Source organism: Melozone crissalis, unplaced genomic scaffold (genome assembly GCF_028551555.1).
Source record: "Melozone crissalis strain CALT ecotype California unplaced genomic scaffold, PUWL_Pcris_2 ptg000014l_1, whole genome shotgun sequence".
Taxonomy (NCBI): Eukaryota; Metazoa; Chordata; class Aves; order Passeriformes; family Passerellidae; genus Melozone; species Melozone crissalis.
Window position 1 is genome coordinate 21569377 of NW_026535792.1, and position 71146 is coordinate 21640522.

Genomic DNA, 71146 nt, shown 5'->3' on the forward strand with positions numbered 1-71146 from the left:
TCACACACAGTGTCACCATTGTCCCCTTAGTGCCACCAGGCCCCTTGCTTAGTGTCACAATGGCCCCTTGCTTCCCCAGGGCCCTGCAGTGTCACAATAATCACAGAATCAACCAGGCTGCAAAGGACCTTGGAGAGCATCCAGTCCAACCTGGAACGTAGTATCACCTTATCACCCAGACCGTAGCACTGGGTGCCACATCCAGTCTTTCCTTAAACACCTCCAGGGATGGTGACTCACTTTTTCCTGATCCATAGGATTCCCAGGGTTTGGATGGGGGAAATGGTGGGTAAGTGGGGGGGACAAAGCGTTACTGATTGTCAGCTTTAAAGCTCTTGATTTTAATATTTATTCAGACTGCATTAGAAGGTGCTGGGGGTCAATATCAATTGGACATTACTGATATCGGTCTATAAACAGGAAAAGAAAACTTAACAGGATAAATCAATTCTCTCTTCATTGTTTTCAATATAGTTTATTCAGTTTGAATACACTTCAGAAATGTGTCTTATTAACCACGAAAGAATTGAAAATCTAGAGTATTCCCTGGGGCTTTTCTTGTTCAGGCGTTGTGAACAAATGTTTATGAGCCTTTTCCTGTGAACTCCTGAACTGAAGAGCTCAAGAAAGAAGAGGCCTCTGCAGTAGGAAAATTCATCATCAAACTCCAAGTGGCTGAGAACCCATTCCCATCAGAGCAGCAATGAACAGAAATGGGCACAGCTTTGTGGCTGCCCCAGCTTTGGCATGGGCCCTGGGCCTGGAGCAGGAGCAGCTCTTGAGGGCCCCAAGGCCGGGGCTCTTGTGCTGCCCTGGGCAGATGGGATGGCAGCAGGGGCTGCAGAGCTCTCAGCACCTCAGCCTGAGGGGAGCACGGCAGCCAGGGAGCCTCCTTTGGCCTTGGCCAAGCACCTTCCCCCGTGGTGGGGCTGAGCCCTGTGGCAGCTGCAGCTGCTGCTGTGCCCTTGCCAGGGGCTGAGGCCGTGGGGTCAGGGCCCAGAGCAGCCTGGCCTGAGCAGAGCTGTGGGGCCAGAGCTGGCTGGGCTGGGCTGGGGAGAGACCCTTGGTGCTGCCCAGAGCTCAGGGCAGCTGGCAGAGCTTGCAGGGAGCTGGGCCGGGCTCAGAGAGCCTGGCCCAGAAACCATCAGTGTCCATCTCAGCCTGGCTGAGCGTGCAGGGGCAGGACTCAGGCCAGGCCTTGTGGGTCAGGGCCAGCACCTGTGCAAGGCATTGCAAACAGGCAAGTGGCCCAGAGAGGAGGCTGCTCTGTGCCCTTGGTGGCATGGACAGAGCAGGGAGGGGGCCCAGAACATTTGTCAGTGCCAGCAGGTGCCAGGGGCTCTGCAGGAGCTGGCAGAGGCTGCCCAGCAGAGAGGCCATGGGGCACAGAGCCCCAAGGCTGCTGTGGGCACCACGGCACAGGGGCCGTTCCCGGCCGCAATGCTCCTGGCCTGGGCTGGGCCTGCACAGAGGCTGGGCCACCATGGCTGGGCCAGCACAGGGCCACAAAGGGGCCACGCAGCCGCTGTCGGGGCTGACAGCAAGGCCAGGCACACACAAGCAATTGCTGAGCATGGCCTGTGCTGGCCAGGCCTGACTGTGCCAAAGGCAGAGCTCAGCTGCCCTTGGGGGCTGCAGCAACAGTCCTGAGACCAAAGAGCCTCCATGGCTGTGTTGGAGACCAAGGCTGCAGGAGGGAAATGCAGGGCTGCTGCGGGATGGGGAGGACATTGAATTCCAGCACACACCTCAGCTCTCTGATGATCCCGGCACCATGCTGGGCCCTGTTTCAGACGGGAGCAGAGCAGATGTGAATGGGACAGGAGCCCTGAGGGGCTGTCAGGGACCTGCAGCTTGCAAGGTGCTCTGCTCTCCCTCAGGTGCTCTCAGAGAGATCCAATCCCAGCTGGGCACCTCAGGGCACAAGTGGCCCTGCCTTTTCATGGGCACACAGCTGATATCTGCCTGGAAAGGGGCACAGGTGTTAATACCTGTTAGTTTCATCATATACAGGCAAAACTTTATCATCTGAGTCATTTGAGTGCTGTTAAGAAATGGCAAAGTTTTCCCAGCAGGAACAGGGTTTTCCTGAAGGTGTACAGATGGCAGGAGAAGAAATACTGATATTGCCTTCTACTGGTGTCACCAGTATTCATTCTATTATATAAATCTCTCTTTTCCATTTGGGGTTTCAAGCTCTCCTATTGAAGTGGCCATGTCTAAGGACATCTCTTCACTAGACGAGCGTGATATTTATGCTTCACATTGCTCCCAGATTTCCTTCTCCAGATGATCTCTGGTCATTCAAGTGCCTCTCAACTGACTGGCTTCATGCTTTGAGCTGCAGGAAGTTGCCCAATCATTCCGAAGTGCAAATAAATGTATCAATATTCAACATCTTTATTATGTTTATATCTATCACAGAACTACCTTTTCTTATGTCTTTGTCTAAAACTGTTCCTGTACAGAAATCCCTTGGGGATGGTGGACATGTCAGATGCTGCTGGGACATCATGGAGAACTCTGTTTGCTGCAATGTTAAACTGTATCCTGTTCAAATTGTGTTTTTTGGCAAGAAACCCTTCTGTGCCTCTGAATGTCACCAGTTCCTGAGCCCAAAGGACACAAACCTGATAAGTTATGGTTCCCACTGCAGGGGGTCTGCACAGGAGAAATCTTCATCTCCTTTCATTTTTTTCCTCCCTCTGGGCATGGAGGGAGCTCCTGACTTCAGCCTGTGACTTGTGTGTGCAAAGAGCAAATCTGGGCAGAATCGGGGCAGGGAGGGTATGGGGGGACCTTGAGATCTGTGCTGGGCACAGAAGGTGTTTTCTATTGCTCTGAGGCTTTCTGCTGTGGAAAGTGGATTTAATATCCAGCAGAGGAATGACTTTTGCATTTGATGGAGCTGTGCCTTCCCTTGGCTTTGTTGGCTGACAATAAATGTACATCCCTCTGTGTCTCGGGCAGCTCCTTCTCCAAGGAAAGCAGGTGGGAGTTGGAACCAAGGAGCTGAAAGCTGCAGGTGCAGCCTGAGCTGGAGGGAGCTCAGATTTGCACAAGGCTGCTCTGAGTGCCAGGGCTTGGATGGGGAAATGGTGGGGTAGGGGTAGGGACAGAGTCTGATTTATTGTCAGCCATGAAGGGTCTTGCTTTTCCTATCTATTCAAACTGCATGAGGAGGTACTTGGATTCAGTGTCAGCTGGAGATAGCACGTATCAATAAATTGACAGGGAAAAAACCTCTAAATTTGGCCTAAGTAACCTTTTCTCACTGTCTTTTTAAATAGAATCTATTCACCTTGAATACACTCCTGGAATTCATCTACTTAACCACACAAGATTTGGAAACTGAAATCAAATTATTCCCAGCCACTTGGCTTGTTAAGGTGTTCTGAATGTTAATGAACCCTGGGACACTGAATTCCTGCACTGAAGAGCTGAAGGCTGAATAAGCCTCTGGAGCAGGAATATTCAGCAGCAGCCTCCAAGTTGCTGAGGATGTCAGCAGCCCCCACTGAGGCCATCCCTGCCCAGAGACCGTGGGGGAATGGGCAGACAAGGAGAGCGTCCCTGGGGCTGGGGCAGCACAACTCAGAGGCAGCAGTGGCTCCAGCTGGGAAATGGAGTGTGGAATGTGGCTGGGAAAGCCCTGCCTTGGCTGTGCCAAGCAGGACACACAAGCCCTGACTCCCATTCCCCAAAAAACTCTCTCAAGGAGACATTTAAAAGGAATTACAGTTGTTTGTGTCCTCTGAGTAGGATGTGCTGGAGAAATATCAGCAAGAGATTTTCAGGACCCCAAAACAACAAAACAGACTTTGCTGGCAACTTTACAAAATGAGAGAAATGTTAGCAACTGGTTTAAAACGACATTCAAGCAACACAGAACACTTCTTAAAGCACTGACTTGGCCCATTCAACTTCACAAACTCTAAGCTATTTGAATTTTACATTACTCAAATTTACAAAAGGACAGAAATAGAAGGAAAGGACAGAAAGAGGGAAAGGCAAAAAAAAACAGAGGAGCACAAACAGAGGTACCAACTCCTGGATTCCAGCACATTTCAGATGGAAGTTTCAAGAGGAGGTAGTGTCAAGATGTGTACTTGCCTTGTGATCAGCCTTAAATACCCCTTTGTCTTCCTGGACCCTTCCCCCAGGTGGGACTTGGGCTCATTTGGTTCCTCAGGAGCTGGGCTGGGGCTGCAGAGGTGGCTGTGGAGCATTGCCTCTGCTGTGCCAGGGACTGGCAGACACTGCTGGGCTGGGATAGAGGCTCTGGGGGGATTGGGGGTTCCAGGGCAGGGCAGGGCTGGGGTTCCAGGGCATGGCAGGGCTGGACCTGCCCCTTCCTCCCCCCCCCGCCCCTGACAAAATGTTTTCAGCCAACAATCTCCAGTCTCTCACAACAGGGAATGTTGGAGGTGAAATCCCAATCTTGGACATGGGCACCTGGACCAGAAGGACAGTTCTTTCCCAAAGGAAGGAAAGCACAGAGCCTTCCCCAGAGTTTTGGGGACAGATGAAAGGTGACCCTTGTGAAACCATTACCAGCCAGATTTGTCCTGGCAATCTTCCTATTGGAACAATCTCTGGATATATGGAATTTTGGAGGTGAAATCCCAATTCTGGCCATGGGTGTCTGGAGGAGAAGGCCAGTTCTTTTCCATGAGAAGGAAAGCACAGAGCCCCAGTATTTCAATAGCAGATGAGGAGACTCTCAATGTGCCAAGGTCAGCTGTACCAGTCAGGCACAATCGCCTATTGTTTACAAGAAGACCTGCAGTGTCACAGTGGACCCTTGGTTCAATGAAGTCCAGTATTGTCACAGTGGTCCCTAGGTTTCATAAGGCCCAGTGGTGTCACAATGGTCCCAATGAATCCATGAGGCTTTGCAGTGTCACAATGGTCTCCGTAGCTCTCCAGGCCCCACAATATCACGTGACTCCTCTGTTCCATGAGCCCTGAAATGTCACAATGGCCCTTTGGACCCTGGGAGTTTCTAGTGTCACAATGTTCTCCTTTGGGTCAACAGTGTCACAATGGACCAATTATGACATGAGGCCCCACAATGTCACAATGGTTCGTTCCATGCAGCCCTGCAGTGTCACAAATGCCTCTTGGTTTCACAGGGCCCCACAGTATTGCAATGGTCCTCTTGGTTCTGTAAGGAACCCCAGGGTCACAACTGTCTCACTGGTTCCATGAGACTCCACAGAGTCACGGTGGACCCTTGGTTTGATGGGGCCTGCCAGTGTCACAATGATCCCTACATTCATGGAGCCACACAGTATCACTACAATTCCCTTGGTTCCATGAGGCCCAGCAATGTCACAGTGGTCTCCATGATTCCATGAGGCCCCACAGTGTCACAATGGTCCCTTAGTCTCACAGGGCCCCACCATGTCACAATGGTCCCTTGGTTCCATGGGCCCTGCGCTGCTGCATTTCCCCCTCCCCTTCTCAGGCCGCCCTGCCAGCTGAGAAATGCTCCTTGGGCCTCAGCCTTGGCCAACAGCCCCTGGGCTCAGCTCCTGTGCAGCTCATCACAAACACTGTCTGCTCCAGCCACTGCTGCTGCCCAACCAGCTTCTGATTTCTGTAGGAGCAGCCCTGGGAACTGTTTTTGTTCCCTCAGTGGCACAACATCCCTCTTCTCACATTGCCAAAGAAAGCTGTTGGTGCCAAGTGCGGCCAGGATGAGCCATTGCTTGCTGGGACTGAAGCCCCTCTCTTGGGGCCTTACAAACAGCACTCCAAAAGGAGCCCTTGGAGCTCTCCTGGGCCAGCGACTCCCTCTGAGTGGGGCCTCTCCCAGCCGGGAACTCTCCCGTTTGCTGCACTCAGGGATCTCCAGCAACATTGCAGCCTGGGCTGATCCCCCCACTCCTCCAGGCTCAGCCCTTTGCCCGCTGGGGAGATACCAAAGATCCACAGTGAGCATTCCCTGCCCTCAGGGGAATTTCTCACAGGTGCCTTGCACTGACTCTTGGTGTCTGTGTGCACACAGGAGTTCCTGTGCTGGGGAAATGCGGCAGAAATGCTGCTCTCTGAGGGGTTGGAGTGCCTTGGATAGCTGAGTCAGGCCTGTAGGGAAGGTTAAATCACAAGGCCTAAATGAAGTTAAATGCTGCTGAGAGGTTTTCTTTTGCTAAGCGGTTACCTTTAGTATAAGTTATATGTTAAGTTCAATATTGTTAAGTGTTATTCCTCTGTTAAATTGCGAAGTCATAGGTTTAAGTTAGGTTACATGCTGTTATACTCTGCTCTTTTGCTAAACTGTGAGGTTGAAAGTATCAGTTAAGGTTAATGTATTAGTAAAGTCCTGTTAAGTTTGAGCTCTGTTAAGCTTTCAGGCCATGTTCCTTTTATCCTTGCCCTTGCTGTCCTTGTGTCACACACACACACACAGGGAGAGTTCTAGGTTCATTTCTGGTTTGATTGCCTGGATTCTGTTTGGTTTTGTTGTTGCTTTATTTCCTTCATGTGCCTGAAGTGCCCAGTCAGGAGCAGAGTGACTCTTGCCAAGGAATTTTGTGCTGCTGTCACTTAATATTAAATCTGGTTTTTGCTGATCCCTTGCTGAGGATTTTTTCAGCGCTCTCAAGGCCTCATTGGTATCAGGGTGAAGGAGCCCTGGCCCAGGCTCTGGCCCTGGGGGACACGGGGACGCTGCCGGGGGGTCCCTGTCCCCCTGTGCCACCCCCAGGGCTCAGCCCCGCCGTCCCCGTGTCAGGCTCTGGGGTCGATCTCATGGAACATCCTCTGGGGGAGTCTGCGGGGCCGGGGGGACCCGGGGGGACAGGGGACCCCGCTGTGCACGAGCAGGGTTGGACTGCTCTGGGGGGAGCTGTGAGGGGGCTGGGGCAGAGTGAGCTCCCCAGGGACCTCACACAGCCCCTGTGATGTCACACAGCCCCTGTGATGTCACACTGACCCTGTGATATCACACTGACCCTGTGACGTCACAGAGCCAACTCTATGTCACCCTGTGATTTCATACAGCATTGCTGTGACATCGCAGAAGACTGATGTCACAAAGTCACCCTGTGATGTCACAATCTGGTCTGTGATGTCACAGCCTCCTCTATGATGTTACACAGCCACCAGGTGATGTCACAACCCACTCTCTGATGCCTCAGAGCCACCCTCTATGATGGTAGACACTGCTCTGTGGCCTCACACACTGCTCTGGGATGTCACAGCCAGCTCTGGGGTGTCACAGAACCCTCAAGAACCCTCAAGAACTCAGTTCTATTGAAACACTGAAGTTTCTTGTACTTTGAAGAGATCCCTGTCAGGGACAAGACAGAGAAAGTGTCCCCCGGCCCCAGGCAGAGCAGAGATCTGCAGGCAGTGCTGACAGGTGGGGACAAAGAGAAGCCAGTTCTTGGTGCCCTGGGGCAGAGCAGCAGGGTCTGTGCCAACAAGGGCTGGGAGGAGACACCTTGTCCTGAGGAACTGGGGCCTCCTGGCACAGACCCAGCCAGGCTGGGCACTGTCAGCCCCTTGTCCTGCCCTCAGCATCTCCCCCTAGCCCACATCCCAGTGGCCTCAAGGATCTGCTGGAAGGAGTCCCTGGGGAGCCTTGCTCAGCAATGGCCCTGGGGGCTCCTGAATGCTCCCAAGGACTGCAGGTTTTTCAAAGGACTTTAGGTTTTGCTTTTGCCTTGGAGTCTCTGAGAGCTATGTGCAGTCATGGCCTCCAATTATGTGTTGTAATTAGTCCCTGCAGAGGCTTTCTCAGTAACACCACCCAGTGGGGCTCATTAATGCTTCAAGGTACTTCAGTTCTTTTAAGGTACTTGGTGTTTCCCTTTGGATACAGACTCTGGGAGAGGTTTGTGCAATCATGGCCCCAATTATCTGCGTTAATTAGTCCCTGGAGAGCTTTGTACTGACACAAAATGGGGCTCATTAATGCTTTGAGACTCAAGGTGTTGAAGGTACTTTGGATTTTCCTTTCCACACTGAGTGTCTGAGAGGTTTTTGTGCCATCCTGGCCACCAATTCTCTCCTCCAAGGAGTCCATGAGGAGCCTGTGTTGGAGAGGGACCTCATGAGAGCCATGAATGCCTGGAGACACTTTGGGTGTTTCCTCTAACTCTGACTCATGGCAAGGTTTGTGCAATCTCCTCCCAGGCCCTGAGGTTCAAGGGCTCAGCTCCAAATGCACAGTGAGGCTCATGAGGATCAAGCAAGTCCTGACAAACCCTGGGTCTGCCTTGATTTCCCTCTGCTCCAGTGTAGTTCATTAGGAGGTTTTCCTTTGACAGTTATGGAGAAATAGTTCAAAGAGCTTCCAGGAAATATGCAGTCCTATTTTAAAGGGTGTTTTTTATTGCTGTTCCTATTACACAAGAGGTGATTGCAGCATTCAGTGACTGATATTGATCCAGGGACTCTCCTAAGGAGGTCTGGCCTGCTCAGAGAAGCGGTGCCTTGAGCTCTGAGCCAGTGGAGACAACCTTGCTCCACATTCCCCAAGCCCATTGTGTCTCTCCTCACTCACCTGGAACCTGCTTTGCTTGGAGAAGTGGCCGCACACAGCCAAAGAGGGATTTTCCTTCTATGATTTTTGAAGCAATCTAAAACTCCTGAGTTTCCCCATTGCAAACAGACATCCTCCTCAAGTGTGTGCCAAGCCCAAGCTGCCACCAGGAGCACTCCAGACCTTCCCTGGACCAGCTGTGAGGGTGGATCATCATCCCAACATGCAGTGGTGCCATTGCAAGGGACTGTTGCCATGGACACTGCAATGACCCCACTGCTGCATCTAGGTGCCATGGCAACCCCCATCAGTTCAGGTTTCCTTGGAAACCAACCCAAGGAGCCATTTCTGCAGCCAGGTTCCATGGCCACTTGCCTGCAGAGCTGTTGCTGTCCTCGGCTGCCATGGCAACCCTGGGACAAAGCGGTGCCAGGGCTGTTCCAGGTACAATTTCAGCGACACTCGTTGGTGCCATCAGGTGCCATGGCAACGGCCACGGGGACCCGTTCCTTGGTTTGGTGCCATGGCAACCAATGACCGGCCCCGTTGTGGTAGTTGATGGCCATGCAAAGCTGCCCTGGGCCCTTGCTCAGGACTGGTGTCAGTGCTCAGAGCCAGAGGGGATCCCTTGCTGGGGGCTGTGCCATGGCCACCTGCCCTGTGCCGCACTGGCCGCTCAGGCACCAGGAACCAGCAGCCAACGGCACTGCCAGGGCCAAAGGCCAGGTCAGCCAGACAGAAAGGGGCGGGGCTGGGCACTGTTTCCATGGCAACCGGCACTGGGGGGACACCTGGGTCACCTGGCCTGGCAGTTGCCATGGAAACCCCTGGCAGGGACTGAGGGCACAGCTCCTGGCACTGAGACACTGCTGGGCCGGGTGCTGAGCACAGCGCTGAGCACACAGAGATGATTTTGTTCTTGCTGAGCTGCAGCACAGCCAAGGCCTGTCCTGCCCCTCGTCCAGCCACGCTGGGGAGGGGCTGGGGCTGCGGGGGAGCTGGGCAGAGGACACAGCCAGGACAGGGGACCCCAACTGACCCCAGGCATACCCCAGACCAGAGCACATCATGCTCAGGGTATGAAGGGGGGGGAACAGGGATGAAGGGGGAATTTTGGAGAGAGGGCTTTTGCCTTCCCAGGGAACACTTAGGCAAGAGGGGGCCCTGTTTCACCAGTGGGCAGGATCACTACCAAAGACACAGACACCAAGTGAAGGAATTGTATCATTAATATCATGCACAGCTGCAGAGATTTACAAAAGGATAAGCTCAGCAAAGCACATCATCATTAGCAAAGAATTGCAAAAGAAGCTCAGCAATCCATCATAACCCATCATTACATTTTGATGACCAATTCCTTGGTGAAACACTAGAGGTGTTTGTGGCAGACAAAGATTCTGGCTGACTATCAAGGTACACCTTACAGACATCAGTAGTACTTTAGTGACACTGCCCTTCATTCTTTTTTTTCAATCTCATTCCAGTTAGGAACAAGAATTCTGTTGTCCCTGGAACTGGCACCATTTTAATTCCAGAATAATGCCCCCAGGCCCTTTGCTGTTCAGCTTTACCATGCTGTCTGTGGCTAACAAGGCCTGGAGGGCCCTTTCCCCTCTGGCTGGAAGGGGCCGGGTCCCAGTCCCTGAGGGGCACCCAGGCTCCTGGATGGAATTCCTGTGCAAGTCCCTCAGTGTCACAGCAGCCTTCACAGGGAGCCCCGTGGATCAGAGCATGTTCCAAAGGGCCCCTTGGGGCAAACAGGGAGATCTGGTCTGGCAGGATGTGTAAAACAATATCCTGGCAGATTTACTTGTTCTCACACAGAATCCTTGGCTGCAGGGACACATTCCCATTGTTCCTGCCCAGGGTTCAGGACTCAGAGTTGTCTTTCCTAGTGTCAGATTCTGGGGCTGTTTAGATGGTCTGGAAAAAGCCCAAAGATGGCCTTGGGCCGCCCGGGTTCGAAAGGACGAGAAGAAACTTCAGATCTGTTCTCGGTCTCGGTGTTTATTAATTGCTTATCTAAAAGATTTTCTCTTGGCCTGACAGAGTTCTGCTCAGCAGTCAGCCATGGGCACACACTAAGAGCCCCTGGGGCGGTCGTCTATCTTTATACTTGGAGTTACGTATACAATATTTATCATTTTTCTCCAATACCCTCTACCCTTATTAACCAGTGTTCCCCTAGTAAGGTCCAATCCCGGAGTGCCAACATCACCACAGAAAATGGAGGCCTAGAGGAAGAAGAAGAAGGAGAAGGGCATGCCCCAATTCCTCCATCTTACTTCTCTAGACCCCCCCTGTACAGAAATCTTAAACCCTTTGTCTCACACTCCAATTAACTTATCCCTTCACCGTTCACCCCGGTGAAATCCTCCTATCCTCATACTGATGTCATCTCCCATGTGGGATCAAAGTCCAGCCACCAGACATCTCTGGCAACATTCCAGGACTCCCGAGCCCCCCAGGGGTGGTCTTGTTCACCCTGCACCCCAATTCTGAGAGGCTGAGATCCCACATCTCCCCCTTCTGTTTGCACCAAAAAGATCTCTTTCGCTTTTATGTGAAAACCCCCCAAAGTCCTTAGTTTCTTTTTATTTCTCTTCTGGGTCGTTTTTCGCAGTCTGAGTCTCGACTTCTGTCTGAGTACTCGTCTCTTTGTTTCTCGGATCAGCGTTCTCATGTTCTCGCGTTCGGAATGGCTTCACGTGCCGCGCCGACACCCACTTCAGACCTCGATCTGTGGAAATACAAGCAAAACCCTTGCCCCAAGCGATTGGTTTGAAAGGACCCTCTATTTGTCCTGTCTCTGGGTTTCTGATCAAAACTAAAGGATTTTCCCTTAGCTTTGCCTGTGTGTTGTTTAGAAAATGTCTCACGATCGGTGGATCAGGTTCCGAGGATGAGCTATTTAGGAAATTCAGCACATACAGTGCCTTATTTAATTTCATGTGAGGTGTTGCCTCTGGCTCACCCCTTCTCTGTTTGTCCAGAAGGGATTTTAGGGTGTGATGTGTTCTCTCAATGATTGCCTGACCTGTGGGTGAATGCGGAATACCAAACGTGTGTCTGACACCCCATCTTTTCAGGAATCTGTCAAGCACCCTGCCTGTGTATGTTGGACCATTGTCTGTTTTTATCTCCTGAGGCACACCTAATGCTGCAAATGCCTGCAAAAAATGTCAGCAAGCATGGTCTGCTGTTTCCCCAGCATGTGCTGAAGCAAAGACTGCACCTGAGAATGTATCTACAGAAACATGAACATTTTTGAGCCTCCCAAAAGATGGGTATTTTGTGACATCAGCTTGCCACAACTGAAGACTTTGCAGCCCCCGCGGATTGATGGCCCCGGTAGAAGAAGGTGGCTGCACAAGCTGACAGTCTGGACAAGCACTAATGATCTCCCTCGCCTGACTCTTTGTGAGACGAAAGGACTCCATTAGCGCTTGCGCATTCTGATGAAAGAATGCATGACTCAACCTTGCCTGCTCAAAAATGTCCGGCAGTGTTTGCAAAATGGGCATTGTCAACCTGTCCACCCGAGCATTCCCTTCCGCTAAAAACCCCGGAAGTGTTGTGTGCGCTCTAATGTGTGTGATAAAATACTCTCTTTCCCTGCTCTCTAGCAGTGTTTTCAAGCTTGTCAGGTATGAGTATAAAACCTCATTATTGACTTCTTTCAAGAGCGAACCCTCCAATCTCTTGACCACACCCGCAACATATGCGGAATCTGTCACCAGATTGAGAGGCTGTTTGAACAACTGAAATGCTCGGGCAACGGCTGCCAACTCCACAATTTGTGGAGAGCCCTGAACCATCCTCACGTCTGATTCCCAATCCCCTGTCGTTGAGTCTCTCCACGTGATCACTGACTTGTGTGTCTTCCCTGAGCCATCCGTGAACACGGTGATCCCGTCCAAAGGTTCTTCACTTATTCGCGGTTTTGCTCTATAGCATATTTGCGATTGCAGTATTCTGTGTTGGGGAAAGTGGATTGTGCAAGTTCCTGGGAATGCTAACAATGCGATCAACAGGTCTTTCGATTGTTGCATTGCCCAATCGAAGTAGTCTCGTTTCAGAGGTAACCTGATGACTGAGAATTCTCTTCCTGCCATTGTCAGCAGCCTTGTTCTCGCCTTTATGATGATTTGTGCTGCCATCTCCAAATCTGTGAGAATCGTTTTCGCGGGCCTGTGCGGTAGGAAAATCCACTCTATGATTATCAAAGAGTCCTTTTGTGATTCATCCCATTGGAAGATCAAACCATGGAACTGCGTTTTCTTCCCCAGCACTGCCAACTGAAAAGGCAACGATGGAACAAATCGATGTGCCTGCCTTTTCTGTATCGCGTTCGAGATTTTCTCCAACTCTTTTCTTGCTTCTGGTGTGAGTGTCCTGGGAGAACGAATGTCGGTGTCTCCTCTCAAGAGATCAAGCAGCGCTGGAATGTCGCTGTTTGTGATTCCCAAAACTGGTCTCATCCAGTTGATTTCTCCCAAAAGCTGTTGCAGATCATGCAAATTGTTGACCTTTGTGCTGATCTCCACTTTTTGAGGCTTTATTGTTTTCTCTGAAATTTTCCACCCTAGATATTTCCAAGGTACAACCTCTTGAATCTTTGAAATGCTGATTTCCAGACCTGCCTTTTGCACCTCTGCGATCACGCAGTCACGAGCTTCTTGCAGCTCCCGTCGTGTTGATGCTGCAATGAGCAAATCATGCTGTAATGAATGATCTTCGCCTTCGGAAATTTCTTCCGTGCTGGTGCCAAAGCTCGCGCCACGTACCATTGACAGATCGTCGGAGAATTTTTTAGGCCTTGTGGAAGACAGACCCAATGGTACCACTGCAGAGGCGTTTCCCTGTTGATACTCGGAACTGAAAAGGCAAATCTCGGAGCATCATCTGGATGGAGTGGGATACTGAAAAAGCAATCCTTGAGGTCAATGACCACAAGCTGCCAATCTCTGGGAATCATCGAGACAGATGGAAGTCCCAACTGAAGTGGCCCCATGTCTTCTATGACTTCGTTGATCTTCCTGAGGTCGTGTAACAACCTCCATTTGCCCGACAGCTTTTTCTTGATGACAAACACTGGAGAATTCCAAGGGCTGTCTGTTGGCTTGATGTGTCCCTTCTGTAATTGTTCTTGGACCAGGTCTTTCAAAGCACTCAATTTTTTCCGCTCAAGGGGCCACTGATCCACCCAAACTGGATCATTTTTTTTCCATGTCAGCTTCAGTGTGGCGAGTGCTGCAGTGACCCCTATTAAAAATCCATTTCGATCTTCGCGCCCCATTGTGCCAAAAGGTCCCGACCCCAGACTGTGATCGGCTTTTGAACGACAAAAGGACGAATGATCGCCGTCTTATCTCCTGGTCCCGTGACAACGACGGAATTCTCACTTTGCAGACACAGAGATGCTCCCCCGATGCCTGAGAGAGAGCCCAATGGCGCGACCAAGCTCCAATTGCGTGGCCAAAAGATGTACGATATTACCGTTACATCCGCCCCTGTGTCGAGCATACCTCTGATCGATATTGTCCTGTCCCCACATGTCAATTGGCACGTGAGCGTGGGTCGGTCTCGACCTATGTGCTTCACCCATGTTGTATGTACTTCAACATGCTCTTTCATAGGGAGACCTTCTTCGTCAAAGATTGACATGACCTCTCCAACTGCGTGTGGCGGCAATGCGAAGGCTCTCGCAACCACAGTATTTTCCAGCACAGTCAATGGTGGACGAAGCGCTCTTGCCAAAACTGTTAACTCTGTATTTTTATCTGCTGAGACAACTGTTGGATAAACAATGAGCCCAAGAATACTGCACCTATCTTGTCCAATTATCAAGAAATCTTGTTTCTTGTATGAGTCCCCGCGGATACCTGTGGGTATCTCCGCATGACTTTCATCTAGAAAGCATACTAGTTTTGAAGCTGCCAATGCACACTGTGCCCCTGGTGGGAGGAGGTCTGGGTCGCTGTGGAATCGACTGAGGGTTTTGCTGAGGGTATCTGCTTGTCGCTCACTGATGACTGCCCTGTCTGTTCTTGTGACACCGCCAGTACTTGTGTCTGAGCGCGCTGGGGATTTCTCGCGCTCAATTTCCCGTTTCCTGGATGCGGTAACGGATTTCCTTCCACATCTGTCCGGGAATAACATTCTTTCACAGAGTGTCTTCCTCTTCCGCACCGTGCGCAAATTGGTCTTTCCGCTTTCTGGGCTGGCGTTGGTATATGTGTCTGTGGGCAATTCCTTTTCATGTTCCCAGACTCCCTGCATCTGTAGCACTGTCCTCCTTGGGGTTTGTTCTTTTTCTGCATTGCCGCAAGAACTTTGTTGACATTTTCGTCCTGTTGATGGAGTAATTTCTCGAACATCTTCTCCAATGTCTTGTCCTCTGATTGCCCTTCTGAGCGTCCCTTTAGCTGTTTCTCCCATTCCTCTTTTAACTCATTCTTTACAATCGCTGCGACGTGCTGAGGCGTCCCCACCTTGCTGCATGCCTCCACCATCTCTGCCAAGGATGGCCGTCCTGGCATGGTGCTAATCACCCATTGACAATCCGGGTTGGCATTGCCAAAAGCTAAATTCTCCAAGAGAGGCCTCTTCACTTCTTCTGTTGTCACCTGTCGATCCACGGCTTGCGTGAGTCGGTCGATGAATGACATGAATGGCTCTGTGGGACCTTGCCTGATGCAAGAGAACGGAACATCCGGAGCTCCTGTCGGCGTAATTTGTATGATTGCCAATCGCGCTGCTTCTTTGATGTCGTTTAACACTCTTCGTGGAAGCCGCGCTGCTTGTTCCCTTGGATTGTCATCTGGAGGATCCCCTGCTAATTGCCCTTCTGTGAGGTTCGCATTTGGCCCACCTTGGTATCTGTTCCGCAACTCAGCAAGATATTTTCTCCACCTTTTTTCCCAGATAAGACTCTGTGTGTCAGTGAGGATCATTGCCACAATACTTCGAATATCATATGGTGTGAGATCATACATAGAGAATGTCCCTCTTAATAGCTGTTTGAAGTATTGTGAGTTCAGCCCAAAAGTTTGAGCCGCCTTCCCTAAGTCTTTGAGTGTCTCATGACCCATCCTTTCCCACCTTGGATTCTGTCCCTGGGCATCATATGTCACTGGCATTGTCAAATCCCCTGATCCCAGGAATAAATGCTTTTCCTTTTCCAATGCTTTTCTGATTTGCCTCCAATCCATCGTCTTCACTGGCTCTTGAAATGCCTCTTCGTCAGACTCCATTGGGATTTGCATGAATAATGGTGTTGTGGACGTCATCGGTGATTCATGGTGTCTCATTTTTTGCCTTGAGGTTTTTGGCCTTGCTCCTAAATCCGAAAAGGAAACTCGAGGATCCTGTTGATATTTCTTCTTTACTGTATCGAATGAATGCAAGAAGCTTTTTGCTGCTTCTGCTGCTGATAGCATCCATGTTGGGACACCTTCCGATGCTGTGATCCTTATGACATCTTCCCCTTGTAGCTGTTCTTCATCTGAGCTTTCATCATCTTCATGAAATTCCGAAGTGGATGGATAATCCCTTTGTCGTGTTAACATTGTCTTCTTTGAAGTGCTTTTCTTTTTATATATTGTTGGAAAAAATTGCTGCATTGTTGCAGTCTCGCCACGAGACGGCGCTGTGGCTCCGCCGAGCCGACCCGGCATGTGGTGAACTTCTGCCCTCCTGCCACTAGGTGGCGCTGTCACCGGCCTCCCTGGCTCGGATGACGGAGCAAGCTCGACTGCCCCACTTCCTCTTCCGGCTCGGCGTCTCCCGTGAAGGGAAGGGACTGGGACTCTGGGGGTTTCAACCAAAGGCACCGGGTCTGGAGACGGAGTGGAGCCCCGGGACGTAGAATCCCTAACACGGCCCCTCCTCACCCGAGACGTCACAGGGGACCGGGCTCGGCGCCGCCCGCGCCCTGCTTTCTGCGCATGCGTGCTCTCCGAGCCGCTCCCTGTGTCTCCCAAGCTGATGTCATCCTCTCCCCCCCGTCCCACCTCCGAGGTCCCCGCCCCTCGGTCTGTCCCTGAGTCCACCTCCTCCTCCTCTGACGTTGTGTTCACCTCTCCCTCTGGCACCTCAGCTCGCGCCGCTATCCAAGCCGATTTCCGCACCGGGTCTGACGTCACAACCGCGCGCCTCCTGCGTCTCACCACGGTGGCCCTCTGAGGCTGCACATTTACCCCTAGTTCGCCGCCCGCGTTTGCCGCTGCCGCCGCGTCTCCGCTTTGCCCGCCGCGAACAAGCGCCCCCCCCGATCCCTTGTCTTCCTGCTCCCCTCCTTCCGCTCCTGACTACTCTACACTCTCTGGAGTTTCAGGACGCTCTTGGGGTTTGTTGTATTTTTTGATCGGGGGGTTTAATATTTTTTCCTGCTCTCTTTTTTCGAGAGCCCTTTCCCCCTGGCTTTTTAAAGCCAGAGCTAATTTTTTCCCGGAGCTCCGCCCCGCCCCCTCTTCTGAGGGTACCGCAGCTTCTCGCTGCTTTTCCAGTCTTTTAGACTGCACTGAGATACCTTGTAACATGATTCTTGCTGGTGAGAGTAGCTTTAACGCTGTCTCATCTTTTTTCGTTGCTAAAATATACAGGTGCCTATTAATTTCTTGCCAAAACCCCACTTCGAACAACAGACATGTCTCTGCTAGTGGGTAATTGAGCCTTGCCCATAGTAATAGCTGCTTTAATTCTTTCTTTGGGATCCCTTCTGTATATAATTCAGCCACACTTTGTAAGGTGGATAAGATTTCCCGTTGTTCCTGGGAGAGTGTGGCCCCCATGATCTTATTTTGGCCTTCTTACCGAATCTGTCGTCAGAGTGGTCTGGAGGCTCCCGTTCTCCGTCCAGCAGATCACGAGAGATGGATCCAGAGGCGCCTTTCTGGTCCCAGTCCAGGCCGTTCTGCTACGAACTGTCTTCGGCAGAAGCTGAGAGATGGAATTCTCAGTGACTGCTGATTTTTGCAGCTCCTCCTGGCCGGTTTTTTCTTTTTCTTCTTTCTTTCTTCAGGCTTCTCTCCTCAGGAGTTGTCAGTGCCGTCCTCTTGACTCTTCAGCTCTTCAGGGCTTTTCCCCCCCCGAAAGGTTTGGTGGGAGATAGCCCGCGCAGCGGACGCCAGTTGTCGGATTCTGGGGCTGTTTAGATGGTCTGGAAAAAGCCCAAAGATGGCCTTGGGCCGCCCGGGTTCGAAAGGACGAGAAGAAACTTCAGATCTGTTCTCGGTCTCGGTGTTTATTAATTGCTTATCTAAAAGATTTTCTCTTAGCCTGACAGAGTTCTGCTCAGCAGTCAGCCATGGGCACACACTAAGAGCCCCTGGGGCGGTCATCTATCTTTATACTTGGAGTTACGTATACAATATTTATCATTTTTCTCCAATACTCTCTACCCTTATTAACCAGTGTTCCCCTAGTAAGGTCCAATCCCGGAGTGCCAACATCACCACAGAAAATGGAGGCCTAGAGGAAGAAGAAGAAGGAGAAGGGCACGCCCCAATTCCTCCATCTTACTTCTCTAGACCCCCCCTGTACAGAAATCTTAAACCCTTTGTCTCACACTCCAATTAACTTATCCCTTCACCGTTCACCCCGGTGAAATCCTCCTATCCTCATACTGATGTCATCTCCCATGTGGGATCAAAGTCCAGCCACCAGACATCTCTGGCAACATTCCAGGACTCCCGAGCCCCCCAGGGGTGGTCTTGTTCACCCTGCACCCCAATTCTGAGAGGCTGAGATCCCACATCCTAGGAGCTGCTCCTTCAGCTGCCTCGGGAGGGCCATTTGGCCTCCAGACCCACACTCTGGCTCCATTATTATGGCTGCGGGATCCAAACCCTTTATCTCCACAAATGGTGGTGACAGGAGGTGGATCTCCTTTTTTCACAATCGTTCCTAAAATTGCAAGATCAATAATTGTGCTACCCTGTCATGGGGTTGAATAATCCAATCTTGTTTGTTATTGTTTACAGAATTACTGTAAATTCTCCTTGATATTCTGCATCATTTCCTCCTGCCATGACAGGAACACTTTGCAAGGCCAAGCTCCAAGGGAGCAGTTACCAAAGCAAAGTGTCCTGGAGGAATCTGAATTCCTGTTTCAGTACTGATACCTCTCATTTGCTTTGAATTTTTCCTAATGAATTCCAATGCATGAAGGCCCAGGAGCCCTGCAGCCTCTGGGCTGGCCCTGCCAGGGGCCATCACAGCCAGAACAATTTCCTAGGCAGCCCAAGTCTCACTGCCCATGGCTGGATTTGCAAATTGGGGGCAGCTGGGCACAGCCAGGGGGTTTCATTTTCCCAGTGGGCCATTATGAAGGGCATGGAGCACATCTGGGAGATGGGTTCTCCATGGACAAAGGTTCCCATCTCCTCATTTTTCCAACTGCTCTTTTAACAACCTCTACACCCTTTTAACCAATCCTGCAGCTTGTACATAATGTAGTACATGAAAAACCCTGCAGGCAAAATCACTGTATTTTTCACAGGAACAGACAAAGCACTCTGCATCACAGTATCAGCAAACCCTGCAAAAATAGTCTATTTTCTCTCTTTTTCATTGTATACAATCTCACAAAGTTGACCACTGACATTAGGGTCCTGGCCAATCCTGTTCTGTAGGGTATTTAGTGTTACATCCCTGAGCAGCCAAAGCTACCAAATTAGCATTGTCAGCACTATTTCACATCATTATATAATTTTATACATAGATATTTATATAGAAATATAGATAGATACAGACATAAATAAATATATATAAATAGATATATTGAGGTCTTATTATACTATAAATACATATATAATTATTATGTATATAGATATTTCACTTGCACAAATGCATCTGAGCTCAAGATTAAAACCTTCTTCTCTTGCTCCATGTGGGAGCATTCCAACCATAATTGTTTCTTCTGAAGGTGCTGTTTCCTATGTAATCACAACAAATTCACCTTTGTCTGCACAAACCCACAAGGTCTTTTCCTTTTCCATGTGCAATTTTTGGGTGCATTTGAAGCCATCCAGGGGTGCAGCTTCTTTTACCCAAGTGCCCCACTGCTCCCACGGGGCTCCAACCTCAGCCCACTCCAGAGCCAGGGAACTCCAGGGAAGGGCTTCCCAGCTGGGAATTTCTGATGGGACTGATTCCTCACATTGACACTGAACAAGTGACATTTTGTTGGCATCTGGCCAGACTGTGCCAGTTTTGTTTTACCAGTGGGCAGGGTCAGCACCAAAGGCACAGACTCCAACTGAAGGAATCAGTGTCATTTCCTGCAGTTCAGAGCATCAAAGAATCACAAAAGGAGCAGCTCAGCAATGCACCTAACCATCCCCACCAAAGATTGCCTGCAGTGGTTAAGAAAGATCCAGCAGCATTTACCCTCAGCCTTTACCATCCCCCAGACCCACACAGCAGCTGGGGAAGCTGTCACAGCCAAGGGCTGCAGAGCCACTCCTGGGCACTGGGAATTCCTGCAGGTGCCTCCAGCCCCAGGTGAGGCTCCAACCCCGCTGGGAGAGGGCCCAGCTCTGACAGTGCTGAATGAACAAACTGACAGCACTGCTAGTGTGGCAACATCTGCTTTCATCCTCCTCTTGGGTCCCTCCCAAAGCCTGGCCAGGGCTCAAGGAGGAACCAAGGGAGCTGACTTTGACCATACAGCCCCAAACAAGGCCAGATGTCAGATTTCATGGCCTTGTCTGGCTTCTAAATACACAAAGGTCAATACATGCTTCACTAATGAGTGGCTACATCTATCACACTGCTAAAGATCATGCATATTTCATCAGGGAGCAGATACAAAGACAACCTTTGCTTGGAAGGTTCATCCAGAGGCCACCTTTGGCTCAGGGCCTGCTGTCCAGGCCTCACTCAGGGCTGGTGTCCAGGCCTTGGCACTTCAGGGACGTGGTTTACTGCTGGGCTTGGCACTGCTGGGTGAGCGGCTGCACTGGGTGAGCTCAGAGGGCTTTTCCAACAGAAAGGATTCTGTGATTCCATTATTCTATCCACTGCATTCAACTAGGGCTATTTTAGCAGCATTACTTTGCTCCAAAAGTTCCCTCTTGCCCAGCTCCTGTGGCCTGAGGCTTCAGCTCTTGGTGCTGAGCTGCTCATGCTGAAAGAGACGACTTGGACAGACGAATCCAGTCCATGCAATCCCTTCTGGGGCACAGAGAGGGGAGGCTGTGCAAACAGGAGCATTGTTTGCTGTGGCCTCCTCTCTGCCCTTCACACCTTTCAGCGCTATGAAGCAGCCAAGAGTTTTCTCCAAGAGTGCAAGGAAGCAGCTGTTCCTGCTCCCAGGCCTGGCTCTCTCCAGTCTCTGCCCTTGCCTGCTTCTGTCCCTCTTGCTGTGCCCTCTGTTCCCCCAGGGCTCGCTGGCTGCTGCCCAGGACTGTGGCACTGGCACAGATCCAGTGCTCCAGAGCCTCCTTTCTGTGCCCTTGCAGCTGCCTGGGCACAGCAGCCTTTTCCATCTGGAAGCTCCCCATGGACAGGGAGTGCCCAGCTCCATTCCCTGCACAGCCTCCAGGAGCCCAGGGCTGCCATCTCCAGTCCCTGCTGGCACTGGGGGCTCACAGGTGCCTCAGGCTGCTGTGACACCGCTGCACACGGGAGGGAAGAGGGGCAGGGGCTGTGCTCAAAGTCAGCTCCATCTGCTGCTGCTGCTGCTGCTGCTGCTGCTGCTGTGGGGTCATTTGTGCGGCCCTGGCCCAGAGTCAGGGATCAGATCCTTCCAGTCTCTTCCAGCCCTGGCTGCTCAGAGTTTGGGCCTTGGAGCCTCAGGTGGCCAAAGGCAGCTGCTGCTGGTCCCTCTGTGTGTGCCCAAGTTCAGCAGTGCTGCTCCATCAGTCTGTGCCCAGCAACGGGGAAAAGCCTCAGCTCTGCAGGGCCAGGAGCTGCCGGGCTCTGCCTGAGCAGCTCAGCCAGCAGGAAGGGAGCTGCTCCACACGGGAACCAGGAGCAAAGGACATTCCTTTTGTAGGACATGTTTTCTACTGAAAGGGAAAAAAAAGAAAAAGAAAAAAAAAACTAGGTAAATTGTAAATGATAAGAATAAAATCCAAGTGTTAGTGAAAAAACATAACATGTCAGTGAAAAAACCAAAACATAAATGCAAAGTTACATTATTTGCATTAAGAGGTAAATGATCTTTTTAAAAAGAGATCTCAGTCATTTACATTGTAAATGTGCTGATGGCATGGATCCATCTTACTGATCTCAGCAGCCTTTTAAAAGATTTTGGGCTTTGTTTCCAACATTGGTATTTGAAATTGTGCTCAAAGCAAGCGGAAATTGCTCTGTGCCCTTCCAGCTCCAAGCAGGACTGGGAATGGAAACTCTCTCAAAGCCCAAATCCTTTAGAAGACGACCTTCCTTCTCAGCCTGGGAATGAGCTGCACATTCCCTTTGGAACTGTCAGGGATTTCTTAGAGATGCAAAGTCCCACTGACAACTTTTTGCTCTGGTTTGGCAGTGCAGAAGGGCAATTCTCCATCCATTATCTCCAGACTGCACTGCCTCAGGAACACGGCCCACTCGCCAGCTTTGGTGCACTCGTGGCACTGCTAGAGGAGGAAGAAAGTGCAATTGCACAATTCCAGCCAATCAAGAAGGAAGAATGGGACAGACAAAACACCCTGTGCAGATCCAGGCGTTCAGCCGGGACTGTGGAGAGTTTGGGTCCTTGCCAATTGGATGTGTGTCCCCAGCTGCAATCTCTGCAGCAGAGTCTCACTCACCTGCCAAAGCAGAAAGCTCAGGCGCTGTGCTTGCAATGGGCTCATCTGATGCAGAGCTGTCAGAGCAATGTGAGGGCAGAGCCAGCCCAGCTGGGCCCAGGGCTGAGCCCAGCAGAGCCCTGGCAGAGCCCAGAGCAGCCTCAGCACCCGCAGAGCCTGGCTGCAAGGAGAGAAAGCAGAAACTGCCCGTCAGCTGAGGGCTCCTGTGCCTTTTGCCAAGGCCACGCTGGCTGTGCCCAGAGCTGTGCCCAGAGCTGCCCATCCCTGCTGCCTTTGGCACAGAGCAGGAGGGCAGGACATGTGCCCAGCCTGCAGCCAGCCACGGCACATCCAGCCCTCAGCAGCTGCCCAGAGCAGGATGCTCCTGTGCTCGCTGCCATCTCCCAAAAGCTCTGATCCCACCCTGCCAAGCACACAGGGACCCACCTCACACCAGCCATGGCTGGAAGAAAAGCTGCTCCCAAACCATGGCCTCAGCCTTCTCCAAGGGCACGGCCCATCCACGCCACAGCTGCTCCCAAACACTTCCCCATCCACACTGGACCACCTTGAACGCTTCCTCTGGAAAAACAAACAACACATTCTTGAAAAGAGATTAGATGCAAAAAGAGAAAACAAGAAAAACGCTAAAAACTCTTATCTCTGTCAGGGCCTTGAGGAAGGCCCAACCCCTGCATGCCAAGGAAAAACCTACCCACTGGTGAGGGAAGCCCACACTTTCTGTCTTCCCCCCTGCACTGCCCCCCAAAATCACGGTGACCCCAAAGCAAACAAGGGCATTGGAGCAGCCCAGCCCTTCCTTGCCTGCACAGCAAAGCAACCCCTGCACAGGTTCTGGAGTCCCACCTCTGCTCCCACCATGGGGCTTTGTTTGTGTCAGGCTGGCTGCCCCAGCCCCAGCCCGGGGCACGGTGGGTGCTGGGGGCTGTTGGCAGGCCCAGGAGCCCACTCCCATTTCGTACCCACTCCAGCCCATGCTCCCAGCCCTGCCAAAAGCAGCTGGGCAGCCGACTGAAGAATGAGCTGCATCTGCCCCAGGAAAGGGGGAGCCTTTGGTTCCCCGCCACGCTGGGTCATGCCCAGATCTGGCAGAATTTCCCCAGATGGGGACTCATCTGCAAATTCCCTGTGGAGTTTGGCTTTGAAGAAGGTGCCAGAATCAAAGTGCATCACCCTCAGCCTCCCGTGGCCAGGCTGAGGAAGAGCTTGTCATCCCTGATGTCACCCTCGCTGTCTCCAGCAGCAGCAGCAGCAGCATCCCCACCCGGTACAGCTTCTCCAGGGGCTCCTTCTCCTTCCCAGGGGCAGACCAGGCTCTCAGGGCTCTGCCCAGGGCCCCAGCTGTCAGGGAACCAGGACAAGCAAAACCAGCTGGGATGGTGGCCACCAGTGCTGGGCAGAGCAGCTCAGCTCCAGCACAAGGGCTGTGTGCTCCCATCCCATGACCCCGGTGCAGTGACACTGGCAGCACAAAAAGCTCTGGGTTCCTTTGCTTCTCATTGCCAAGGCATGTGTGGAGCTGGAACTTACCAGGGCTCTGGATCAAAGTGTGCCTGTGGCTCTCTCCCTTCTTCTATGGCAGAGGAATATCCCACATCCAAGGATCACAGAACAGGTCTTCCAGTGTGGGTCTGTCCAAGGAGTTCACAGATAAACACCACCTGATCAGGTCTTTGCACTCTGGGGAGAGAAAGCAGAAACTGACGGTCAGCCAGAGAAGGCTCCTGTCTGCTTTACCCCACTATTCCCGTCCCCAGGCCATGCTGGATGTGCCCAGTGCTGGGCCTAAACTTACCCATCAATTCCCTGTTTTGGAGGAGAGCAGGACATGTGCCACCTCCTCAGCAGCTGCCAGAGCGGGATGCCCACGAACCCCACTGCTGTCTCCCAGCACTGGGATTCCCCCCGTGCCCAGAGAAGAGGATCCACCTTGAGAGAGCCTTTGTGGCAGTGGGAGCTGGCCCCAGCTGAGGTTCTGGCCCCTCCTGAAAGGGTGCTCCCCGCAGACCATCTGGTGCAGCAGGATGCCCAGGGACCAGACCGTTGCTGCCTCGCCATGGTACCAGCCAAAGTCGTTCCATTCCGGGGGGCTGTAGGACAGTGTTCCTATGGAATACAGATGGAGTTCATCAGGGGGATGCTGCTGCTCCCAGAGCCTGGCCCCAGCATCCCTGTGCCTGCGGGGGCTGCATCAGGGGCACACAGGGTGACCACTGCCCTCTCGCCAGCACCTGGGACTTGTGCACAAAGTTAGGGTTGGAAAAGAAGCCTCTGGTGCTGGAAGAGGGCAGCCCTGGCTAGGCCCGACCATGACATGCAAAGGAAAAAACCCACTCCATGCTGGGGAAAAATCCTGCCCTTATCCTCCCTGCCTGCATTGCCCCAAAAATATTATGAAGCCAGGCAAGCAGGGTGAGTGGAGCAGTCTAAGCCCTTCCTCTCCCCTGCACACCAAACCGGCTGGGGCACCGGTTCCCGCGCCCCTCTCTCCTACCCCCACCCACGGGGGTTTTGGTCAGGCTGGCTGCCCCAGCCCAGCCCCAGTCCTGGGCAGAGTGGCTGGCAAAGGCTGCCAGCAGGGCTGGAAGATGGCTGCCCACCCAGCCCTGCTCTAAAGCAACTCAGCTGAAGACTCAGTGCCCTGACTGGCAGCAAAAGGGAGAACTCCTGCTGCCACAGCCAGCTTGGGCTGGGAGATGTTGGGCCATGAGATGTCAGCAGCAGGAGCACAGCCCTCTGCAGGCTCACCTGCAAAGTGAGTGTAGACTGTGTCCTGCAGGTAGGTGCCACAGCCAAAGTCAATCAGTTTGGCCTGCCCGGTGTCCAGGTCAACCAGGATGTTCCCTGGTTTGATGTCGCGGTGCAGGACCCCGCAGCTGGTGCAGTGCCGCACGGCCTCCAGCACCTGGCGGAACAGCTCCCGCGCCTCCTCCTCGGGCAGGAACCGCCGTGCCCGAATGAAACGATGCAGGTCCTGACACTGCTCTGGCCACTCCATGACGATGTAGCTGGGGAGCTTGAGCCACTCCAGCAGCTGGACCACACCGGGGAAGCCAGTGGACACCTTGGCCAGCAGCACGATCTCCAGGGGTGCGCTGGTGCCGTCGGGCTGCGGGAGGAGCGCGATGCCGTCAGTGGGGGCTGATGCCGTGCCAGGCTTGGGGAAGCCCTCAGCCAGCCCGGGATGCTCTGCGCCCTGCGCTGGCCCCACGCCCGCTCTCCCTCGGGGCGTCCTGGAGGCTCCCACCCTGCCAGGCTCCGGCTCATCCCTGGCCGGCAGCCCCTGCTGCTGGCCCCGCTCACTCACCAGCTCGCCTCTGCGCCGGACACGGTTCCGCGGCACCCTTTTGATGGCCACCTGCAAGCCAAGGGCAGCAGCGGGGTGACCTCACCGCCCGCACTGCGAGCCCCATGCTCCGCCCTCCTCCTCCTGCATCCCCTCCGCCCACTCCTCCTGCGCCCGCCGCCGGCCCCGCCGCTCACCGGGGCGCCGTCCGAGAGCCTCGTGGCCGCGAAGACTCTGCCGAAGCCGCCGCGCCCCAGCAGCGATCCCAGCCTGTACCGCTCCTGCAGGGCCTCCTGCGCCTCACCTGCGGGTGGGACGCGGCCGTCAGCGCTCGGCCCGGGGCCAGCAACGGCCCCCGAGCGCCCCTCACCCGCCCCGGGCCGGCCATGCCCAGGCGTTCGCTCCCGGGAACGCGGCACGGGAGGCTCGGGGCCGGCGGCCGCGCTGCCGAGCGGCGGAGCTCGGGCCGGGGAAGCCGCAGCTGAGGCGGCAGGACGGGCCGCGCCGCATGTGTCCTCCGCGGGCCCCGGGAGGAGCCGGGGCCGGGGCCGGGGATGGGGCCGGGGCCGGGGCCGGTGCCGGGGTCGGGACAGGACCCTGCGTCGGGGCCGGGGCCGGGCTCGGGCCAGGCGGAGGCAACGGGCGGCGATGCCGCCCCCGCCCCAGGCACTGGTGCCCGCCCAGCAGCGCCATCGCCAGTACGGCCAGAGCCGGGCAGAGGCGAGACCGCGGCGGGACGGCCGGGGCCGGGCACGGGGCAGCCCCGCCCGGGGCCGGGGGCGGGCCGGGGACATGGCCCCGCCCTGCAGGGGAGAGGGAGGCGGGGAGAGGAGAGGGACGCCGGGCAAGGGACCCCGAGAGAAGGGTGCCCGACAGCGGGAAAGGGAGAGAGAGAGAAAGAAAGATAAAGAAAGAGAGAGTATTCAAAACTATCTCTTTCTGCTGCCGCCGCTGCAACTGAGGCACCGGGGCCAATCGTCCCCGTGTCCGTTCCCCGCTCACCCCACGAGCCCCACGTTCGAGCCCTGCGCGCCCCGGGGACAGCCCCTCCGTCTGCCCAAACAGGGGAACTTTGCAGCTTTGAGCCCACATGCAGAGCCCTGACTCCAGCGCACTGGCACAGCGATCCCCCTGCTTGCTGCTGTGCATTGTCCTTGCTGAGGGTCAAACACTGTCGGGCCACCTTCCCTTGGGGTAGGATTCCTACCTGACCCCAGCACTGCACTTATATCTCCAGTGTTGCCTTCCAGTAAAAACAGGGGAAGGAAAACTGTGTGTGGCTCAGGGTATTTTAGAACGCCTAAAAATCCCTAAGTCACTGATCTTAGAGGTGAGGTGCATCTGGAATTACTGGGATGCAACATGGAAAAGGGGAGCATAGAAATAAACAGAGGAAAACACCTTGGATTGTTTCTTTCATTTTCATTTCACTTCTGGAAAGCTGTTTCAGTTTTCCAGGAATCTTCCCCTCTCTGCTCTTCTCAAGAATTTCTCATGGAGAATAAGGTCAAGCTTCTGTCGCAAGATTTGCAACCAGGAAATTATGCCACTGGTGAAATTTTCATTGTGACTGGTTGTGCTGACTTAGTACAAATTTTGGGAAGAAATCTCCAAAAGGAATCCATCTAGAAAGCAAGTTCAAGCAGCCCCTACCCCTACTAGTTCAGGAAAAGACTTCCCTTGAGAAAAGTAAAAAAAACCCCAGTTTATTTAACAAGTAAAGTATTCACAAGCATGAAAAATGAATAATATTAAATAAAACCTCTGACAGTGCTGAAGAGATGGCAAATTCAGAAAGTCCTTTTTGTGGGTTGTAGTTGGCTCACTCGATCTCTTCTAAGTCCCTCTGGTGCTGGAATGCAGCGTCCCAGAGCTCGGTGGGCCACAGGTGTGAGCTGCTGCCGGTGTTTTTCTGGGTTTTCAGTCCAGAGCAGGTTTAAACAGTTCCAAGAAAAAGGAAAGTCACAGTCCAAGGGAACTTTTCTTCCTAAGCTAGCTAAAACCAAATTGCTAGACCTGGGCTGTGAAGGTGTCAGGAAATTTCCAAATCTGTGCACTGGCGGTCGCAGCAAACACTAGACCTGGATGGTGCTGGAGTCAGAACCTTGAAATTTCCAAATTTTAGATTTCTGTGCCAGCAAATCACTGGACTTGGGCTGTGCGGGCACCAGGAAATTTCCAAATCTGGGTACTGGGGCAGCAAACACAAGATGTGGGAGGTGCCAGACCCAGTAGCAGGAAGTTGCCGGGTTTTGGATTTCTGTGCCAGCAAATTGCTGCACTTGGGCTGTGCCAGAATAGGGAAATTTTCAGGTCAAGGCACTGGCAGTGCCAGCAAACCCCACATTTCTTGAAGGATTTGATCTGGACCCTTCCCTTCCCTTCCCTTCCCTTCCCTTCCCTTCCCTTCCCTTCCCCTCCACAAGGTGCCAGAGTGGCTGGAATGCAGCCAGGCAGAAAGGGACCTGCAGGGACTGATGGACAGCAGACTGGACATGAGCCAGCTGTGTGCCCAGGTGGGCAAGAAGGCCAATGGCTCCTGGCCTGGATCAGGAATGATGTGGCCAGCAGGAGCAGGGCAGGGATTCTTCCCCTGTGCTCAGCACTGCTTGGGCAGCACCTCGAGTGCTGTGTCCAGTTCAGAGGCCCCCAATTTAGGAAGGACATGGAGGAGCTGGAGCATGTCCAGAGAAGGGCAGCAAGGCTGGGGAGGGGTCTGGAACACAAGAGCTGTGAGGAGTTGCTGAGGAAGCTGAGGTTGTATCCTGGAGAAGAGGAGGCTCGGGGGAGACAGGGCAGTGTCAGGGCACAGGTTGGACTTGATGATCTCCATGGCCTGTTCCAACCTTGCTGATTCTGGGATTCTCTGGAACCACCCTTGGAGCAGTTGCAGGAGGAGCCCTGGGCCTCCTCTTCAGGAGCTCCAGCAGCCCAGGTCCCTCAGCTTCTCCTGCCAGCCCCAAAGCCCATCCTGTCAGTCCTGCAGAGCCTCTGCAGCTCCTCCTCACTGCCCAGAACAGGGAGCCCCAGAGCCAGACACAGCAGCCCAGATGTGCAGCACCAGGCACTGCAGACAATTTCTGCAGCACTTGTAGGATGATCCTGCTGCCCAAGGGACGTTCCCATGGTGCCAAGTCAGGAACTGCAATGGGGAGTGGGGCCAGAGAGGAAAGGGCAAACAGGGATGGGCTGTTTGCAGGGGAGGGAAGAGGGGTGGGCAATAGGAAGAAATTTGCAGCAGGAAGAGGAAAGAAAGCAAAGGTGAAGCCAAGGAAATGCTCAGGGCATTTTGGGGGGGCTGCCAGGCAGTCCTGGCTCTGAGCAACAGCATCTGCAGTGGGACAGGAGATTCCCAGCTGATGGGAACAAACTTTCTGGCTGACTGCAGAGGCCAGGACAAAGCTGAGTGGTTTCTCTGGTGTCCCCCAGCCCTTGCTGGCCCCAGGGGCTGATGGCATTTGTGCCCCCTCAGGTTCATGTCCCCACAGCAACAGCATGGGGGTGCTCCCCCTGCTCTGTGCAATGCAAACAGGGGGTCCTGAGCCAGTGCTGCCATGTCTGTGCCTGCAAGGATGGGGCACCTGGGTGAGCTGGGGGAGAGGCCAGGGCTGCAGAGGGGGGATGTTGTTGGCAGCTGCATGAGGACGCTCTGGGACGCTGCCCTGGGCTGTCCAGCGCACTGGGGATGGATCAGTCTCTGTTCTGCTGCTCCTTCTCATCTCGCCCAGGGCCCTTGCAGAGCCCCAGCCATGCTGTTTGCCCCCAGCCTGCCCACGGCCAGCCTGGGGCTGCTCACGGGGGTTTTCTGTGCTGAGCATTGGCCTGGGTGTGTTCTTGAGAGAGCCTGGGCAAGGAGCCTGGAGCCCCCAGGCCCTGGCCTGAGGCGTCAGCGCTGCCCCAGCAGTGCCCATGGCCTGTCCCTGCTGCAGCCCCGGCACTGCCACCCCCAGGGCTGTGCCCGGCCCCGAGAGCACTCGGGCCCTACAGCAACACCAGGGCCACCAGGGCAGCCAAGAGAATCTAGACAGCCCTGGCAACTTTTGTCTGGGAGCTACCTTTGGATATAAGGAATTTTGGAGGCGGATTCTCAATTTTGGCCATGGATGTCTGGACTTGGAAGTGTTTTTTTCAATAGGAAGAAAAGAACAGGCCCCCAGTGTTTTGAAGGCAGATGAGGAGTGGCCCCCAAGAGGCCAAGGCCAGCCAGAGCTGTCTGTCCTGGCAGGTTTCATATGGGAATAATCCTTGGACAGAATCAAATTTGGAGGAGGAATCCCAATTTCAGCATTGAACCCCTGGAGAAGGACAGTTCTTTCCCACAGGAAGGAATGCACAGAATTCCAGGGTTTCAGGGGTTGATAAGAAGCAACTCTCAACATGCCAAGGCCAGCTGGACCAGTCAAGCAGCCCCCAGAAGGCCCAGCCACCCAGACCTGTTCCATGTTCTTGGATCCTTGGGGCCCTGCAGCATCAGAATTGCCCCTTGGTTCCATGAGGCCCTGTAGGATCACCACAGATCTTGCTTTCCATGAGGCCCAGTGATATAACAATGGTCTCCTTGGCTCTGCAGTGGCGCAATGGCCCCTTGCTTTCCATGAGGCCTTGCAGTGTCCAAATGGTTTCCTTCTTGCCATGGGACTGCACAATGCCACAATGGCCCCTTGCTTCCATGAGGTCACAGAGTCTCCAAATGGCCCCTTGGTTCTACTGGGTTCCCCAGGATCACAGTGGCCCCTTGGTTCCACCAGGCCTGGATGTGTTACACTGGCCCCTTGTTTCCATGGGGACCCACAGTGTCCCAATGGCCCCCTGCTCCCATGAGGCCCTGGGATGTCACAATGGTCTCATCGCTTCCACAAGGCCCTGCTGTTCCACAATGCCCTTGAAGTGTCACAATAGTCCCAGTGGGTTCCCCTGCTGGTTCACAGTGGCCTCCTTTATTCTGTAGTGTAACAATGGTTTCCTTGGTTCCATGGTCAGAATGACCCCGTGGTCTCATGGAACCCCACAGCCCCTTATAGAGCTCCACAGCCCTTGATGGAGCTCCACAGCCCCTTATGGAGCCCCACAGTGTCACTTTGATCCCCTTGAGTCCATAAGGCCCTGCCATGCTACAAGGACCCCTTGGTTATACAAGGCCCTGCAGTGTCACAATGGCCCCTTGGTTCCAGTGGTCCTGAAGTGTCCTAATGGTCTCCATGGTTCCATGACACCCCATAATGTCACAATGGACTTTTGGTTCCATGAGCTTTCCTACTGCCAACAACAGTCTCCTTGGTTCCACAGTGTCACAATGGACCCTTTGCTCCATGAAGTTCAGTAGTGTAACATGGACGCCTTGATTCCATGAGGTTGTGCAGTGTCACAATTATCTCCTTGGTTCTGGGGCCCTGCTGTGACTGCTGTGTAACAATGGATCTGTGGTACCATGAAGTTCCATAGTGTCACCATGGTGCCTTTGGTTCCACAAGGTCTTGCTGGGCCACAATGGCCCCTTGGTTCCATGAGGTTCTGTACTGTCAACAATTATTTCCTTGGTACTGCAGTCACAATGGATCCTTGGTTCCATGAGGGGCCTGGCCTCCCACAGCCCCTCACAGACCCTTATGGCCCCTCATGGCCCCTCACAGCCCCTCAGGGCTCCCTCACAGTTCCCCATGGCCCCTCACAGCTCCCCATGGCCCCTCACAGCCTCCCACAGCTCATGGCCCCTCCCAGTTCCCCAAGATCCCTCACAGCCTCTCACTGTGGATGCCCTGGAACAGAGAGAGAGAGGAACAGCGTTTCTCACAGCAGCATGTGAGAATTTTTAGGGTAGGGTAGGGATGTGATAACTTGTTAAGTATAAACAATGTGCTGGTGGTGTTGTTCTACTTTGTCTTTCTGTTTCTCTAGAAAAACCGCACGGTTCTCCTTAATAAAACCTTCTTCCACTCTCTCCACACAACTGCCTCCTGCCGGTTCCTGTGACATCCTCGACTCAAGAGTGACACCTCACAGCCCCTCGCGCCCCCTCGCGGCCCCTCACAGCCCCTCATGGCCCCTCACAGCCCCAGACGCGGGGCTCCTCCCAGAGGAGAAGGTGTCGGGCCCTGATTGTTCTCCTTTCATTTCAGTCCTTTCACAGCCACGAGTGCAGAAAGGCTGAAATGGAGCCCTTGCCCAGCGTTTCCCTCGGGGTTAATTGCGGGCTGAAGCTCTGTGCTGGCGCTGGCCCGAGCGCCACCATCCCTGCAGCCGCCAGGCCTTTGCTGTCCCCCCGTGTCCGTTCCCTGTCCCCGAGTCCCGCCCGGCTCTGGCAGCAGCAGCAGCAGCCGCAGCGCAGGGGGCGCCGGCCCGGCCCAGCCGGGGCTCCCGGCCAGGAGCAGCAGCAGCGCCGGCCCCTTTCCGCCTGCTCCTGCCTCGGCTCCCAAGGGCTTTTTCCAGCTCAGTTCTGGAGCAGAGCAGCCAGCACCCACACACAGCCCTGACTGCTCAGGGCCCGCCTGTGCTGCCTTGAGCCAGCCCTCAGAGGAAGAAAGGATCGGATTCAGGAGCTGTTTACAGCGCTGTTTTACTCGCCCTGAGGTGGCAGCAGGAGGCTGCTGGTGCCTTTGCCTTGGGAATTGGGGATCAGGGCTGCTCTTGGCCCTCTTCTGCTTGCCACCTGAATTTTATCCATGAAACTGCAAGTGCCGCTTTCAGGTGGTGCTACCCACGGTGCTTTCATGACAGTGAAGTCAGTATTTTTGTCGCAGGCATAAAGATCAACAGATACTGGAATGCTCACCAACCCCAAGCACTAAGGTGAGGGGAATTAAAGCCTCACAGGCCACATTTGCAGTGCTCAAACACAGCCCTGTTGCTGGCACTGATGAAATAGAATAAGCTGACAGAGGCCATCACAAAAATTGCCTCTGCAGTGTGGAATTAAACTAAAAAATCCACCAGGAGAAACAGAAACCAGAACTTCTCGACTTACTTCATGGCTCCTTCCCAGCAGCAGGAAACAGAGATGCCCAGAGGTGTTTTGCAGTGCTGCTGCCCCCAGTTTACAGCCAGGCTTGTATTCCCTAGCAATTCCTGGTACCACCTCCTGTTTTCTTAGCCTGGAACAGTAACAATGAAAACCTCACCAATGGCACAACTCCCCAGTCCACCAGCAAAAGAAAGGACAAGTTGTCAAGTTCTCCAAACCTTTGTCCTGCTTTGCTGCAAGAGTCCTGCTGCAGGCACAGTGTGGAAAGCCAAGAGAAGCCGCAGTTGGCGGCACATCTTGTGACAGGAGCTCGACCTCATTCTCCAGGAAATGTTTTTGAAAAGAGCAGACAGGATTACAGAGAAGATTCCTGGGAAACTGAATCAGCTTTCTAGAAGTGAAATGAAAATGGAAAGAAATAATGTGAAATGTTTTCCTCAATTTATTTCTGTGCTCCCCTTTTCCATCTTACACTATTTCTCCATGCCATTAATTCCAAATGCATCTCACCTCTAAGATCAATGAGTTTTAGACACTCTAAAATACCATGAGCTGCACAGTTTGCATTCCCGTTTTTGTTGGAAAGCAACGCTGGAGACACAAGTGCAGCGCTTGGGTCGGGCACGAATCCTGCAGGCAGGGAATGTGCCCGGGCAGTGTGTGACCCCCAGCAGGGACAATGCTCAGCAATCCTGCAGGCAGGGAATGTGCCCCGGCAGTGTGTGACCCTCAGCAGGGACAATGCTTAGCAGCGTTGCTGTGCTCGGTCTCCATGGAACCATGCCAGGAGCAGCTGCTGAGCTCAGAAGCCATCGCAGCCCCCGCCCTGCCCATAGCCCCTTGGCAGGGTGGGCTCCTGCCCTGGCTCTGTGTGCCAGGAGCCGGCAGTGCTGGGTGCAGGGAGCCCAGGGAGGGCATAGAAACGCTGGGTGAGAAATGTTGGGGCACAGTGAGATGGGTGAGTGCAGCCGGCCAGGGCAGAGGAGCAGCACACACAGGGGGCACAGCCTGCAGGACACATGGCCAAGGAGAGAAAACAACAAACTTCTCAGGAGGGTGGAGAACAAACTTTTAGTTGCAAACTTCAGAGAATGAGGTACTTGGGAAATCTTAAACAGCATTGAATTACAGTAAATCACTTGACAAAGCACTGACTGAGCAAACTCTAACCTGTCCAACTTCAAGTTATCCAGATTTCGATAAAAGGAAGTCAGGAGAAGAGAGAGAGGGAGAGAGAGATCCACAGTCAGTCTTGGATCTCAGCTGCTGTGAGCTCTGGGGCCATGGGATGTGTCAGTGTCACACCCGTGTCACAGCCTGACCTGCTCTGATCCCTCTGTCAGGTGGGGTTTTCAGGGTGCCAGGGGCTTGGCAGCCACTTTGGGGCTGCACCAGAGGCTGCGGTGGCTGGGGTGGGGCAGTGACCACCCCACCTATGCAGAACTCTCCCTGCCCCCAAACACACACTGGAGATGTCTGGGGCTGTTCATCATTTCTCTGCTCTCCAGCACCAAGGCAATGGACTCTGGATACAGCTCTGAGCTCATGCCCAAGGCAACCACCTCTGGCAATGGGGCTCCATGGAGCCATTCCCAGGAAACCCCCAAGAGCTGGGGAGTGCCCAAAAACCACCTCAGAAATGTGAGATACCTCAAAATCTCTTCAGGAATGTGGATTATTAAAAAAACTCACTCAGTAGTGGGGTCCCCCTCCCTTCATCATCCCCAAACTTTGGCTGTCTCATTCCAGACCCCAGCCCACCTCCCCAATCCCAACCTCAACACATCCCACCCCTCCTGGACATCAACGCCCCCTTCCCAAGCCATATTTCCCCCATTTCCCACCTCCCAAACCCCATCCCACCCATCCTGCCACACCTAATGCCCATCTCAACCCTCCTGATTTGAAGCCCACTTTGCTCAATCCCCTTCCAACCCCATTCCACACCAAAGAGCTGTGGAATCCAGGAATTTTGGGGTGGGATTGAGTAGTTTTCAGTGGCATTGAGATGACAGATTAAATCCTCTTGTCTCTTTCAGTGCCAAGAAAGGGAAACAAGTACACCAAATACCCCCAAAACCCCCAAATTCTCCCAGTTATCTCCCTGAATCTCAGATTCCCCTGAAACACAAGTAAAAAGTGAGGCTTTAGATGCCCTTGATGAATTTATTGATTTTTACCCCAATTTTCTCTGTTCTAAAGGGATGAAGATGAATAAAAAAAAAAAAAATTAGGGCCAAAACAAAAGAATAACCAGCCCAGTGTCTTCCCAACATGGATCACAGGGAATGTGGATCGCCAGGGCTCTGACCAACAAGGGTCCTGCCATGGGGGATGAAGCTGGAGCAGTGCATGAAGCTTCTCCTGCAGCTGGGGCACTCACAGGGCTGCCCTTACCGGTGACTCTTTTGGTGTCAGGTAAAGAACGAGCGCTGTGAGAAGCTCTTCCCACACTGGGGACACTCATAGGACCTCTCCCCAGTGTGGATGCGCCGGTGCCTGATGAGGGTCAAGTTGTGCTTGAAGCCCTTCCTGCAGTCAGGACAGCAGAAGGGCCCCTCCTCTGTGTGAATGCGCTGGTGCAGGAGGAGATCGGAGCTGGTGTGAAACCTCTTCTGACACTGTGGACACTCGTAGGGCCTCTCCCCAGTGTGGATGCGTTGGTGGGTGATGAGGGCGGAGCTGCAGCTTAAGCCCTTCCCACATTCCCCACACTTGTAGGGCCATTCCCCGGTGTGGATCATCTGGTGGCTGATCAGGTCGGAGCTCCGTCTGAAGCTCTTCCCACGCTCCAAGCTGTTGCAGAATGGCTCTCAAGTTCAAACTTCCTTTAGGTCCCTGTTCGGGCAGCCATTTGTTGCAGAATGAGGCCTTTGTCGGGGATGAGCCATTTGTCGGTGAGGGGAGACTCGGGCACTCAATATGAGTGATAAGCAAGTTCCGTTTATTGAAGAGAGCATCAGACACTTATATAGCAAATAATAAGCTTATGAATATTCTGTAAGCCAAGTGATCTATTGGTTAAACTATACCATCAACTCTTCCTCATTCCTTTGGGCCTACATTCTCTATTTCCCACGCCTCTCTGTCCACTTGTTATCATACCCAGCTAGGCCCAAGGACACGCTATCTTGCAGTGGCAGAACTCAAACTAGCTGTGTTCGGTACTTTCTCAGCTCCTGGTCGGCTAACAAGCGAATGTCTGCGTGACCTCTGTCATGTAGCCATTTCTCCACACTTACCAGTGAGCATTTTCAGTTCTGCCACCCGTGTTTAGAGCAAGTTTTCTGTGACTCACTGCACCAGGTCAGTTCAAAGAAGAGCATTAGGAAGTATCCAGCTGTATTTTCTCTTCTTCCTTCTGTGTACATGCTGCTTTTTTGAGCACTCTGGCTTTCTGAGCTCCCTCACATGTCTTGACCCTTTTCTGGATAACCAGAGGGATATCAGGATTAAATCCTGTCTCAGCTCTGAGGTCTGGCTTTTGAAGAGCCCCAGTCATCCTCTCCTACTCATCTCATCCTGGTCTTGGTGGAAATACTATGCCTTCATGGGATTGTTATTCAGCTTTGGGGCATTCTGGCACTGCTGTTCAGTGAAAGATTTTGAGACTTTGAAAGGTTTCCTGATGTGGCAATGACAATCCTCAATCCTAATGCTTGATGGGGATTGCAGTTGCCTCAGTTGTGAAACCTCCTGAAAAACATTGTTTGCTCTTTTCTCCTTGACTTTTCCTTGACTGTTTTCATCAACAGATTAGGAGGTTTGGGGATATCTTTTCAAAGGGAACTTCAATTAATCCCCTGTCTGGCATTTCAAAGGGGAACAGTTGTTTGGTTTTTTTTAACCAGCATCTGCTTACCATCCAATTAGCTAACTGCCTTTAATTAACCATAATACATTCCAGGAGAGCAAAATAACAAGGGAACAAAATCAAGTGGTGACAACTCTGTGACTGAACCTGGACTTCCCCTTTCCCAGGTGCAGGATTGTGAGTAACCCTTTGCTGGCCACTTTGAGCTCTGCCATGCAGTGCCTTGGGTTTCTGGGGAGGGAAAAGCATCCAGTCCCTCACCTCCAGGTTCACATCTGCAAATCCAGAGGCCATTTCTGTCCAGTGGATATTTCTGTCCAGGGGATTTGCACACTGGATGCTCCATAGGATTCTGGTTGTAAGCTTTCCTCAAAAACATGGTGAGATGAGGTGTGCAGGACTCATTTCTTCAGAAGGGGAGGAGAAACCTCTGAAGGCCTCCCCTAAAGGGCCTCCTTACCCAGCAGTCTGACACAGATTTGCTTCTGAAGAGATTTGTAATTTGTCCTTATTATGTTCTATGTGTGATTTAATGAAAGCCTTTTTCTCTACTGTAATTGAGCTCTTAATCTCATCTGAAAAGCAGAGCACAATCCCTTCAGAGATGGTGTTTGAGTTACAGCCTGTTTGTGTTTCCTCTGCTGTGGTGCTGCTCATGGAGCTGCTCACTCCTGATTTAAGAACAGAAAATAAACAGATTTCTCTGAGTCAAAAATACATCAGTGATGGCACATAGAGTAGGTTTGAATAAAAAACTCTTTTTTCTATTGGGCAAGAGATCTTCCAAGGAAGATCTTCCCTGGTTCTGCAAAGAATATGAAGGAGTGAGTTTTCCTTAGTGAGCCCCTGAGGCTTCATGCAGGTCATGCTCAGAAAATGGCACATGGGCATGGCAGCTGCCAGCAAAACAATTGGCTATGGGCAGGTAAAAGTTGGCAGGCGATAAGAGTGGAAAGTCAAAACAACAGGATGCTGAAAAACTTGTAAGAGGAATAACGACTTCAGTGAAAATCCCTAATCTTAAAGCTTCAAAACACATTTTTACAAAAATCCACAAAAGTGTTCTGATTTTGATCAGTCTGATCTTCCTAAATAGCATTTTACAATCAGAATTAGGAGTTGAGAGACACTAAAGGAGGCTCAGCAGAGGATTTTTCATTGTGACCTTAGTATATCTTTTTTACTGTGCTGTAGTTTGGAAGGAGGCCTCAAGCTCCAGCTGCAGCCTGGGGAGATCCTGTTGACCTAAACACTCCCCAAAGCTGCTGTGGGGCTGACCCAGAACCAGAATCTGTATGGAACTGGGTAAAATGCTTCCCACCAGAGAACACTTGCAGCTTGATGGTGATCCACAGTTCCCAGTTCAGACCACAGGCAGTGCCAGTAGTCACCAGTTTGCTGCCTGCTCTGTGCAGAGCTGGTGGCTGTGAGTGGCAGAGCTGTGGGGTGAACAGGCTGGTGGCTTTTTGGGGCACACAGAGCCTTCCATCTCTACTGCTTTGTCCCCACTAGAGAGTGGGTTTTCCTAGAGAAATACCTGGAGAGTGGGAAGGATGAAGAGCAAATCATTCCCTGCCAGTGGATGCTGTGCTTGTTGCAAACACGAGTTACATCTGGTAGGAGTCCTTGCTGTCAACCCTCAGGGATTCCAGGCTGAGATCAGCTCAGCTCTGTCATTTGCCAGGGGAGTGAGGATCAGACTCCACCACACCTCCAGAGCTGGGGATGAGTGGGTTGAATCACATCCAGAGCCAGAATGAGGAATGGGCGGTGTTTTGTCTTGCCATGCACAGCAGATATCCTAATTTAAAGCTGTGCTGTCTTCCCAGATTCTGCTTCTTCCTCTGAGAAGACTCATCCATTTTGATCCTGTTCCTTTCCACCCATCCCTCTAAAGATCTCCATTACTGGAGTAATTGGCACTATTGGATCAACTTTTGATGTGATGAGCAGTGGATTTTTGTAGTCAACATGCCAATTTAAAGTGCCACAAATAAAAGATCAATTACTTCTTTCCTGGAGAAGAAATTAAGGTAAAATCTTTCAATGTAATGGGCTGAGTGTACAAAGCTAAAGAGGTAGAAGATTTAAATGAGACTGTCTCCTGAGAGGATGTGTTTTTAATGTAAAAGTAACAAAAACAACCCAAACAGTGAGAGAGCATCACTTGAGCTGCACCTCTGTCAGTAAGGGATGGATCCCTCCTGCTCTTTCTCCTGCCTGGGGCACCTGTGTGGGGCTGGTTGTCCCTGTCATTTACCTTTTGATTGCATAACCATTTCTTAGAAAACAGTTGGCTCTTCAGACTCCTCTGGGCATTCAAGGGAGTCCAGGAGATGTGGGGGTGAGCTGATAAGTGGGTTTGGATGGTCCTGGCTGTTAGGTGTTGCTATGTTTCCTGATGCTGGTCTCCAAAGCAATCCCTGGCACGCTGCTTTTGTGGAAGGCAGAACAGCTCTGTGCTTGAAATTACCTGTTCTGGGGAAATGCAATGAATTTTCTGCTAGGAACTGCATGTAAGCAGAGATGGAGCCTGAATTAGGGATCTGCCCTTGTGGGGATCCCTTACACTGACACAAAGCTCTCTGTGCCTCTCCAGAGGGCTGTCACCCTACAGAAACATGTCACTTCAGGGCAGGGAGGGGGATTTGACATCACAAAATATCGAGGGAAAACATCGAGGCAAATTCTCCTTTTCTGGTCAGGAAAACCAGGGTGTGTGCCTGCTGTGTTCCACGAGCAGCAAATCAATTGCTGAGGGATTTCTGCTGGGAGATTTGTGCTTTATGAAATTCCTGCCAGTGGCAGAGGGCTGGGGAGCTGGAAACGATAGCGCTGTCTTCCTCCCCTCTGCTGCTTTAATTGTTTGTAATGATTTAATAAGCAGCACTATTTTTCCCTGCAGCAAACACAGGTGGCATTTTATTACCTTTACTAGGGCCCCTGTTTGGAATTTCTTTGCTGTATTTCCTTCTTTGCAGGCTTGGTCCAAAACTTGGAGAGGTCAGTGTAAGAACTGGACTTTGTGCTGTCAATATTCTGAGTGTTGAGCCAGCACCAAATCCATGCAATTTTATGGGAAAGAAATAATAAGGACAAATGACATGATTTAAACAAGGAAATGCTCTTGGCTTTAGCATTTTATGTGCGCACCAGGAGAGAAAAAGAAAAGCAGGTACAAGCTCCCAGTACTTGCAGAAGAATAAATGGAAATAACTTCCTGTTTAGGCTGGGAATCAGGAGAAAATTTATACTCATCAGAAGGGTGTTGAAGAGGAGCAGCTGCCTAGTGGCAGCAGACAGGTGGAGAAGTGAAACCCCAAATTAAAGGCTTTTAATGTGGAGTTTTTTGGATGTTGGGGTCTTTAGAAGCAGATTTTGTGAGTCCCATGGGCAATGGAGGTGACTTCCCAGGGGAGCATCCCTGTCCCATGCCTGGGATCTGCTGCCCTGGTCCCACAGAGTGATTTGGGTTGTACCTGATGGCTCAGCAGAGCTTAGGGAAATGCCTCAATATTGGTTGGATTTGAATGGCATTTGGGTCAAATCGAGTTTCTCCTCTGAGGAATGGAGTCTTGACCTCTCACAGGTTTCACTTGAACATTTCTTTAATCTGTCCCCCACCCCAAAACCCCCAGGAGATCCCCTGCTCCTGCCACTCCGTGTCTCCCACAGCTGTGATCCTCCGAGCTTTTCCCTTACACTAAAAGAACTGGAAATCGGCTGGGTTTTGTTGCCTCTTGGCAACAAAATTGTCTCCTATTGTGTAGCTCAGGGGGAAAGAAACCTCTTCCTCCCTTCAGTCTGCTGCAACAAAGTGTTTTGTTCCTCTTTGTGAAGAACCAGGAAGAAACACTTCTTTTTAAGATGAGGGAGCCCAATTCAATTCCCTTATCATTCTGAGCAAAATAACCCAGTTATTTATGTTGAAAGTCACTCCAAAATTTTGAAGAGATCTTTTTAGAAAATATTTCTCTTGGTGACTGATTATGAGTGGGTATGGGAAGAAACTCTTTGCATTGAACCACTCAAAGCAGTAATTTCTTCCCAAAGAGTAGATGTAATTCCATTTTTTGGGTGAAAAAAAAAAGTAGTAGTGGACCAAAGGAGCTTCAGGCTGATCTCTATTTGCTGCCAATGACTGAATTAAATGCACAGGGTTCCTATCAGCTCTGCCAGACAAAACGTTGTATTTGGGTTATTGGGGGTTTTGTCAGAAATCTTTGTAGCATGAATAGTTCATGGACTTATCTCTGCTGGCTTCAGCCATTCCTGCTGTCCATCATATCTTGCTATTATAAGGCAGCTCTTTTCATTATGTTGTCTTTTAATTCAGATATCTGAGCCTTTTTCTACTTCTAGTCTCACTTTTCAGTAGGACAAACATTTTCACATTATCAGTGAGTGTATTCAGTGGTGGCAACACAAGTGAAGGCAAGGAGCTGGCAGGTGATAATTTATGAAACTTTCTATAATGGGAAAAAAACTCAGCATTCAATTTCCATCTCCTTAGAAATCTCTATTTCTTTTCTTGTCTCTTGTGCTCTTTGTGGCTGGTCTGAGTTTAGTGCTTGGAAATGCAATTATACGGATTCCAATTCTTTTGAGAGAGAATAATCTTGTACACAAAGCCAAATAAATTTAACTTTTCAATATTAGAGCAGTTTGACATCCAGGTTGGGGACCTGGCAGTGGTTAGTGCCTGGCCAGCCTCAGAACACAGAGTTTGTCTGATTTAGGTGAAATTTCATTCATTGGAGACAAAGTAAAATTGCCTCTCATTTGCTCAGCACTAAAAATCCATCTGAAGCTGATTGCCAAGTGATGGGATTAACTCCTGCAATGGCACCATAAAATGAGAGATGGAGAGAGGAATATTAAAAAATGGCATTTCCAACCATGTGCAGGCCCTGATGTCCTGCTGTTGGCTTGGTGCTGTCAAAGGGGCTGATTTTGATGGTTTTAGAGGCACTAACCTGGGCAGTGAAACGCACCTCAGGCAGCAATTGCTTCTCTGGTGTCTGCAAGTGCCTTTATCTCCCTTTGTGCTCCTCAGAACTGAAATCCTGCACAGACCGAGTGAATCTGAGGCTTTGGGAAGGCCCAGTGTTGACAGATTTTGGTGAGATTTGAGTCAGGAGATGGAAGCAGCAGCTGAAGGGGCTGTACTCTTCATCCTTGGGCTCTCCTGCAGGCTGATGCGGTGTGAAGGAGGCAGGGATTCCATAAAGCAGCTTCTGTAGCTCCTGGGAGAAAAAAAACCAAGTGGTAAGTTCTTTAATTTGTTAGAGTTTCAGGCTGTGCTGCACCTCAGGGCCAGGCTCTGCCCCTCTCTGCTCCAGGTGGTGCTTCCCAGCTGTCCTCTGTGGTTTTTATTTGCAAACCACCTCCCTGCTTTCACTTTGCTTTAAAAAATCAGCACGACGTTTGTGGCTCAACAGGTCCCAGAGCTGGGGAGAATGGTTTGAGATGCAATTTGCATCACAGAGTTATTACAGCAGGGAAATTGTCCCATCCCTCCTGTGCCTGGAGCTGCTAATCTTGTTCTGAACATTGAAAACCTCTTCAGCTTCTCTCATTATACTTAAATTTGATTTCACACCTCTTTCACGCAGGCTTTTCCTCTCTCCTTGGCTGGAATTCTCTGAAAAGATAAATTTTATCAAGCCTTGGGACAGTTCCCGTCATCTATCTCTGCTCCTAATGCTGCTTTTAATTATCTTGGGAACCTGAGTATGAGAGAAACTGGGAAGAGTTTAGTGAGAAGAAAAGGAAGGCACAGAGGCCAAAGTGTAAATGCAGAGTCTGGGTCACCAGAGTCTGCAGTGTTGTGGGGATCTGGGCCGTGCAAACTGATGTTTTTCTCTGTGAATGACTGATTCCTTCTGTATCTCCTCCTGAAATTCCTGTGCACCAGGGCTGGTGCTGGAACTGCAGCCACACAAACTCCCCATGGAGCTGTGTGGGACACAGTGGGAATCATTTATTTGCTGTTTTTGGTGAAAAGTTGTGACATGAACCTCAGTGTCAGGGAGGTGACACGTTAATGCTGCTGCTGTCAGACAGTGCCCACACACTGTGTCTGGAGACAGCTCAGGAGAAGATGAAGAAAAACCAGGATTAAATCCCATGTGCCACTGAACTCTATCAGAGATAAACTGCTTGGAGTGAAGTCTGTGAAGTGACTGGGGAGAGCTGGATGAAAGGGACAGCTCTGAGAAGTGTGTGGTACGTCAGTGATGTCCTAACACTCATCTTTGCACAGAGATGAAAAAGTATCAGTTTGCATGGCCTGAGTGTCTGGGTGTGGAAACTGTGTGTTGCACAAGCTGTGCTGAGCTCATCTGGCTCTGAAATATCATCTCTGCACCTTAGCCAGGAACAGCATCACAGTTCTGAACAGATTAATAAAAATCAGTCATAACCCAGAAGCAAACCTTGGCAATACACATCTGTGGCAGATGAGGAGACCAAAAGCTTTCATTATCGTTCAATAAAAAAATCCTCTCTCTTGGCATTAAAATGCTTTAGTTTCAGCTCTGCCCCAGACTATCAATGTCAAGTGTTTCTCTGGGTGTTGAGGGTAGGTTCTCCCCCATAGCTCTCTGCAGGTTGGTGCTAATTAATGATGTTCTGTCAGGTTCAGATGTTTTGGTGCCTGACCAGGGAGTGCAGAACAGGGATTACAAGTGCTGACATTTACTGTACTAGAAAGTCCAAGGGAAAAATTTGTGCCAATTAACACCTTTAACTAGGAGGATCAGTTCCTGTTGTGCATGTACCAGAGTCTGGGCACAGACAGGGTTTCCAAGGGACCAAGTAGGGCTGGGGCTCCCTCCAGGCTGGGCCAGCCCCTCAGGGTGCTCAGGAACAGGGGTTCCCCACAGCCCAGTGCACCCTCCTTAGCCCTGGGGCTCCCAAGGGCAGAGCCGTGGCTGAGGCTCTGCAGGAGCAGGCAGGCTCAGCCCTGCTCCAACATGGGATCCCATGGGACAGGGCACGCTGGGATTTGCCCCTGCAGCTACCAGGTGTGTCCAGAGAAACTGCAGGGAGGGGGTGACCTCTGTCAGTGGGACCCCTCTGTGCACTAGTGCCCCCACTCCTGGGGTGGCTGTGCCAGCTCCCCCGGGGACCTCCAGCCCTGAGAACCTGGAGCAAGTGGAAACCACAACTTTGCAAATGCTGCCTGGGCCCAATGCAAATGGTAAGAGAACGGGGGTGTGAAAAAAAAAATTGTTTATTACAGAATTGTTTATCAACAACAATACAGAACAATTTTAGAATGTAAGAACATTTGCAACAACAACAACAATCCATAGAACATATATACATAAGAACCTATCTAACTAAACTATATTAAATCTATTTGTAGAAGACAAAAATTCTTAAAGTCTTAAGTCCTAAATCCTATTCTAAATAGAAAAAACTGTAGAACAATGTAGAACTGTAGAACTATGTACAAAAGGGTGCCATCGCTGTCTGGAATGTTCATCAGGGGTAGAAGAAAAGCAGGTGTCATGGTTACTGCAGTCAGGCACAGACGGCTCTTCCATGTGTCCCCAGGTTGTCACATGTGGGCAAAGCAGGACTCTGCTACCAGAGCTGAGCTTGGCTGGGTCTGGAACGGAGCTTGAGTGGCCCAAAGAGAGGACAGGGCAGGCAGTGTGTGGCCACCAGACTCCAGTTTGCGAGGTACCACGTCCCTGAGCAGGGACCAGCCTAGCTCCAGTCTGGCAGCAGGGGACCCACTCTGCCTGTGGGGATCACGTGCCTGTCCTGCTGCTGGCATTGTTCTTCACCCCAAAATCATCTCCTCTTCCTCATCTTTTACATCAACGTCCATGTCCTCAATGTGTTCTTCCACTTCCACTTCCATGTCCTCCTCTTCCTCATAAACATCCACCTCCATCTCTTCATCCATATCCACCTCCATCTCTTCATCCATATCTGTATCCACCTCCATCTCTTCTCCAGTCTCTTCCTCCATTTCCACATCCTCTACTTTAGGACTCGGGACATCCACCTCCATCTCCTCCACTCTGTCCATGACAGCCTGCAGAGGTGGCAAAACCTCAGAGTGGGGTCCCTGTCCCACACCATCCCCACAGAGCTGCAGCCCACTCGGGCAGCTGGAGGTGTCCACCTCCATGGAATGGCACCATACCTCCCTCAGCTGACAAATTAGACAAAGGATAAACGTGAGCATCTTGAAGTGAGGGGTGACAAAATGCAGGCACCAGGGAGCTCTCAGGACTGATGGGAGTAGCAGAGGGCAGGTGGCAAGAAGGGCGGCAAGAACAATCACGAGGGTGAGCAGGCACAGACTGAACGGTGGGCTGACACAAGGGCCAGTGGTTGAGTTGTGCTCTTTGCTGGGGGGTGGCAGTTCCAGTTGGAACGTGGGATGTGACATCACACAGATTCCAAGATTCCAGGGTCAACAGAAGTGGTCACTGGGGATCCCTGAATGGTTGGGCTTGAAACGGACCCTGAAGATCATCTTGTTCCAAGCTGAGCAATCTTCCCCCAGACCTTGGGGGAGCCCTGTTCCCAAGGATGGGGCATGCACAGCCTCTGTGCCCAACCTGGGCAGTGCCTCACCACCCTCAGTGTAAAACAGCAGCTTCCTTAGATCCACCTTCAATCAGCCTCCTGCAGTTGAAAGCCATCCCCCTTGCCCTGTCACCACAGGCCCTGTTGAACACTCTGTCCCCTTCTTTCCTGTGGGACCCTCCCAGTCCTGCACAGCCACAGTGGGGCCTCCCAGTGTCTCCTCTTTTCAGGCTGAGCATCTCCAGTCCCACTTGGACAGCAGTCAGTCAGATCAGGGGATGTCAAAGCTGAAGGGTAGCAAATAGCATCAGGAACTGAGAGATGGAAGCTTTAGACCCAGATTTGCCTCTAAATATACAAAATTAATAACAGTGGAGGGGAAGATGGTGGGACACTTGTTCTGTTCTAACTGGTCAATTTTATTTTTTTCTTCTTTTTTGTCATGCTGATGGTTTTTCTGTTTGAAATGAAGCTTGGCACAATGTCCACTGTCTTCTCCATTTGTGAAACACCAAGCAGAGTCTGGGCAGGCTGATGATGCAGAGCAAAACCTGCAAATATACTGGTGATCCTGAGCCTGGGTGTGCAGCTAAACCCAGCCAAAAGTAATTTCTGGAAAGTCAAGCCTGGTTTACATTTTCTTGAGTTTGGCTATGCCAACTTTACCGGTCATTTATAAAAAAGCAAATAAAAAATTCAAATCAAAACAGACAAAAACCCAAATAAACAAACCCACGCAAACCAATCAAACAGATAAAAAACCACAAATAAAACCAAAGGGAATAAGGAGTTAGTGTTAGTTGTGAGGATATCACAGCAGGCAAATTGCTGCTTCCCACAGAATCACCATAAAAAGCCACATAAAACAGCTGCTCCAAAATATACCCAACAGGAGAAAAATAAAAAGTGATAGATGGCAACTTTGGGGGCAGCTCCACATTAAGGTGAAGGATGAGCAGTGGTTCAGACCCAGCATTCCCCACCCTCCAGGCTGCTGTTTGCTCCTGATGAAAGACCCTTGCAGGACTGTGGCCCCTCTCAGTGCAGTGTAAATCATCCCCACAGCTCTCAGCTGAGCCACTGGCATTTCCAGAGCAAGATCCAGGCTCCATCCCGAGCATCTGTGGAAGGTCCTGAGCATCTTCATGCCTGGAACCACAAAACAGCTCAGGCTCTCCCTGGACTGGGTTTTCAGGGGAGGTTTCCATATCCCTGTGAGATCTGTTCATCCCTCAACACATCTGACTTTACGTACAATGATGCATTTTTGTTCCTTCCTTGTTCCTGTGTGCCAGTGAGGAAGCATCCATGTGAATGGAGGATGTTGTACACAGGAACATTTATTCCTGGATTGCCATTTTGCTTCACTGTCACTCAGCTGAACATGGTCCCTTTCTAAGAGGGACTTACAAGAAATGTGTAGGAATTTTGGCTCTGAGAGGAGCAGAAAGCACATTTTCTACACCCCATTCCCAGCAGATGCAGTTTCCCTGGCAGAACAGTGATTGCCATTCATCTTCCTGGGAAGAATGTGGAGACCCATTCAGACATCACAGATTCAGCTGATCTTTGGCTTTGTGTCCCTTATTTCACATGTCCAGTTTCAAGGGCCATTAAAAGAGGCTCATGTTTGCCTTGCTACCCAGAAGAGCTGTAGTTATTTCCAGGAGAAAACAAAAAATTGATTGTCCTCTGGTGTGGTAGAAATCCCACCACAATTGTGACTCTGAGAGCAAAGACAGCCTGTGCTTTTTGGGGCTGTAACAGCTGAGAGTGTGGCAGAGCAGTTTTTATATTATTTTTAGAGTGCTGAAAACATAGTTCCCAAAACAATCTTTCTCTCCTGTCTTCTGTCATAAACTGTGGAACAGAGAAAATGGAAAGGAGCAGAGGTTTGTTTAAATTGGCTGGGGTTTTTTAAGTCTTAAAATAGTGTCAGCTTGATGCATGATACTTTAGAAATTGGATTAGTAGCACCTATTTCATCCCACCAGAGAGGTGGGATTTAAAACTTCCAACAACAGAAACACTGGATGTGAGAGAGCTCAGTTTTCCACCCCTCACACAAGTATCTTGCTGTACTATTTTAAGCAGCTCAGCCATATATATTAAAATATTGCTGCAAACAACAACAGAATGAAAATGTTCCACCAAATGGGAAAAATAAGAAAAGTGGGCGGCAGCCCTTTCTGAAGAGCTTGTGTTGATTTTGCAAAGTTGGATGCAAACAAGGTTTGCCATATTTCTTTCCTAGAAAATGTAGGTATTTAATAGAAATCTGTGTCTGAGGCTGCTGAGTTGGGTATGATTTTAGATCTGGGAGGAGCAGAACAGGTTCCAGAGAAGCTGTGGTTGTGTCACCCTTGGCAGTGCTCAAGGCCAGGTTGGATGGGGCTTGGAACAACCTGGTCTAGGGGCAGTGCCCTGAACATGGTGAGTCCATGAAAAGAAACTTTTGGTTTTCCTGAGATGCTGCCCTTGCAAGGGGAGCTCACAAATACCCCACATAGTTTGAAATGCCCTGAGCAGAACCCAGCTGTGCTTTCTCACAGGTGATGAGGGATTTTCACTTGTATTTTATGGGGGATTTTCAGAGGGCAGTGCAAGAGCAGCTGAGTGTGTTTGACAGGCAGAGAGGGCCAGTGTGGCAGCAGCTTAATGCAATGGAGCTTTTCCTTCTGTGATCCTGTATAACCTGAGGCACTCTGGGGCTCTTGGACCTGGCAGCTGGGCAAGTTAATGATTGGAACAAGTGATAAATTAACCTGCTCCACTCTCCTTAGCATGGCTGTGATGAGCATTAAGTAAACGAGCGAGCCCTTGCCAAGGTGGGAGCTTGTTCTTAGCCAGGGAGGAGGGAGAAAATATTGCTCGGAGTAAATAAAGCAACTTTTCTTCCCCAGGAAGAGGAAAAGCAGCAATTAAATATGTGAGTGCTGCATGGAATAATTTGCACAAGGACATATCTTGTCTGCTATGAAGGAATGTTCCCAATCAACCATGCTTCTCCTGACCTTTATTTTTCTGTATTTTCTACCACATCATATAAGAGACTCTTGATTTAAAAAAACCAAAACAAACACCTTGTGGGGAGGCATTTCTTCCTTTCTTCAGAGTGCCTCTTTCTTTTCTTTCCTCCAGAGCTCTCACTTCATTTCTGCTGTTCCTCGGAGCACAGGCTTACCTCTTTCCTGATCCCCTGGGCTTGTTTTGCCTCTGGGTGTCATGAACACTATTAATTGTGGGGTTTTTCTTCCATCTTAAGTCTGTCTCTTCAAGAGGTTTACCTTCATTTACCTGTTCGAGTGATGGATTTTTCTCACCTTTTATTACTTAGTGCTTTTTCTTCATTCTCTAAACCCAACTTCTCCCTTGCCCTGTGGCTGTTAGATGCCATTACAGGAGCATTCATTCTTTCTCTACTAGTTGTCTGAGCTTTCACAGGGAGCTGAGAGCTCTTTGGGGTTAAACTTGACTCACTTCAGTGCCTTCCTTGATGCTGCCTGTGTACTTGGACACTTCAAGGGAATAAAGTCTCAGTGTGGAGATTACAGCTGTGAAATAATGGCTCTTTTGAAGAAGACAAGAATGCTGTTGTCAATCTTTTCAAGGATAAACTGAGCACCTTCTTTTGGGGAGAACCAGGCTCAGCTCAGCACAGAGGTGGCTGATGCAGGTACCCAGGTTTGGAGGGAAGGGTGCAGCTCCTGGGGGTGTGTTTGCGGGGAGCTGTTTGTGTGGGGTCCCTGGAGCAGTGGGAACACCCCACTGGGAGATGCACATCAGGAAATGGGTGCACAAAGGGCCTGAAGCGTGACCAGCTTTGGTGAAGGGTTCCATAGGAAAAAATATTTTTACTGGGATTTTGACAATTTGAAGCTCCTTCTCATATCCTTTGCCTAATGAACATTCCCCCTTTGCCAGAGTGTGGGAAATCCTGAGTTCACACTATGAAAACCCCTGATAATTATAATTTTTTTCTATTTTTCAATGGTGTCATCCCAGCGGGAGTCAGAGAAAGAGAATGTGTGTGACCTGCCTGTCTTTGACTTTGTGACAGGAACAATGCCATGAGGAAGCTGGTCAGAGGAGCATCACTGCTCTGTCCTTAATTTTCCTGCACAACTGAGGATGATTTAAGAACCAAGGCACAGCCAAGATCTTTCCTCCTCCTGTGCTCATCAAGCAATCAGGGCCTCATCACACCTCAGCTTCAAACACCTCGTTTGCATCTGGCTGACCTGGACTGCCCTCCCTGGATGGGAAGATGAAGAGGTGGAAGTGTGAAAGATTGGGATTTTATGGGTGAGTTGTGAAATAGTGTCTGGTGCAGGCTGGTTCTGTGGAAACATCGTGTGCTGTGCCATGGAGGATGAGAGTAAATGGATTAAACAGGAGATAAAAAGGGCAAGGCACCTGGTTAGCTGCTGTTGAAGAAAATGTTGGGAAAAAAAATACATGTAAGAAATATGTCAGAGATGGTCATTAACTGCACTGCAGGGTCAGAGCTCCTTTAGTAATTGGCCATGTAGTGAATACTAGAAATTATATTAAAAGTTCCTAAGTGACTGAGGGCTTTTAGTGAATGGTTGGGGGAAACAAAGGAATACTGTTTCTGGCAGAACTTTTATTGTAATTTAAGCATTATCCTCTTTCTGAGATAACAGCTGCTTTGAATAAACTGAAATATCTTCTCCATTAGCTCTGGCAGGAACTGGATAAAGCTCTCATTCAGGTATACTTTAACATATGTCTGTAGAATAATAAATTTAATGAGGGTCATAATATGTATTGTATGAGTAAGGATTGTGCTTAGGGCAAGAAGAAAGAGTAATTAGGAGTAGACAAAACATGTATTATAGTGGGGAAATTATAATTTATAGTGGTTTAGGGGGAATATTTAACTAAGCTGAGATAAAAGTCTACCTTTGTTGCAGGCTAAGCTTTATAACAGAATTCTACTAGAGCAAATTTGGGCTCCAGACAGACCTTTGGATACGAGTTTACCTCTGGTTTGAGAAAGCCCAGGGCTTGAGCAGCATTTTATGGCTTTGCTCTTGACCCTTGGGCTATAAATGCTCCTGTAAAATTAATGCCAAAGTTATAGCTTCTACAAATTTCTAAGAGTTCCAATGGAGAAAGGTCCACCTGGACTTTGGGGACAGTTTCTCAGAGCAGAACATTTCAAGGTGCCATTAAACTGCATTCAAACGCCCTTTTATTGGGGCATAAATTTCACAGCCTGGTCTATCAGCCTGACACATTCTTTGCAAAGAGACAAACTTTACAAGCCACTTTAAAAATAATTTCACTGCCAGGTTTGCAGCTCTGAGAACATTAATAAACTGAAATGGCTTTTCACCCTGCAGTAGCCACTAAGTAATTATGATTGTCTGTAGGCAGACTAATGAAACCAGCTGTTAACAACCTAATGAGAATTTTTACCAGCCCTCTGCTCCACAGACACATCCCTTTTCTGTCCCTGATTTTCCTGCACCCAGTGCTTCCCCAGAGAAATTTAGTGTTGCTTGATAGTCAGGTAAAAACTGCTTTATTTTGTAGGAGTGGTGATGCTTCACCTGGGCTGCTGCCATGCTGGGGTCACATCACAAAGTCCAGTTTCTACAGGAGCTGGGCAGCATGGAGAGCTTTGATAGCACAGCATGGCAAAGCTGGAGTGGAGGATTCTGGTTTAGTGGCAGACAACATTAGTGATTGATAAATCTTTAGTTCAAAGATAAGGTGTTGCTGTTTTGGCACTAATCTTAGGTTGCTTTCAACACAGTTTTCCCTGGCACTTAAGATACTTTTCTCTTGCTTTCAGTACTCTGTCATTCCAGATGACCTTTAAAGGTCCCTTCCAACCCAAACCATTCCATAATCCTTTGGATACATGATGAATAGCAACATATATTTTACCCTTATTATGGATGATATTACCTCATGTCTGGCCTTTTGGGGCTCTTTCTTCTCCAAGTCCTGGTGACTACACTCACTCCTATATGCTTTTAATATTTTCTGTTGCTTACCTGTTGCAGAATGAGGCCTTTGTTGAGGATGAGCCATTTGTCGGTGAGGGGAGACTCGGCCACTCAATATGAGTGATAAGCAAGTTCCGTTTATTGAAGAGAACATCAGACACTTATACAGCAAGTAATAAGCTTCTGAATATTCTGTAAGCCAAGTGATCTATTGGTTAAACTATACCATCAACTCTTCCTCATTCCTTTGGGCCTACATTCCCTATTTCCCACGTCTCCCTGTCTACTTGTTATCATACCCAGCTAGGCCCAAGGACACGCTATCTTGCAGGTGCAAAACTCAAACTAGCTGTGTTCGGTACTTTCCCAGCTCCTGGTCGGCTAACAAGTGAATGTCTACATGACCTCTGTCATGTAGCCATTTCTCCACAGGAGCCTGCCTTTATGCAGGTACAGGGAGAGTGAGTGTTGAACCAAATCAACTTCCAACACACTGGGCCAACCTCCAAAGAGTCCAGTTTGTTCTGCTGCTTCCTTCACGAACACTCATTGCCTGCCAGTTTGCATTTTTTGCATTTCTGCTCAAGACTAAGGAATTTGGGATTTTAGATTGCTGTCAGTCTGGTAGCACCAATAACCTGCCTTGGGCTATTGAAAAAAAAGAGTTGGCATCACTGAATCTCTGGTCTGTTTCCATCTGTAAGTTGGGAAATGTTTCCCTAAGCCTTGGTAGCAGTGATCCTGGTTCTAACTTGTGTTTTCAACAGGGAATTTCCTGTTTTATATTCCAAAGATTGATGAGGTTTCTCTATGTCTTTGTAGGGGATGGAAAACCAGAAGGCTGAAGGCCCATCTGTCAAGGAGCCAGTGAAGGAGAGGAACGATGGCCCAAAGAAGCCCCAGGCCACATTGTCTGCTAGCAAACGGTACTAAGCACTTTTGTCAGACGTGACAAAGCACATGACAAGCTTTACATGCCTCTTCCTCAGGAAAAACTTTCTGGCAGAGATGACCAATGCCACAGATTGTTTCCTTTCCCTACAAATGCTCTAGGATAAAAAATGCCTACTTGTGCATTGTGCTGAACACAACTTCTCTGGAGGGGTTTCCACAAAAAAGGAGAGACAAACAGACACCTATTGGCGGCAGCTCAGACGATCCAGTGCAGTGGCAAGGGCAGTGTTGCGGAGGCTGGGAGAGGGCCAAGTTTCTGCTGCCTGACTTGGGACAAGTAAATTCAAACAGGGCTTTTTTTCATCTGAGTGGAGTCATTTTCAGATGGGTGTTTTGATGAGAAATCTCAGTCTGGAAGCAAGATGCCATTCCACAAAGATGCAGTTCTCATCCGTGTGGTTTGGCCTGGTTGAATCATGGTTTTCTTACCCTCAAACAGTACCAAGTTTGAGTAGTAAGTAGCAAGACAATTCCTGAACAACTTCAGTCAATGGGTGTCTGAATGTGGACTTTTTGCCTTGATATTCCTGTCCTTCATGTAATTTGCTCAATGGACAGCATGTTTGGTTTATTGCCCCCTGGGCTGCAATCAGCATTTAAGACAGGAATTGCTCCTTGCTGTCTCTTCATGGCAGCTGCAGAGTTGCTTGTACCTGTTCTCCTCTGATAGCAGAGGGGAATTATTTAACTCTGTCCTGCTCAGCAGTGGCAGGAAAGTGACCACATGCCTCAGTAGCACAGCTGGCATCTTCCTGTGCTCATGGAAGAGACAGGTTGATCCAGGAGAATTGTTCCCAGTGGGTTCGTTAAGCTGTGCATCTGGTCTCTAGGGAAGCAAATGAAATGGGAGTGTAGTTCTGGGATGTCTGGCTTTTGTTTTTATCTCTCTTACTGATTTTCTGAATCCTTCAAATTTGGCCCTGTTCATCTGTTCAGATGCATCTGAGCTACTTTTCCAGATTGTCATGCCTGGTTGCAGAGACAGTTCTCCAGAGTGATGAGTTCCCTTATTCTAAGACACACACATCCCATATGAAGAGGCATTTAAACTTGGCAGTAGTGTCTCTCTTTCTCCACAAAGCAATGTGACCTGTGTGCCCTGGCAGCCATCTGAAGATAGATCAGATGCATCTCATCCTTGGTTTTCCTGAGTGAGCACTGGCAAGATTGTTACCTGCAGATTGTCTCCTGTAATGATTGTCAGGAGGTCCACATTGTTCTTCGGACCTTCATGATTTTCCAGCTTGAAATCACATAATTAGGAAAGCTGCTCAAGATGTTTTGCTCACAATTATTTGAAGGTATTGTCTGTGGCTGCAGCTCTCTCCATAGAGAGCAGCAGGCACAACTTTCCCAGGCATTGTCCTGGGGAAGGCTGTGAGAGGATCAGAGAAAAGAATGAGAAACAATTCTTATCTTCACTTGCTGCGCCTGTTGTTGTGAACATGTGGAATGTGTTATGGAGATTTGTTGACCAAAGGGTAATTTTTTAATTGGCCACTGGTGATGGTGTTTTGGATTCAATTGACCAATCTGGTCTGTCTGTATCAGACTGTCTGTAAGGGTGATGAGTTTCAGTATAGAATAGCATAGCATAGCATAGCATAGCATAGCATAGCATAGTGATTGATCAGCCTTCTGGAATCATGGAGCCAATGTTAATTATTTCCTCAACGGGGATGCCATGCTACAATAATTATCACCACCAGGTCCTCATTTGGTTTTATTTTCCAGGGTGAAATCTCCCTCTGATGGACACCTCCTACCCCGTGCACAAGCCCAGGTCACATCACCTCCAGCTGTGGAAGAAACAGAGCTGCTCCAGAAGCTTTACCATCTCCTGGAAGCCAAGGGGTTTCACTCAAGGATGGAAGGAGTGGAACTCCTCCAAGACCTGTGCAAAAACAGCCCCCAGCTCATCTCCACTAACATTGCCCAAGTATGTAGGGTATCTTCACTGCTCCTTTCCTTTAGTTCCTTTCTTAAGCCTGTAGCAGTAAAGTTAATTCAGTGTTTCTTGGTACTCTGTCCTGGCTGTTTGGGACACGCTGGTCCTTCTCACCCAGACAAATGTAATTCAGGTCCGGGCTTCAGGACAAGTTATTTCAGTCCAGCTGTATTTGTCTGGCAGGTGCCTATTGATGCTGTTCATCAGATGATGGCAGAATTTTCTGCTGGTGTAACTGCTGCTCTCTCCTACTCCCAGTTGGGTGAAGTGAAGGGAATCCAGCCCCTGAAAGCATGGCAATTGTTCTCGAGACCAAAAATGGGTTTGCATAGGGAAGAGAAGTATCAGGCTCGGTTGGTTTAAACTCAGTTGTTTTTTTTCAAAGAATACTTCTATATACTCCCTCTTGTCTTACACAGGCACAGCTCTGGCTACTCATTCCCATCCTTGTTCCTATTCCTCTTGGTAAAGACAGTGCTCACCCTTCTTGGGGGGTCTTTCTTTCTCTTTGGAAAAGGAGGAAAACAGCTAAGGACTCATCTCTGCCTTCTCCTCCCAGTAGCTGCTTTTTCCCTTTTTCCAGGGAAAGGTGCCTGATAATGAGGCTGTCAAGGGACTGAACCTGCTCTAATGAGAGCTGTACAGCACATTACATTTCAGAAGTCCACCTGTTACTTAGAGAAATGGTCTGGATCCTGGAAGAGTTAATCAGAGCCCTGCACTTCTCCAGACACTGGCTCTGAGACAACTCAAACAAAAGAAAACTTAGATCTCCTCCAGCCATAGTTTTGGCAAAATCATAATTGCCCTCAGTACTTGAGGCAACTGTATAGAAAACCAGGCATTGTAAACATCTGCTTCCACTCAAAGCAAAGGTACTCTTTAGCATTAATCAATGGAATTGATTCAATGATTTATAGATGGAGAGAAATACCATAGGAACTATTCGGTCCCCAGCCAAACCTCCTAAAACAGAAGAAAATCTTTCAACCAGCATGAGGTTGTGCCACCATTCCAGTGAGTGGCCCACAGGAAAACAGTGAAATTGTGCAAGCGAGTGCTGACCTGACAGAAAGGATCACTTTCATCTTTGACATTGGTGACTGCTACATCCACTCCTCAAACAAGGACATTTGAATCCAGCTTTCACGTTGCTTGTTCTCTTCACAGATTTTTGAATATTTTGTCCTGAGAATATCTGACAGCCACAAGAAAGTGAAGCAGAGGGCGCTGGACATGCTGGCTGAAACCGGGTGATCATTGGCTTGGTGGAAGGAATAACAACGAACCTGAACTCAAAGGATCCCAGGGTTTGTGGGGCAGCTGTGAAAGCACTGGAAGAATCCATTGCTCATTTGGGTAAGGCTGAGCCCTGGCAGGGACTCTCCTCAGCTTCGTCTCTGTCTCTCCTGCACAAGAGAGCACTGAGTGCCTTGACAGCTGCTCTTGTCTGTGGAACACTGCAGCTGACCCCCACCAGAGGCTGTGCAGGTGCAGTCCTTGTGCACCATCCCCAACAGGCTGGAATGAGATCAGCATTTCCCAACAGTCCCAGGAGCCCTTGGCTCTGTGCTGCTTGTCTGAAGAGCAAGTCCTGGGCTACAGCTTTGCTACAGTTCAGAAGCAAAGGGGGTTTGGAGTTTGCTTGGGCCCTGTCTGACTTCCCAAATGAACAGCTTTGCTGTTGGCATGAAGGGACACTGACCCATCAGAGCTTCTGCAGAGCAGCCACCTGGGAGGCTCTACATTAGAGGCATTAGCTGCCTATTTTCCACTTTTCTTCTTTGTCTTCTGTTTTCAAAGGGGAACTTGTGATTCACCAAGTTCATTTCTTTAGAACAAACAGGTATAAACCCAGCTGTCAATGATGCCTTGTTCCACATGTTGTTTTGCATGGGGCAAGATGGCCACAGCAATTAACTACATAGGCAAGGGCTGCTGTAAATGCCTTTGCCACACAGATTTATGTCAGCTCTGAGAATGCTGCACTGGGGAAATATGCCTGAAAAAAGGAGTGTTGAAGAGGCAGGTCTTCAAGGGGAGTTTCCACTTTCTCCTCCCCAGCTGCTTTGTGAACTCAGGGCCTGCCTGACTCAGTGCCTTTCTGTGTCCCAAGTATGAGGCTCTTCCTTTTTGCTCTGGGATGCAAAACCTTTTCACTGCTTCCATGTGACTGAAATCTTTAGGTCCCTGATGTGAAGTTTGGATTTACAAATATGAAAGGAGAGTTTTTCTTTTGGAATTTAAAACCCTTCCAAGCAGGCTAGAAAGAAAGAAGAAAAGGATTCAAATATCTACAGAAATGTACTTCATTTTATAAAATGGGGTTGGCCCTGCCCTTTCCCTCCCCACTGTCCTTTCTCCTATGACCTGAGAAAAGTGAGCAGAAACGTGTGTTTCCCTTGTAGATAAAGTGTCACTGCTGAAAGAGTTCAGCTACCAATGGAATCACCTGAGTGGCCAAGCCCTGCTGGATGTTACCGAGCGCATCACAGGTATGGCCTCCCCTTCTGAGCCAAGAGCTCTTCCCAGGGAGCATTTACAGGGAATGCCTGTGAGTAGGCAGCAGAGCAGCTCCTCCAAACCAGGAGGTGCTGAGCGTGTCCCTGCTGCCCCATAGCCAAGGCAGGTGGGTTGGGCAGGTTTTCCCTGGCTGCTGCAGAGCTGGGCAGCACCTGAGATGGGGGCAGCGCTCGGCCTGGGGCTGAGCTCTCACTGGGGCATCTCAGAACCACCTCCAGCAAAGGGAGGGCTAAAAATGCCCCAGCTGGCTCCTCTCTGGGGAGCTCAGGGACAGCTGTGATCTTTGAGGGGAAATGGTGGCAAATGCTGTTTCAGGGCATCAATTTGTTTTGTCCTCACAGAATTCTTGTTTTTCTCTTGGAAAGTTTTGAGGGTGAACTGTGCAGGGTCTGGGGGTCACAGCTTAGGCCAGAACTCAACAGAGGTATCAGAGGCACAGGTTTAGTGCAAGGCACCTCTGGGGCACAGGGACAGAAGCAGAGTGCTGAGGCTCCCTGCCTGTGCTGTCAGAGTGGCCTTGGACTGAGCCTTTCAGGGTGTGCAAACAGTGTCTGCCTGTGTCAGCGCTGTCCAAAATGCTACAAATGCAGCTGATAATTGATTTCTCAGAGGAGCTTGCTATGTCAGCAAGAGCCAAGGAATGGAAAAAGGATAATCTCAATATATAGCAGAGAGGATGATTGATAGCCATGCTTCAACTGGGGCTAAATCCACTGCTAATTATGCCAACATCTTTGAATGCAAGGTTTAATACACTTTGTGTCTTCATTAGGAATCTTAAAAGGGCATGTTCAGCAATTGGGAATGTCAAAGGCCCTTTAAAGAGTATTTGAAAAAAGTAGATTTCCAGCAATAGGGCATTTAGTTTAGCAGTTCTTTTGTTCTATTTTTCAAATAAAGGAATTAACCATAAATTATGAGTACTTTAGAAAGAGCAGATGTTCTCTCTGAGATTTAGTAGGAACACACAGCTGTTCCTCACATTCAGTAGTCACCGATGTCTTTAATTGCATTTAAATTCAAATGAATTCCTATTTTAAAATGGATATCATAACTCTTTTCCTGCTTAGCAGAATTGGTTTTGGGTGCTTGCAGGAGCTCTTTCAATGTTGATGACTGCTGATGGATTAACAGCATAGAGAAAATGAAGTCTCTTCCACCACAGAATATTAAATGCCTACTAGATAACATTTTGTCTGATCAGAAAATAAGAATGGTCTCCAAAGGACTTCAGGTTTTTTTCTCTCAGCAAAATCTGCCATGCAAGAAGCCTGTTGGTAGCAAATATTTGTCTGTGGTTGATATAGTTCAGTTTGGAAAATGGGCAGAGAGATTTCAGAGACATGTTTTGGTTACATTTCAGTCCCCTGTGTAGCATTTTTCTTTCTCTATGCCCCTATTTCAGTGGACATTGTAAGAAAAAATGCCATTACCATTGGGAGGGGAAATGGCATTAGAATGTGGAGATGCTTAAATGCCACAGCAATGGGGTCTGAGTAATTATCTAAGACACCCTGAGGTTTGAAACAGCTCTTTGTAGGAAGCCCCAAAAGCATTCTGCCAAAGACCCCAGCTGGTCACTGATGTTTCTCATCCAGCTGTCAGGCAGCAGCCATCTCTGGTGGGCTGGAGTTTTGAGGTGAGTTCTAATCCTGCCCTTTGCTGTGTGCCACTGAGCACAGGGAAGAGCCAGATTAGACATTTGGCACTTGACATGCAAGTTACAAAAATGGAATCATCCCTTTTATTAGAAATCTCTCCATTTCCTCTCTATGGTGCATTTCCAAATCTTCAGTGTGGGTTTAGACAACTTCTTAATGGAAATCAAAGGCAATTGGACATTTCATTCATTGTTCATGCAGAGATTGTGAAATAATTTAGTAAAGGTAGGAAGTCTGCCACAGGGACAGGGCTCTGTCTGGAGCAATTAGTGCTGAGGGGTTGGTGGTTCTGTTCCCAGGATGATCAGCTGCTTTGCCTGTTTCTGGACCAAGGGGCTCTGGGTGCTATTTTGCTGCTCTTGGCCAGAGAGGCTGGCAAGAAGCAGAAGCAGCAGAGGTAGATCCTTGTTTGCAGTGAGGCTGGTGGGTAAGGAGCTGTGTCTCTGTCCCGGCAGTGCTTGTGCAGGGGGTTCATGCCAGGAGCCCTGAAGTCGCCCAGCGCGACGCCCTGCCCGTGCTCTGGTCCTGCCTGGACAACAAGGCGCTGCCTGTGCGGAGTGCCAACGTCCTCACCGTGGCCAACAAGCTCGCCTCTGCCCTCTGCAAGGTGATGGGCACCCAGCTGAAGAAATGTGCTGCCAGCAAGCCTCCACATGTGCGGGAAAACCTCTCCAGAATGCTGGGCTGGTGAAGGCGAGATGTTCTCCAGAAAGCTGAGGAAGTGCTGAGTTGGACACCTCTGGATTTGCCTTTTGAGCTGTGCCAAAAATGACAAAATCCTAAGGAAGGGTGTTCATCTGCCTCTGCTCTCTCCATTGCCCTTCCTAGTCATGGCATGGGGGGCCTGAAGCAGCTCCAGATTGAGGACAAGGTGAAGGCAATCATGGCTCAGCCTCACACAGAGGTGAGGGGGAAGCTGGGCCAGTCTCTGCTGGCAGGAAGGGTCTTGTGGCAGCCCAGAAAGGCTGTGCACATTGCCAGGGAACAGCTGTGCCCTGCATGTGCCCCTGCAATGAGCTGTGCTGCTGCCAGTGCCCCTGGAGCTGTAGGGCTGCTGAGCTGTGGGGCAGGCGGAGGAGCAGGAGGGTGCATGTGCAGCTGAGCCATTCCTGGGGAGCACAGGGCTCTGGGCTCCCTGCTGTCCCAGGGCAGCCCAGGGGCCAGGCTGTGCCTGTGCCAGCTCTGGGCAAGTGGCTCAGGGTTTGCCCTGGCGTCCTCAGTGTCTGCCAGCAGGAGCATGTTTCTCTGTGCAGTTGTTTAGACATTTCCAGGAAATGTGTCCCATGAAATATGGAGCTTCAGATGCTTTAGGTTTGCATTGTGGCCTCTGTTAAACTTTGTGTCTCCACTTTGCAGATCTGACTGGTTACCATCTTACCGAGAAGTTTTCTCGGGACACTTCCGATGTTCTCTCACCCACAAAGTCCTCGCCTCCCGTCCAGAAGAGCTCTCTTTCCTCCAAGCTCAGGAAGAAGCTGCCACCTGTATGGAGAGTGTTTGAAGAATAGGATTGATGCATTAGGCTTCATAGTTACAGATGTACATATGTTCTGATCTTTAGATGTAGTTTTGAATTAATGTGTTTTGATTCTGTCTTTAAGTTTTGATGACATGTTTTTATTTTATGTATTTCATTTTGATGATGAAAAAAAGTAAATAAATAAACAAAATTGAAAAAACCAAGAGGAGAATGTGAGACCAGGACCTGCCAGCCTAGAGATTATGGGAGTGCAGCTCACTCAATGTGCCAGTGTCTCACCACATCCTTTCCTCATTGGGCCTCTCCTCTTCCTCTTTGGCCATCTTTTCTTTGTGTCATTTGTGCTGCTCTTTGTTACTTGGCATTACAACAGGACCACAATAGACCTGTTTGAGGGACAATGGATCCAAAAGATCCTGTCTAGTCAAAGGTTTTCTACCTAGGTGTGTTCTGTGCTCACCAAAGGCCTGAGCAAAGAAGCCAAGAGAAGTGTGCCCAAACCCCAAAGCTTTGCTCCTTTGCAATCTCCCACAGATCTGGCTCACAGGTGTCTTCAGTCACAATTTCATAGGTAAGAAGAGATCATGTATTTCACTGGGAAAAGATGCACTGCTTTGGAAAAGTCACCTGTATGTATATTTACCTGGGACAGCGCTCCAGCTGTGTTGTTTGCCCCTTGTTTGCAGAAGGATGAGTGCACTGGGAGGCCAATAACAAGTGACAAGGGTTCCTCAAATCTGCACTGCAGCCTGGGTGCCATTCAGCCCCGAGCTAGGGGATCATTTGTTCCCATGGACCAGTGCTTGCCAGTGGAATGAATTCCTGCACAGCTGGAAGAAGCAATTCGGGATTCAGCTCCAGCTCTTGGTGGGCGGCATGATCATTAACAATGCTGCCCTTCCAGAAATTATTCTGCAGTTTCTTTTTATAGTAATTTGAAGCTTTTAAACTTCACATTTCAATTTGCTTTGCCTTAGGGAAAAACACTTCTGGGCCCAGTGCAAACTGTAACCTTTTGACACCAAAGTCCTCATGGTTGCCAGTTTCTGATGTTACACAATGTCACCTGGCTGCATGTGCTTGCTTAGCTTTGGGCCTAGTCCCGGCCTAGTAAAGCCCAGGCAGGGTGGCACATTGCAGGGAAAATTGGTTTGTGAGCTTATGGGGTTGCCATCAGCATCAGACTGAATGTGCCCTTTGGGGATTCCTCTGGACACAAAATTAGGGACCTACTCCATGCCGCAATATTCTCTTAGATCTTTCTAAAATATCCTAAAAAAGGCCATGAAACTTCACATCTCCTTGCACACCCACTGTTTGAAGAGGGACGTTTTTGTTCCTCCTCAAAGTCATTGCTCTTGCACATGAGAAACATGAACATCCATCAACAGGAATGATGCATGGTGCTGCTGCTGCTGCTTCAGAGCTCTGGGAAGGTCAGATCTGGGTATTACCAATATGAGCAAGTAATTAGCATTTCATGCTCCTTCAAGCTGTCCAGATCCCAGGGCTTTTTGTTTCAAAGCAGCCACTGCACCATCTCTAGGGAAGAACAGGAAATGGGAAACAGCCACTGCCAGCCTTGCAAGGGTGTAGGGGAAAACCTGAGGTGTCTGCATCAAAAGATGAATGGGTAGAGTGTAATTGCCAAAGCAAATGCTCTGTTAGGATAGCAGGAGCAGTTCTTTACTGCATGCTTGCATGAAGATCATTTGGAATCTCCTTTTTGTATCTCATGCAGAAAACAAGCTCTTAATAATACCACGCCACTTAAATCAGATTGGGATGCAGCTCTGTAGTGGTTCACAATGAAGCAGACTGCCTGCTGTGCCACTGCCAGCCCTGCTGAGCCTGTGAGGGACCATAGTGTATCCCATGCCTGTTTTGCCTCCAAGCAGAGCTTGGTTTTCCTCATTAGTGTGGAGTAAATACCAGAGTAATAAAATGGACAATTAGACTGGCCACTTTGGAAGACATGCTCATGCTTTTGCATGTCAGTCCTGTACCTCATGCTCCCAAGACTTGTTACTCATAAAGAAATATTCCCAAAGGGGAAACCTTTCAGTGTGTTTGGTCCAGGCTGGGTTATGCTCGAGGCAAAGGTGTGTCAGTGTGTTGGATAATACTCTTTTCTTGACCTAGAGATGGGGACACTGAGAGGTGTTTTAAAAACTTTTATTCCATTTTCAGTCTCATGAGAAGGGTGAGACAATACAGATGTTATCATTCACGCCATCACAAGCAGAAGCGAACTGCTTCCTAATTATAATACATTATAAGCGTTTCTTGATCTATCAGCCTTTTTGCCATGCCATGTTGTAGATGCCTTAAAGCCAATGATTTGAAACTACTCCTCGTGGGTCCCACTACAATGCATCTTTCATAGCTCTGTTTTTCCAAAGTCTTATTTGCAAGGCCTTTCGAAACTTTTATCTAGCTCCATTTCTCTCTCAACAATATCTCTCCTATTCCATGGAAATTTTTAAGTTACCATTTCTTGTCTCAAGATTTTATACATATTCATACTGTGTGGGCCTTCTATTAGGCTCTAAAATCTTTCTACAAAACCATTTCCCACATCAGTGCACTTGGCTCCTTCTCTCCTCATTGTGCCTGGCAAGCACAGGAGCCCAGAGCTCCTGCAGAACCCATCCCAGCACTCAGTGGGAGCAACCTTGTGTCCAGTCCTCGCCTGGAGCTGTGGTGCCCAGCATTCCACCACATTGGAATGAGGAACTGTTCCTGCTCTTCCAGAAGGAGCTAAGGAGGTTTGGCCTTCAGATCAATTGTCTGCAGGCCCCTGCAGTGCCTGGCGCTGCTCCCTTGCCAGAGGCACCCCAGGCCAGGGGGGCACATCTGGGCTGCTGTGTCTGGCTCTGGGGCTCCCTGTTCTGGGCAGCGAGGAGGAGCTGCAGAGGCTCTGCAGGACTGACAGGATGGGCTTTGGGGCTGGCAGGAGAAGCTGAGGGACTGGGGCTGCTGGAGCTGCTGAAGAGGAGGCCCAGGGCTCCTCCTGCAACTGCTCCAAGGGTGGTTCCAGAGAATCCCAGAATCAGCAAGGGTGGAAGAGGCCATGGAGATCATCAAGTCCAACCTGTGCCCTGACACCACCTTGTCTCCCCTGAGCCTCCTCTCCTCCAGGATAAACAACCCCAGGTGCTCTCTCAGCCACTCCCCACAGCTCTTGTGCTCCAGACCCCTCCCCAGCCTTGCTGCCCTTCTCTGGACACGCTCCGGCCCCTCCATGTCCTTCCTAAATTGGGGGCACCAGAACTGGACACAGCACTCGAGGTGCTGCCCAAGCAGTGCCCAGCACAGGGGAAGAATCCCTGCCCTGCTCCTGCTGGCCACACCATTCCTGATCCAGGCCAGGAGCCATTGGCCTTCTTGCACACCTGGGCACACAGCTGGCTCATGTCCAGCCTGCTGTCCCTCAGTCCCTGCAGGTCCCTTTCTGCCTGGCCGCTCTCCAGCCCCTCTGGCACCTTGTTGAGGGAGGCGGGCAGGGAGGGAACGGGTCCAGATCCAGTCCTTCCTGAAATGTGGTGTTTCCTGGCACTGCCAGTTCCCACGTCTTGGTATTTCCCTATTGTGGCACAGCCCAAGTGCAGCAAGTGGCTGGCAAAGAAAGCCAAAAGCAAGCAAAGACCTGGTACCTAGAGCAACCCGATCTCGGGTTTGCTGACAGCGCCAGTAGCCAGATCGGGAATGTTTCAGATGCCAGCACAGCACAATTGCAGCAGTTTGCTGGCACAGGAAATGAGCATCTGGCAATTTCTCAGTGCCGGCTCATCCCTCAGTCCGATCTGGTGTGCGCTGGCACTGCCAGTGGCCAGACCTGGCAATTTCCCTCTTCTGGCAGCAGCCATGTGCAGCAATTTGCTGGCCAAGAAAGGTAAAACCTGGCAGTTTCCCGTTGGCAGCACTGCCCAATGGGGACTTTACTGGCAGCAGGGAAGGAAGGAAGGAAGGAAGGAAAGAAGGAAGGAAGGAAGGAAGGAAGGAAGGAAGGAAGGAAGGAAGGAAGGAAGGAAGGAAGGCAGGCATCCGGATCCAGTCCTGCCTGGAGCCTGGAATGGGCCGTTTGCTGGCACTGCCAGCGCCCCGATCTGGAAATGTCCCTATTCTGGCAGAGCCCAAGTGCAGCAATTTGCTGGCACAGAAATCCAAAACCTGTGGCAGCTTCCTGCTCCTGGGTCTGGCACCGCCCCCACATCTTGCGTTTCATGTAACCAGAACCCAGATTGGGAAATTTCCCGGTGCCGGCAGAGCCCAAATCCGGCAGATTTCTGTCGCCGGCAATGAGGCCGCCCGGATCTGGTGTTTGCTGGCAGCGCCAGCGCCCAGATCTGAAGACTTCCTGGTGCCGGCACAGCCCAAGTCCAGCGATCTGCTGGCACAGACAGCCAAAGTTTGGAAATTTGCAGGTTCTGGCACCAGCAGCATCCAGCTCTGGTGTTTGCTGGACCACCAGCGCCCAGATGTGGAAACTTCCCGGTGCCTTCACAGCCCAGCTCTAGCAATTTGCTTTTAGCTAGCTCAGGAAGAGAAGTTCCTCTTTCCGTGGAGGAACCGTGACTTTCCTTTTTCTTGGAACTGTTTACACCTGCTCTGGACTGAAAACCCAGACGAACGCCGGCAGCAGCTCACACCCCTGGCCCACCGAGCTCCGGGCCAGAGGGACTCCGGAGAGACCGAGTGAGCCAACTCCAAGCCACAAAAAGGACTTGCTGAATTTGCCATCTCTTCAGCACTGTCCGAGACTTTATTTAATATTATTCGTTTTTCATGCTTGTGAATAGTTGACTTGTTCAAGAAACTGGGGTTTTTTCCCCTTTTCTTAAGGGAAGTCTTTCCCTGAACGAGTAGGGGGAGGGGCTGCTTGAATTCGCTTTCTAGACGGACCCCTTTTGGAGGTTTCCTCCCCAAAATTAGCCCTAAGCCAGCACAAACAGTCACCATGAAAACTTCACCAGCGGCATCGTTTCCTGGTGGCAAATCTTGCGACAGAAGCTCGACCTTGTTCTCCGTGAGAGATTCTTGGGAAGAGCAGACAGGAGAAGATTCCTGGAAAACAGAAACAGCTTTCCAGAAGGGAAATGAAAACGAAAGAAACAATCCAAGATGTTTTCCCCTATTGATTTCTGCGCTCCCCTTTCCCGTGTTCGGGCAGGCGCAGGGGCCGTCCCGGGGGCGCGTGGGGCTCGGCCGCGGGGCTTGTGGGGCCAGCGGGGAACGGGGCGCAGGGACCGACGGCCGAAACATCGGGAACTCGACGGTAAAAATTGGGAAAAACAACTTGGGACCTCCGCAATGGCCCAATTCCCCCCCCAGTATTCACCTGCCAGCTCCCAAATCCCTCCCATCTCCCCAAATCCTATCCAGGACCCCCACGACCCCTCACGGACCCCCCCAAAACCTCACCCGGGAGCCCCAAAACCCCCCCAGTTCCCCCCAAAAAGCCTCAGCTCCCCCCGACACCGCCTCAGGACCCCTCCAGCCTCGGCTACCACACCCTAATCCCCCCCAGGTCCCCCCAAATCGCCCCCCCGGACGCTCCCGCTGCTGCGCCCCCCCTCCCCCGCCGCCGCCTCTGCCGCGCTTGGCTCGGCGCCGCTTACGAGAGCCCAGAAAGCACCCAAATCCCCCCCAAAACCGGCCTCGGAGCCCAAAAATTCCCCCCCCAATTGCCCCAGAGTCCCCGCAAATCCCCCCCGGACACCTCCGCCCCGGCCCGGCCGCTCCCGCCACCGCTGCCCCCGCCGCCGCCTGTGCCGCGCTCGGTTCGGCCCGCGCTCGATGGGAGTCCAGAAACGGCCCCGATTCACCCCAAAACCGACCTGGCGGCCCCCCGATCCCCCCAGGAGCCCCAAAATCCCCCCGATTCCCCCCAAACCCCCCCCCCCCCGGACACCCCCAACCTGAGCCGGGCCGATCCCGCCGCCACCATGGCCGCGCCCGGAAGCCCTGAGCATTTTGGCGGGAAATTCCCGCAACTCCGGCCCGAAAAGTCGGGGCTTTTGGGCTTCAATCCCCCCCCGTTCTGGGCATGCATTCGGGTGGGGATTTTGGGGGTGAAAACTCGGGAATGTTGGGCTTGAAAATCGCGACTCTAGGGGTTCCAAACCGGGACCTTTGGGTCCTGGAAGGGGAAAAAAATCGGGGAAGATTTGGGGTTCAAACTCGGATCGTTTGGGGTTCAAGCTCGCCATTTCTGGGCTTGAAAACCTGAATCTTTCAGGGATGGATCTCCGGATTTTTGGGGTAAAATCCTGCCTTTGTAGGGCCTGAAAAAGGGGGGGAAATGGGAATTTTGGGTCCTTGCAGGGAGAAAATCTCGCAGTGTTTAGGGCTTCAACCGGCATTTTTGGGGTTAAAACTTGGGAATTCCTTTCTGCCTGGCTTTCGGGCTTTCTGTTTTACCTTTTCTTTCCTTGCTGAGCTGCGATGGCCACAAGTTCAGCTCAGCCTCCCTGCGGGACTGTCCAAATGCCTGCAAGTGCCCCGAAAACCCACTCGGGAGCCCCCAAATGCCCCCAGGTCATGGCAGCATTCATCTGGGAGCCCCCAGAATGGCCCAGGAAGGAGGGAGGGAGGGAAGGAAGGAGGGCAAAAGGAAGGAAGGAAGGAAGGAAGGAAGGGAGGGAGGGAGGGAGGGAGGGAGGGAGGGAGGGAGGAAGGAAGGAAAGAAGGAAGGAAGGAAGGAAGGAAGGAAGGAAGGAAGGAAGGAAGGAAGGAAGGAAGGAAGGAAGGAAGGAAGGAAGGAAGGAAGGAAGGAAGGAAGGAAGGAAGGAATTTCCCGCTGCCGGCAGAGCCCAAATCCGGCAGATTTCTGTCGCCGGCAATGAGGCCGCCCGGATCTGGTGTTTGCTGGCAGCGCCAGCGCCCAGATCTGAAAACTTCCTGGTGCCGGCACAGCCCAAGTCCAGCGATCTGCTGGCACAGACAGCCAAAGTTGGAAATTTGCAGGTTCTGGCACCAGCAGCATCCAGCTCTGGTGTTTGCTGGACCACCAGCGCCCAGATGTGGAAACTTCCCGGTGCCTTCACAGCCCAGCTCTAGCAATTTGCTTTTAGCTAGCTCAGGAAGAGAAGTTCCTCTTTCCGTGGAGGAACCGTGACTTTCCTTTTTCTTGGAACTGTTTACACCTGCTCTGGACTGAAAACCCAGACGAAACGCCGGCAGCAGCTCACACCCCTGGCCCACCGAGCTCCGGGCCAGAGGGACTCCGGAGAGACCGAGTGAGCCAACTCCAAGCCACAAAAAGGACTTGCTGAATTTGCCATCTCTTCAGCACTGTCCGAGACTTTATTTAATATTATTCATTTTTCATGCTTGTGAATAGTTGACTTGTTCAAGAAACTGGGGTTTTTTCCCCTTTTCTTAAGGGAAGTCTTTCCCTGAACGAGTAGGGGGAGGGGCTGCTTGAATTCGCTTTCTAGACGGACCCCTTTTGGAGGTTTCCTCCCCAAAATTAGCCCTAAGCCAGCACAAACAGTCACCATGAAAACTTCACCAGCGGCATCGTTTCCTGGTGGCAAATCTTGCGACAGAAGCTCGACCTTGTTCTCCGTGAGAGATTCTTGGGAAGAGCAGACAGGAGAAGATTCCTGGAAAACAGAAACAGCTTTCCAGAAGGGAAATGAAAACGAAAGAAACAATCCAAGATGTTTTCCCCTATTGATTTCTGCGCTCCCCTTTCCCGTGTTCGGGCAGGCGCAGGGGCCGTCCCGGGGGCGCGTGGGGCTCGGCCGCGGGGCTTGTGGGGCCAGCGGGGAACGGGCGCAGGGACCGACGGCCGAAACATCGGGAACTCGACGGTAAAAATTGGGAAAAACAACTTGGGACCTCCGCAATGGCCCAATTCCCCCCCCAGTATTCACCTGCCAGCTCCCAAATCCCTCCCATCTCCCCAAATCCTATCCAGGACCCCCACGACCCCTCACGGACCCCCCCAAAACCTCACCCGGGAGCCCCAAAACCCCCCCAGTTCCCCCCAAAAAGCCTCAGCTCCCCCCGACACCGCCTCAGGACCCCTCCAGCCTCGGCTACCACACCCTAATCCCCCCCAGGTCCCCCCAAATCGCCCCCCCGGACGCTCCCGCTGCTGCGCCCCCCCTCCCCCGCCGCCGCCTCTGCCGCGCTTGGCTCGGCGCCGCTTACGAGAGCCCAGAAAGCACCCAAATCCCCCCCAAAACCGGCCTCGGAGCCCAAAAATTCCCCCCCCAATTGCCCCAGAGTCCCCGCAAATCCCCCCCGGACACCTCCGCCCCGGCCCGGCCGCTCCCGCCACCGCTGCCCCCGCCGCCGCCGCCGCCTGTGCCGCGCTCGGTTCGGCCGCGCTCGATGGGAGTCCAGAAACGGCCCCGATTCACCCCAAAACCGACCTGGCGGCCCCCCCGATCCCCCCAGGAGCCCCAAAATCCCCCCGATTCCCCCCAAACCCCCCCCCCCCCCCGGACACCCCCAACCTGAGCCGGGCCGATCCCGCCGCCACCATGGCCGCGCCCGGAAGCCCTGAGCATTTTGGCGGGAAATTCCCGGAACTCCGGCCCGAAAAGTCGGGGCTTTTGGGCTTCAATCCCCCCCCGTTCTGGGCATGCATTCGGGTGGGGATTTTGGGGGTGAAAACTCGGGAATGTTGGGCTTGAAAATCGCGACTCTAGGGGTTCCAACCGGGACCTTTGGGTCCTGGAAGGGGAAAAAAATCGGGGAAGATTTGGGGTTCAAACTCGGATCGTTTGGGGTTCAAGCTCGCCATTTCTGGGCTTGAAAACCTGAATCTTTCAGGGATGGATCTCCGGATTTTTGGGGTAAAATCCTGCCTTTGTAGGGCCTGAAAAAGGGGGGGAAATGGGAATTTTGGGTCCTTGCAGGGAGAAAATCTCGCAGTGTTTAGGGCTTCAACCGGCATTTTTGGGGTTAAAACTTGGGAATTCCTTTCTGCCTGGCTTTCGGGCTTTCTGTTTTACCTTTTCTTTCCTTGCTGAGCTGCGATGGCCACAAGTTCAGCTCAGCCTCCCTGCGGGACTGTCCAAATGCCTGCAAGTGCCCCGAAAACCCACTCGGGAGCCCCGAAATGCCCCCAGGTCATGGCAGCATTCATCTGGGAGCCCCCAGAATGGCCCAGGAAGGAGGGAGGGAGGGAAGGAAGGAGGGCAAAAAGGAAGGAAGGAGGGAGGGAGGGAAGGAAGGAGGGCAAAAAGGAAGGAAGGAAGGAAGGAAGGGAGGGAGGGAGGGAGGGAGGGAGGGAGGGAGGAAGGAAGGAAGGAAGGAAGGAAGGAAGGAAGGAAGGAAGGAAGGAAGGAAGGAAGGAAGGAAGGAAGGAAGGAAGGAAGGAAGGAAGGAAGGAAGGAAGGAAGGAAGGAATTTCCCGCTGCCGGCAGAGCCCAAATCTGGCAGATTTCTGTCGCCGGCAATGAGGCCGCCCGGATCTGGTGTTTGCTGGCAGCGCCAGCGCCCAGATCTGAAAACTTCCTGCTGCCGGCACAGCCCAAGTCCAGCGATCTGCTGGCACAGACAGCCAAAGTTTGGAAATTTGCAGGTTCTGGCACCAGCACCATCCAGCTCTGGTGTTTGCTGGACCACCAGCGCCCAGATGTGGAAACTTCCCGGTGCCTTCACAGCCCAGCTCTAGCAATTTGCTTTTAGCTAGCTCAGGAAGAGAAGTTCCTCTTTCCGTGGAGGAACCGTGACTTTCCTTTTTCTTGGAACTGTTTACACCTGCTCTGGACTGAAAACCCAGACGAACGCCGGCAGCAGCTCACACCCCTGGCCCACCGAGCTCCGGGCCAGAGGGACTCCGGAGAGACCGAGTGAGCCAACTCCAAGCCACAAAAAGGACTTGCTGAATTTGCCATCTCTTCAGCACTGTCCGAGACTTTATTTAATATTATTCATTTTTCATGCTTGTGAATAGTTGACTTGTTCAATAAACTGGGGTTTTTTCCCCTTTTCTTAAGGGAAGTCTTTCCCTGAACGAGTAGGGGGAGGGGCTGCTTGAATTCGCTTTCTAGACGGACCCCTTTTGGAGGTTTCCTCCCCAAAATTAGCCCTAAGCCAGCACAAACAGTCACCATGAAAAACTTCACCAGCGGCATCGTTTCCTGGTGGCAAATCTTGCGACAGAAGCTCGACCTTGTTCTCCGTGAGAGATTCTTGGGAAGAGCAGACAGGAGAAGATTCCTGGAAAACAGAAACAGCTTTCCAGAAGGGAAATGAAAACGAAAGAAACAATCCAAGATGTTTTCCCCTATTGATTTCTGCGCTCCCCTTTCCCGTGTTCGGGCAGGCGCAGGGGCCGTCCCGGGGGCGCGTGGGGCTCGGCCGCGGGGCTTGTGGGGCCAGCGGGGAACGGGCGCAGGGACCGACGGCCGAAACATCGGGAACTCGACGGTAAAAATTGGGAAAAACAACTTGGGACCTCCGCAATGGCCCAATTCCCCCCCCAGTATTCACCTGCCAGCTCCCAAATCCCTCCCATCTCCCCAAATCCTATCCAGGACCCCCACGACCCCTCACGGACCCCCCCAAAACCTCACCCCGGGAGCCCCAAAACCCCCCAGTTCCCCCAAAAAAGCCTCAGCTCCCCCCGACACCGCCTCAGGACCCCTCCAGCCTCGGCTACCACACCCTAATCCCCCCCAGGTCCCCCCAAATCGCCCCCCGGACGCTCCCGCTGCTGCGCCCCCCCCTCCCCCGCCGCCGCCTCTGCCGCGCTTGGCTCGGCGCCGCTTACGAGAGCCCAGAAAGCACCCAAATCCCCCCCAAAACCGGCCTCGGAGCCCAAAAATTCCCCCCCCAATTGCCCCAGAGTCCCCGCAAATCCCCCCCGGACACCTCCGCCCCGGCCCGGCCGCTCCCGCCACCGCTGCCCCCGCCGCCGCCGCCGCCTGTGCCGCGCTCGGTTCGGCCGCGCTCGATGGGAGTCCAGAAACGGCCCCGATTCACCCCAAAACCGACCTGGCGGCCCCCCCGATCCCCCCAGGAGCCCCAAAATCCCCCCGATTCCCCCCAAACCCCCCCCCCCCCCGGGACACCCCCAACCTGAGCCGGGCCGATCCCGCCGCCACCATGGCCGCGCCCGGAAGCCCTGAGCATTTTGGCGGGAAATTCCCGCAACTGCGGCCCGAAAAGTCGGGGCTTTTGGGCTTCAATCCCCCCCCGTTCTGGGCATGCATTCGGGTGGGGATTTTGGGGGTGAAAACTCGGGAATGTTGGGCTTGAAAATCGCGACTCTAGGGGTTCCAAACCGGGACCTTTGGGTCCTGGAAGGGGAAAAAAATCGGGGAAGATTTGGGGTTCAAACTCGGATCGTTTGGGGTTCAAGCTCGCCATTTCTGGGCTTGAAAACCTGAATCTTTCAGGGATGGATCTCCGGATTTTTGGGGTAAAATCCTGCCTTTGTAGGGCCTGAAAAAGGGGGGGAAATGGGAATTTTGGGTCCTTGCAGGGAGAAAATCTCGCAGTGTTTAGGGCTTCAACCGGCATTTTTGGGGTTAAAACTTGGGAATTCCTTTCTGCCTGGCTTTCGGGCTTTCTGTTTTACCTTTTCTTTCCTTGCTGAGCTGCGATGGCCACAAGTTCAGCTCAGCCTCCCTGCGGGACTGTCCAAATGCCTGCAAGTGCCCCGAAAACCCACTCGGGAGCCCCCAAATGCCCCCAGGTCATGGCAGCATTCATCTGGGAGCCCCCAGAATGGCCCAGGAAGGAGGGAGGGAGGGAAGGAAGGAGG